At 42.1% G+C, this 72,089-nt stretch overlaps 3 long non-coding RNA genes across 5 annotated transcripts; 1 reads left to right on the top strand and 2 right to left on the bottom strand.

The window, feature by feature from the left end:
- Positions 1-6,082: 6,082 nt before the first annotated feature.
- LOC122155037 lies at positions 6,083-51,975 on the top strand. Its single transcript, XR_006167105.1, has 3 exons — positions 6,083-6,155; positions 38,291-38,432; positions 51,894-51,975. It is a non-coding gene; the product is annotated as an uncharacterized LOC122155037 (long non-coding RNA).
- LOC122155022 lies at positions 36,818-42,641 on the bottom strand. 3 transcript variants are annotated; one of them, XR_006167092.1, is made up of 3 exons: positions 42,581-42,641; positions 37,123-39,275; positions 36,818-36,937 (listed from the first exon to the last, which is right to left on the bottom strand). It is a non-coding gene; the product is annotated as an uncharacterized LOC122155022 (long non-coding RNA). The 3 variants fall into 3 exon arrangements; XR_006167093.1 differs by adding an exon at positions 40,291-40,399 and having other exon boundaries at positions 36,818-39,275; positions 42,581-42,639; XR_006167091.1 differs by having other exon boundaries at positions 36,818-39,275.
- Positions 51,976-54,540: 2,565 nt separating the features above from the next.
- Positions 54,541-59,978, bottom strand: LOC122155031. Its single transcript, XR_006167098.1, has 3 exons — positions 59,580-59,978; positions 57,413-57,620; positions 54,541-55,348 (listed from the first exon to the last, which is right to left on the bottom strand). It is a non-coding gene; the product is annotated as an uncharacterized LOC122155031 (long non-coding RNA).
- Between the last annotated feature and the right edge of the window lie 12,111 nt (positions 59,979-72,089).

Consider the following 72,089-nt stretch of genomic DNA (forward strand, 5'->3'; position numbering starts at 1 on the left):
CAATCACTCAACACAAAAGTTCTCATGTCAGCAGCAAAATATGGGATGGATCCCATCACAGACACCAAGAGAAGAGTGCCACTGATTTCAGTTGGCCCACTAGAAACTCACTTGCAGGTCATGGGAATCTTTCCACAGAAGTTGATTGCTGCTTGATGGAACCCAAGTGGAGAGAGGATGGTTACATAGACAATGAATAGTAGGTGGCAAAGGACAGGTGGATGTTGTTATAATCTTCCATAATTCTTTAATTCATTTTACTTATCAGGTTGTGAGCTCAGGGCTAGGATTGTGTTTTTTTTTCCCACAGCATTTCAAGTACCAAAAGCAAGGCCCAGAAGTTTAAAAATGAATGATATGAGGGAAAGAGAGATCAACTTTACATTTCTCTAATTTTCTCTGGGTACAGCGTTTATTTATTTCTGAGAAGAGCTGCCTTTACTTAGTTTCCCATATGACAATCCTCTGCTCAGTGTTATCTTGGAGTGACTCACAGGATGAGTCAAAAGGTGAAGAAAACTTTATGGTAACCTCTCCATAACCCTCTTGTAAAGTCTGTTTGCTTTGGACTCTCCATTTGTATTTGCAATCAGCGGGCAATTTCCCCTCATCTCTCCATTTCCCACCCCCTTTTGTTTTTAATTGAAAATTTGGTAAAAGTAAGGCTCCTTTTGCATGAAAAGCCCTTCACCTTCCTTATGTGCGTTCATTCAATTCCCTTCAGGCAATATCCTCAGCTACTGAAAAATGGCAAAACTTCATTGCCCGTGTGAGGATGTCCATCAGCATACAGGGAGGACTGCTACTCTGGGTGTGCAAGGGATGTTTCCTAGCCTTCTCCAAAAACAAAATTATTATTGCCTGAGATAGTGTATTCTGATACCCTGAAATAATTCTCAGTTTAGGTTTGAACTGAAGAAGTTTGTAGTTAACAGCACAGCCTTTCAAACAACATTATTGGGAAAAGTGCCAAGTGGTTCCCAGCAATGCCTTTGCCTCAATTTCAATGTCAAATAAGGTCTCCACCCAGAAGTTCACCCAACACAGATCTCCAAAGCAAGCTGCTCAGTGTCCCACCCACTCCATTCCATGTACATTGTTTGTTGTGTGGGACTGACCACCACCCTTCCATGTTAGCAGACATGAATCATTTCTGCTGACAGAAGACAAACTACCTGGTGACCAGGTCAGTCCTAGTTCCCAGGCTTATGAATTCCCAGGTAAGCCATAACTCTTCTGAGAATCCTGAAGTGTGCATCTGTTTTTCAGAGTGTATTTAAACACCATTAAAGCGAATGGAACTAAGCATGTGAATGTCATTAATCTCGCGGCTCAGTGCTTCACTGATGGATTTAAATAGGCGTGTAAGTATCTTATTGAACACCAGCCTGGCAGGATGCTTTTATTTTTTGTTCAAATACTGAGAGTTGATCTTGGTCATACAGAACTGTACTTGTCTGCAGAAACAGACAAGTTTGGAGAGAGAGAAGAATACAGAAAGAGTATTTCCTAGTTTTTATTTGATCAATGACCAAGCAAATGACCAAACTCATGTAGATGCCTTGGGGAGGAATCCTAAAAGTGCAGGCAATGCTGAGCAAAATAGAAATGTACTTTTGCATTTAAGTGCAGCAGTATCACCTCAGTGTTAGCAGCAGCAAAGTTTTCCACTCCCCATCTGCTAGCATTCATTTTGATTCCTGTATTGGCGCACCATGGAAAATTTAGGGTCAAGGAGTCTTTGGTTTTTTCTCATTTGTTTCTTTTTTCACTCATAGAGGAAATGTTTCTGTTTCTATAGAATGTTCGTTTTCAGTGGTTTGTTTTTAAGCACCAAAGGAAAAAAAAAAGTATATTTTTTCCTAAAGACCTAATGTCTGAGTCACAGTAAAGAAGAGTGTAATGCACCTTGTTCCAAATAGCATTAGTGTTGCATCTTTCCAGACAGTATTTTTCACTTGGCCAGTTGTAGGAAAAGTGGAATGTCAGTTAAAAAAAACAACAGCTTTCATGTTTTCCATACATAATTTTACTTCAAGAGACAGACAAATGTCCTACAAAGCTGACTCTCTCTGAAGCAGCTATAATATATCAAGGTAATTAATGGCAACTGAGCCATTTCTTGCAAATAACCTTTGTCATTTCAAGCTTTGATTTGAGAAATATGGTCAATCAGGTCTGCAAAAGCATTTACATTAAGCACATGTTCAAGTGTGAAAGGAGTGTTCAGGAGTGAAACCTAAGTTTATTTATAGTCAGAAAATATTAATGAACAGAAACTGATTTGGGGGAATCTTTCTCAAATGCTGGCTTCTTAAGGAGACTCCCTTTTTAGTATTTCTGCAGGCAGAAGATCCTCAATTACCGAACACGTCTCAGGGGCTGGATGCTGGAACAAACGTATGCCAGAGCAAAAGCCTACCTCAGAAGGATGAAAGAGTACAGTGGCTGTTCAGTATCTGCTGAACAAATGAAAAGACCATGAGATCATGAAGACCAAAGAGATCATGAATTAGAAAACACCACTTTCTTCCCTGTATTACTTTGCCTTCAGCGCTATTATTCTCTCCACCAGGTGTGACATGAGCTGATCACCTAATCTGTTGCACAGGTTTGCTGTCTGAGTGTCAGACCCTTTGCAGCTCCTTTGGAAGGTGATACAAAGAAATGAGAAGGAAAAAAAAAACAAACAACTGTGCATAGAGATTTGAGTGGTTAATTTTAGGAAACTGTTGGTATCAGCAAATTAAACAAACACATGGACCATGTGGTCTAAAGGGGCTGGTTTGACTACATAGTGCACTGTTGTAAAGAATTAGCAGCAGAAAATAGTGCAGCAGACTTGAAATCTCTGGAGATTTCCTCTGGGCATGTGCCCCTGAGAGGGACATCAGACCCATTCTCACCAGGGAGAGCAGGTAGCAGATCCCACAGAAAGAATTTCCTTTTGTTTAAAAAAAATTGTTCTCTCTTGAATAAGGGCATAGAAGCAGATTAACAACTACTTAAGGAGTCAGTTTTTAAAACCTCCATTACCTCCGCCTATATCAGAGGAAAGAGCCTTTTAACTGGCTTTATATTGTCTGCCCCTTGTCTCCACGGCCAAAGCACAGCCCCAGGCACTGGCATGAGAAATGGCCAGGCCTGGACCTGGAAACCGGAGATGTGGCCAGGCCTGGATGGAGAAATGTGAGATGTGTCCAGCCTAGACCTCAGAGCCTGGGCACAGCCAGCAGCCGCACCCGTGGCTGGGTGCCACCTGTGGGGAGGCTTTGGGCTCTTCTCCCATGCATGTGGTGTCCGCTGGCAGCCCCAGCAAGCCCAGAGTGGATGTAAGCACCACTTACATCTCAGCTGAGGCTCAGGCTGAGGGCTTTTCTGGTTAGGAGTAACAGATAAGAGTAATAGAAATTAAACTTCATCTGTTACACATGTTGTGCACCTCAAATATTTGCACAACACATATATGCGGTTGTAAGAACAATCATCTGAATGCCTACACATTTTCCAAACCACTGTGTAAATTCCAAAATGCTGTATAAACACACTGCTGACAGTGCTTGTGGGTGAAAGTGAGGTCCTCCTCAGGACAAGGAGCCTATTATTTCCTGAGGAACAAATGTCTGCCAGAGGGTAGTAGCTAAAAAGAGATGTTAGAAAAACCTAAATACAAAGCTAAGGGAAAGACATCAAGGATAAACACAAGAGGCCCAGTGAACAACTTCATCGACTCCACTGACAGGAATGTTGTTGTGGCAGAAGTGAAATTTAAGCCAACAGGAACACATATATTCAGCATTTAGTTATCATGGGAATTTATTCGTTGGCTGCAGAGCAGGTCTGTGAACAGCTAGTCGTGGCTGTATGTTTCTATAAGCAGGGCTCTCCCCAGCTTTGCCCCTGCTCCCACACATCCAAACGAACACTTGCTGTGAGCTGTAGGATCACAGAAAGCCCCTGATTGGTGCTGAATTTAGTGCAAGGGCTCCACAAACACCAGTGCTGAAGGGGTTGCAACTTCAACAAGCTACTCAACCAGTGCCGTTCTTACTTTTCTGAAGCAGAAGGGCTTGCCATGATTTTTATAATGGTTTCAATAGGACTACTGGAACAATTTTTCCTATACAATTCCCTTACAATTAAAACTTACAAAAACAATCTAAAATCTTTCTGCTTTTTCTGCCTTTAAACAACATTGTTTTCAGGTCCCTTAAATAAAAATTTCCTTTTTTTTTTTTTTTTTTTCAAAAATAGATGAGTTTTCTATTTCTATTATATTTCTTAGTTCTGTAAGTATATACACCTGCTGTGCTTTATTACCAAAGCAGTCCCATAAAAGCCCACACATTGTTCATGATCACAAGCAAGTTCACAGATCTTCTGGGAGGGTTCATAAGCGAGTGGATTGCAGCCAATCTAACACCACATTGTCCCTCTAGACACATAGGTGTGATTTGTTTCCAAATCTGTCATAACTGTCCAATGAACAACAATAACTCCTGTGTCAAAAATGCTCCAAAATGAATAAAAGAATTGAAAAATATACATATACTTGTTTCTTTTTCTCAGTCAGCAAAACAGAGCATACACCAAAACTTTGCTTTCGTGGTGCTTTGTATAAACATGGGTTAAGCACATACTTTCCTGGAACTTCATGTTCTGCACTGTTCGGTTTTCCTTTTTGTAGTTACTCACTGTGTTATTTGTGCACTCATGGAAAAAATGTGAGTCCAAAGGTGAGCAAAATCACAGCACTAAGTTTCCAGGGATTCTATGAAAACTCTTCTGGCTGTGTTCTGTTTCAAAGGCCTTCATAAAGCAGTGTTTGTGTTTGGTCTTCTTGTTTTCACCTCACTTGCTGCCCCTGGGCCAGGGTGACTCAGATGTGATCAGGAAGCAGAAAGGAACCCTTCACCTAAAGAAAAGCCAATGCAGATGTAATCACTGGAAGCTTTTTGGCCTTTGGGCTCAGCCCTTCTTCTTTGGCAGTGTCCAATTCCATGGACATTGTCCTGGAGATGCTACAGGGCTGTGGCAGTTCTGCTCCCAACAAAGAACAGGATGAGGCTACAGCATCCCTTGGCCATGGGCTGAAGATCTGCAAGAGCAGCTCCAGCAGCCCAGGTCACTTGCAAGAGCTTATGGAATGGGAACATATCGCTGTGCATTACCAGTGTATCATGGTGTGCTTTTCTGTTCTGAGATTTACAAAACCAGCGGAGCAGGGGAACATGTAGGCTTCGAAACACACACAACTAAGAGGCTAAACACTTTTCAACTGACATTGTTAAGCTCTCTCTTCCTCCAAGTTACAGGTACACAACTTCTAGACTTGGATCACTACGAAGGTGAAAGCTTTGCAGACTGTTGACAAAACAACCAACACAACAAAGTGGAAATGACAGGTACTTCATGATTTAGTACAATTAAGTCATAGTCCTGGCTTATTTTTCAGCCTGATGCACATACTGAGTGTATTTACCAGTGGTACGAAAAATAAGAAGCAATTTATTACAGAGGTCAGCTTTGGAATGTGTACTTATTTTTCATAGCAACACTGGTGTCAAGCTCCAGATGGTTACTCAAGAGGTAACTCCCATTCCCACAATGGATAAGGATAACATGTAGAAGTTCTGGCACGAATTTGTAAAATTTATGCAGATGTACAGCCTCCAGCTGCATCACTTCCACCCTAGGGAGTCCCTGATGACCACCAGGTGAGCAATCAATTGCTCCAGCCCATTCCAGAAGACTGGGCATGCCAGAGACACTGTCTCTTCCATTTGCTTATTTACTTCTCCACAGTCATCCCACCAGACCTGGCAATACAAGCTGGGGTTCCTGACAAAATGCCACTCCAGCAACCACAGTCTCCCTTACTTTTGGAGCCCTCTTCTCAGCAATGGTGAAGATGTTTTTGCATCACTGTATGGTAACTGTTGAGTCATGGCCTGAACCACTGATTGAGCACCTGGGGAAAGGTCAGCCCTAGGAGCACAGGTGAAGGCAATTGAGCTGTGTAACTGGAAGGGGTGGAGCCTGGCTGCACCTCTCTTAGACCTCATTTAAGGGCTGACTGCCACTCTAGAAGGATCTTTGGTTGGACATCTTTCCCTTGTGGACTCTTTCTTGCAAGCCTGGATCTTTGGAGATGGGTGAGTACTTTTCTTTTGTACCACCATTCTATCCATGCTAGTCCCTCTGTTGATACATTCCTCTATTGCCTTTCTACTGCACTGACTTCTTTGATTGTAACAATCATCCTTAAGGCTGAGCTGCACCACTCCTATAGCCTCACCAAATGGATGGAGATTCCCCTGGGGGAGGCGTTAATGGTCCACACCACACAAAAGTACTGGTAAATATCCACAAAAATGATAGCATCCCATGAGCTTCCCTGTTATGCTGGGTGTCTGAGAACCCTTCCCACAGGAAGAACTGGGAAGCAGGCAGGCCCTGTCTGGACAGGAGGAAAAGAGGTGAAAGCGAAGGACTGAGAGAGGAAAAGGGAAGTAGCAGAATAAGGCTGAGCTGTACCTGGCTGGAAAGTGCCTCTTATGTGCATGCATGAGCAGCATAAATGTGAGCTCGTCCCAACAACCCTCTCTCTCTCTCTCTCTCTCTCTCTCTCTCCAGTGCAAGGGGACAGTGATGGGGTTGGGAGCCTGCTCTCAGTGAGCATGTAAATGACTCAGCTTGTTTATTCATGCTGGATCCTCCCAGTTTCTCTGGGAGAAGCTAGGTGTCCTAACAGTTAGCTCGAACAAATGGGCTTGCTCAGGGTCATTGTTCATTTCCAGGTCAGATACAGACAGTCCAGAGGCTTGGAAAGATGCGGGAAAGCCAGGCTGCTTTCCAGTCTGAGTCTGAAAACAAAAGTGGTCAGGAAAAAAATGAATGCCCATTACTTTCAAACAGTTCAGATTATCAGCAAAGGAAAGTTGCTCTTCAGTTTTCTGCTGCAGCTTGAAGGACTCAAAGAGGCACTCCCGGTGACCCAGTCTATAGTCTGTAGGAGTAGTGATGATCTCTAGATAGGGTGCAGCTTCATAAGATTAACCCTACCCCCCTCCCTCCCAACATTAAACTTCAACTGTAAGGACTTGGCTTCATCACCAGGGTTTGGGAGTCCTGTAGGAGTCCTATAACAGTGTCAAAAAGGACTCCAACAGTCAGTAGAGGAAAGGTTAGTGGGTTTTCCCCTTTATCATCTTGTTCCAGTCAGTCTCATGTAACTGTGAGACAGTAAGTACCTCCAGCTGCCATTCAAGCATATATGTACATCAGGGCTGCAGTGTCCTTTTCTAAGTGGTTATTTGACCAGAAATCGATATTAGAGCACATAAGGAGATAGGGAAAGCAAATGATGCCAGCCAAATGAAACACTAAGACAGCACCATTTCTCAGAGCTCAGTACTTCACTATGCATCCAGGTTTTAAAAAGGTACCAAATACTACCCTATCAGGACAGCATGATTTCATATCTTTTGAGTATTACAGAGAATGATGAAACAGAAACACAGCTGTGTGGAGGGGTGGATTGCAGAAAATAACTGTTCTTTTTTTTTTCTCCTTTTTGTCTCTCCCCCCCTCCCCCACCCCCCATGTTTCTGTGGGTAGGAGTGAGAACTTGAAGGTCTCTGCTCTTATCCGTGTGCTATAGATCCTCCTATGTAGCATCTCTCCCAGAACAAAGGTCATCCCCAAGGATAAGGGGAACAGCCACAGACAGACAACACCTCTGATCTCCAGCCTTGTGCTGAGAAGATGAATTACCTACCTCTAAGCATGATTTCTGTTTCACACTGCAGGCATGCTTTAGGTGAAAACAGTAGCAGTGAGTTATCCCATTTGGGAAAAGGAAGAACAGAGAAAATGCCACACACAGTAAGTTTTGGCACGTGACCCATAGCAGCAAGCATCTGGAACATTTGTTACTCTGTTCTCATTCCTTATGAAGCCCATAGTTCACAACTAAATCAGTAACAGCGTGTACCAATTTTATCTTGTGCCTTGTGTGAATAATAATAAAAATCCTAGTATCTTTTCTTTCTGCTACTTATCAGCTCCACTGAGGCCATTTTACATCCAGGTTCTCTTTGCAGCATCATTTTAACAGTTGTAAGGAGAACATAAAACTGACATCCAAACCATCTGCTCATCAGTGTTTTCCCTTCTTTACACTTTTTGCATAGGAAAATTATCCAGCTGTCTGTCTGTATGCATGGCTGTGTGTGATCTCAAATATTTAAGGATTCATGATATTCCTTCTGCTGCCAAAAAGTTCCCATGCTCATCACCCAGCTACACATTATCCTTCTCTGCAACAGAAAAACTGTGCATCCTGGGAGAGTTAGATCATGGGATTTAAACTAATAAATGCTGATGCAAGTTATGTAAAACATTTATCTTCTTCTGATTAAATGTTTTTGGATTTCAATACAGAAATCTGCAGTAAAGCATTTTTAGATGGCACTTGGTCCTTCAGCCAAAGCTAGCATAAACAAAGATTACAGAAGGGAAAAAGTTCCTTTACTAAGATAATATATGAAAAATATAATACCAAATGCTAATAACTAGTAAGTTAACAGCCAAGTCTGTCAATGCTTTGTCCAGAGTTCTCCCCTGCCTACTTAAAAGCAGCAGAACCCTTAACGTTGAAGTGAATTGTTGAGTCCTGACGTTCATTATAGTGAGAGCTTTTCCAACAGTAACAAGTAAGTTACTCACTCCTGCATGTCCCAGATCATTATCTGTGCAGTGGCTGCTTGAGCAGTGGGGCAGCCATTTCATGTGCAGCATCCTGTGCTGTATGAACATGGAGAGGCAGCAAAGAGTTAAAAACCAGAATCTCACTCCTTACATTTAGAAGCCAAAAATTACTTCACATTCTTGGGAGTAAACTAATTTCCAGATGCACATCAGAGTAGATCCATATGTAAAAACATTGTACAGAAACATTCTTAATTAATGAAGGGTTGTAGAGTTGATACACCCACACTACCCAAGGTTCCTGCAGGACCTACCAAAGCATTCAGTTCATTCAGCCCAGTCAGTGGGTTAGCTATTGGCACTCACCTCCTTGTGTTGGCCATCCCAGTGGGTGTTTGCTAAGACTGTGTGCTCTCAGTAGTGATATCAATTGAAAGGGCAGGTTGGTCTCTGTGGGGAGAGGCAGGGAGGGGAGAATGCCATGGGTGAGGGACACCTGCCTGAGGCATGTCTCATCCCAACACTTTGTTGGGGCCAGGTACTCTTCCCTCCATCTGTGCTGGCCTCAGTTGCATAGAGGGAGATATGGCTTCAAGGAGGAAGAAGGGAGAACCTGTTGTGCAGCTGCCTTTCCCTTTGGGCCTCATGTTCTGTTTGAATTCTTCTGCTTACAGTCTCTAGAACTTGGTTCTTGTTATTTCAACAAGATTAAATCACTCTTCAGTGCCCTGGGTTTTCTTCTCAAGCAGGCATTCACAGACGAGCTCCTGTCAGGTTGTTTTTCTTGTTGTTAGGTTGTGATAAATTCACAAAGCTCTTAAGACTCTTACAATAAGGGATTTGCTCCTGTATTTGGCTTCTCTGTGTGTGACTGTGTGTCTCTGTCCTCCAGGTATCTGTTTTCTCATAGTCTTTAAAAAATTTGGAAGCCATCTTCCAAGATGAGTCGGGTTCTGCCACGTCTTGAGACAACATTGCCTTCTCTTCCTTTGTTGTCCAAATGGGTTTGAGAAAGAAAGGAAACATCTGATTTGTCATCACTTAGAAGTTCAATTTCCAGGCCACCATTCTACCTCTAAGTCAAGGTTACTTGTCCTACAGAGTTTAACTATTTTATGATGGTGATGGGTTGATGGTTGAACTAGATTATCTTGGTGATCTGTACCAACCTCAATGATTCTACAAGTGCCATAAAAAATGTGATGATTTTCCCTCAGCAATGAGTTTCATCTTAAATGATCAGGAAGAAATCCATCCCAGGCATGGGAATTTGCAACAGCAATACCCTTTTTATTGTGACTTTTGTCCTGTGCTGTTGCTTCCAGTAAACTCCAAAACCAAATCCCCAGATGACATGCAAGCCTATTTTTTCCCATGCTGTTCGTTTTATGAATGTCATCTCCAACTCACCTGTGGCGGCTCTCATGTAGCTGCAGTGACAGCATTGATAGAAGCCCCTGAGCCTTCTCTTGTGTGTGCTGAACACTCCCAGCTTTCCCAGCCTCACTCATCTCTGTACCGAGCACTGCAGAAGTCTCACCAGTCTGAGCAGAGGGCAGGGATCATCTCCCTTGATCTGCTGGTGATGCTCCTCCTAAAGTATTGCATTTATCTTTGTTGAACTTGGTGAGGGATCTCCTAGCCTTCTGGTACCAACAGCACAGCCCTCTGGTACCAACAACGGGCACTAAAATGCCAGCATTGACATAACTTACCCTACTGTTCCCCATCAAATTAACTAATGCTACCATGGGGCAAAAACAAACACCATCATGAAAACACACACAGCATCTATTCTCCACATCTGTTAAGTTTGAACTTCTTCCCATTTAGCCCATGGAATACATAATATGCACATTTGCTTGCATTATTTCCATTTGTGTGTCTTGTCAACAGTCTCAGTTGGGTATAGGAACGATGGCAAATGTGGTACAACCCAAAACTCTGGAGCTCCTATTAAGTTTTAGGGAAGGGTTTGGGGATGGGCAGGAAAGGGACATTCTGAGGATGCTTGGTGTGACCCATTAAATGACAAGCAGTGGTAGAACACTGTGTGCTTAACTGTGTCCCCAGACTGCCTCTGAAACAATTAAAATGCCACAGCATTTGTGACAGAGGCTGATCCTGAAATACCAGCAAGTCTAACCCCAGCCCAGGCAAGCCTAAACATGACTTCTTGGATTCAGTGTCCAAAATCAACCTTCTGGGACAAGCTGGCTCCTCATACCTCTTCATGACTCTTGGAGTGCATTCCTTTCGCCTGTTTCTTTTAAAATAAAGCCAACTAGACAATTCCCAGAGGTGCAGAGGAGAAGTCAAAATGCTGAGCAAGTTCAAACACATGCCAAGGTCAGAGATGCTCTGGCAGGACCCTGGTCCGGGATTCCTGATTCTCTCCTTCCATTTCAGTCAAACTAATTTCAGCCTAGCAGTTAGGATTTCTCATTTATTCTGACATGCTCATTCAGTAATGGCACTCTGAAACTGCAGTAGGAATCAGGACTTCTTTGGAAGTCCTTGCTCTTGGCCCAGAAAACTCAAAAAAAGGGAGGTTTGTGTCTCTTCAGTGTCAACCTTACCTGGCTGGCTTAGCAATATGATTCATTAGTCAGTGTACTCTGAGCTCACATCTATGCGAGCCAGCCACATGATTTTCATAACCTAGTACAATTAAATCAGTGGAACAATAGCAAACCCCTTCAATTTTGACAGTGATTAGATACGGAAAAATGTCATCACCTAAACCACATGCTTTCTCACCGCAGTGCTGAGGAGGGCAGTTCTGATGGCTGCTCTGGGACAGTCAGACAGACTCTTCAGCAGGGTCTGTGGTGATAGAATAAGGGAAAGTGGTTTCAAGCTCTAAGAGGGTAGATTTAGGTTGGATATAAGGAGAAAGTTTTCAGTGAAGGTGGTGAGGCACTGGAACAGGTTGCCAGAGATATGATTGATGTCCCATCCCTAGAGACTTTCAAGGCAAGGCTGGATCGGGCCCTAGGCAACCTGATATGACTGTGGGTGTCCCTGTTCACTGCAGGAGAATTGGACTAGATGGCCTTTGAAGGTCCCTTGCAACTCTAAGGATTTTATGATTCTATAATATTCCTGCTAGAAAAAAAATCAGTTCTGAAAAATTCATCTTGAATCCTTTGCTTTCTGAAACAGAAACAGCGACTTATGCAAAGGATGTGCCTGTGGGAGCCAGCAGGCTCTGGGTGGCAAGTGCAGAGATACCCCTGCTGAAAAGGAGGATGAATGTTATCATGCAGAGGAAATATGGTGCTCCTGCTGTTCCCACCCGTTCTGTGCTGGAATGATGCTGTGCACAGCACTGCTCTCCAAGCTTGGGATGACACAGTCTTCCCAAGACTCTACTGTGGGAAACTAGAAAGAAAACGTTGAAGCTCTTTTCTTCCTAAACATGAGGGGGGGGGGGGGAACACAGGAAAAACAGTGCTTTTTGTCAGCATTCTTCTGCGTGTGGATCCATCAAAAACAAATGAAAAATTCTTCCAACACTGCCAAGGAAACAATCCAAACAGAAATGCAGGCTGCTTTAAATCCCTCGCACAAGTTATGTCAGACACTTCTGCATGATGGCAGAGAACCCAAGCCCTTCAGTTTGGTTGTTCCCCGCAAATTTGGTCATTCCTTATGATTCTAGCCTTCAAAGTGAGTTTTACATGAGCTTTGAGCCAAAGCATCCTCAGAGGCCCAGAGGAGAGCGAGCAAGGTTTAGCCAGGTTGGCAGCATCTCTTCTAGCTGTAACAAGATTTCAGTCCAGGAAGGAGCCTGGTGCTATGAGAAACTCTTGGGTCAAAGGGAAGCCCAATGCATCTGCCGTGTAAGCCAGCTTGATTTTGCCAAAAAACAAGGGCATCCCTTCCAAGAAAGACCAGGTTCTCTCTGGTGTGGCAGGCACATGTCACTTTGGGAGTGGCAATGCTCAGCAGGAAGCACAGAGCAATCTGGAATACCCAGGGCAGAACACACTGGAGCATCTATGCTGCTCTGGGGATGTACATGGGAGCAGTGCTGCGCACCTTGCATGTGGCATTGCTAGAGAGCATCTGGGTAGCATCACAGAGTCCAGTCTGTTCTGCATGAGTGGCTGTTTGAAACAAATGAGTGTATATTCCTTTGCAGTGATTACCTCACGAGCTGTTGTAGAGAGGGAAATGTAAGCATGCTGTGCCTGAGTCCTTTTCAGAAGGTTAGATGAGAACTCTGGCACCAGCAGTCCAAAACACATTTGGTGTGCGTGCGTTACTTACACTGTGGTTGTTCCAGAGCTGTGTATGTTGCTAAATAACTTTCCCATTGTTTCATTGATTACATTGCTCTCAGTATTTGGCTTGGATTTTGTTTTGTGTCCCAGTCCCCTTAAAGCCTGGCTGATGGAAAATGCATAGGCCCTTCCTGAATCTCATTTCAGCTCATCAAAGAGCTTTTTTTTTTTGTCTGTACTTCTCTTCCTTTCCTACTTTCCAGAGGATTTTACATGTTATATCTTATCATAGAAAAATTGTTGCTCTTATGAGTTCAAAAGGAAAAGCTAAAGGAAGGGCTGTAAAATTTTATGATTTTATATATAGCATATCCTATACCACAGAATCCTAGAATCATAGAATTAATCATAGAATCATAATGGCTTAGGTTGAAAGAGACCTTAAAGATAATCCAGTTTCAATCCCCTGCCATGGGCCAGGCTGCCAACCTGTAGAGAGAGAGTCCTACATACAGGATTATTATTAGCATAGAAAAAGGAGTTTAAGAGGTCCTGTTTATGACAGAAGCAGTGCTTCTTTGTGCAGGTTGCACACTAAACTGTGACCAATGTGCCTATGAAGTGAGCTGTTCTAGAATGGGCACCCGTGCTGTTGGTGTGGCTTGCCAGCTAGTATGGGAGCCAACAATCTGTATTTTCAGGAATTCCAGACCCTGTGTATCCTACCTGGTGACTTTTAGGGGAGCTAGGAAAATATGGACTACCCAAGTGACTTGGGCAGCTTGCAGCCTATGTCCTGTGTTTTGCTTTTTGCGAATTCACCACTGCCTAGACTGACTGGGAACTGGGTCATGGGAGCCTGAGAGCTCCACCCTTTCCCTTCTTGGGGGCTGAGATTGAAGCTGGGTGTTTGTAAGCTCTCCAGAAACTACACGGAAGGCTGCTGAGAGATGAGGCATCCATTCAACAGCCTTGCAAGGGAAGAAACGTACTCATTGGTGCTCCACAGGCTGTTCTGGTGCTGGGACAAGTGCCTTGCTACAATAGGGCTGCCTGCACAACACATACAGAAGTAAACCTGGAGAGAGGCATCTACGGGGACCTGAGGAGGTGTTCTCCTTCCAAGCACTCAGAAGTACAGTCTTGCAGCCATCCCAAAGCAAGGCACAGGAGACATCTGAAGCACAAGGTTCATGAGCTATGCTTGCTGGGCATTTGAGCTCCTTAGGTCTAAAGGCTTTGAGAGGAAGGACTTAAAATATGTTGAAGCCAGCAGATACTGTATTATTATATTCCAGGCTTTTGATGGTGGTCTGTAGGGATTAGGAAAGATTCTTTTTTTTTTTTCACTCTGCTTCCTAATATTTAACTTCAGAAAGAGGTTTTTGTCATTCAGTGATGTATCAGAGATAAGCTACTAGAATGTACAAAGTTTGTGCCCCTAGGTACTAAAAACCTACAAATCTTGGTGCATGTGTTACTCACATGGGGTCACAGGAGTAGTAGAGTAAGTCGAGATAGCAGTTGGATTTCTAGCAAGGTATGTTTTCTAAGATTTTTTTCTGGTATTCAGAGGCCTAAATCATTGGCCTTTGATCTTTCAGGCTAAATTTAGGTGCTTGTTAAGAGTATCAATAAATGTTTTTGATGTATGGGGTTTAGGAAATAAATGCTGCGTGAACTCTTCTGCACCAGAATCTGGGAACAGTTGCCAGTAACTGTAAGGAAATAGACCCAAGAATTTAACTGGTATGTCTTGCACTCCCACACTAGCACAAGGCAGGGAATTATTCTGGAAACACTGCAGAAGAGACAAGGAGAAGTTACGGGATGAAAAAGAGTGCAAGGATGTCTTATGACCTGCATTGCAATGTGAAGTACTGGCTGCTACAGACACTCAAGGTGCTTTACAAAAAAAACCCCAAAAACATTACGAAAATAAATCACCTGATCTTTCTCCTACGCAGAGCACAAGAGAAAAGACAGGAGTCAAAATTGTGCCCAAAATGGAATTAGATTCACACAGTACTGTGCCACAGAACACATGCCAGGTCAGAGACCAGCCCATGGAGTGCAGTTAACAGAAAACCAGAGGGCAAGGCTCAACAGCAATATCCTAGGTCACATATACTGGCTGAGAACACCTGAGCAGTTGCCTACATTTAATTATTTTTATTTTCTTTTATACTCTAGCCCTCCATATTAATTTCACACTCTCATTTAAAAGAATGTTTAACAGATACAGAATTGTGAGTGTATTGCTGGCTTTCATTTGAATGCATTTCTTTGAGGTTTTCCCTTTCCAATTTCTTTCTGGTGACTAATTTGACTATTCAGCCCACAAAGCCCATCTTATACTGTTGGAGGAAGTCTCTCTAGTTCACACATCTGCCTTTCACCTGAAAAGTCATCTGAGAACAAAGTGTGCAGGTTTCATAGGCAATGGTCCAAGAGGATGCATAGTGCACATCAATGGGCCTTGCAAACCCAGGGCATGGATACAGGCATGGAGCAGAGCCCACCCCAAAGTGTCCCACTGCCTGCAAGACTTCAGAGGAGTGGGCTAGGTACCAGGCAGTCTGCAGAATGGATGGAAAGATTATGTGCCTGTGGATGAACTTTGTTCAAGAAACATTTGGATTTTGTATTGGGGAACATGGTTTAATGAGAACTATTGGTGATGGGTGGATGGTTGGACTGGATGATCTTGTAGGTCTTTTCCAACCTTGGTGTTTCTGTGATTCTGTGATTCTGAGCTCTGCTTGCCCAAGCCCATGGACTGGGGAGCTGCTGAGATACCACAGTGATGCATGCTTCCCTGGGACACTGGGCTTGAGTAGTACGCATGGTTTCTTGGAGCCTTGTGGTTGTAAGGATAAAGTCAGAAAATATTTTGTGTGACTCCCTTCCTGAAGATGATGGTGTTTGACTTCTCCAAATGGCAAGCGTTTTTGAGAGAGGCAGCCCCTGCTGGTGAGACTTTTATTGTTCGCAGTCCCATAGGAATTGTAGAAGAGAGAGGGAATTCTTCCAGTGGAACTACTGAGGAATTGCTCAAAAGTCTCCAGGTACATTCAAACATTAATTAGGCTTTGGAACTGGAGATCGTTTCTTATTAAAACAAGAACAAAAACAAAACAAAAAAACACCTCCAGTTACTATTCTGCATCAGCTACAAGGTGTTTGGGGCCCTGCTTTGACCCAGAGTGGCATAACCTGAAGTAAAAAAGATGGTCTGCCTCAAATCTAGAATACACAAAGTGAAATGATTTTGGTTCCTCATTCCTATTGGCTGGTCCTGTAATTTTAGGTAGGAGCAGGGACACTCCTAATATTATAGGTAGGCAGATAGCAGGGTGTCCTGTGTTGCACTGGGTGAACAGTGCTTTCTCTGATGTGTCTAGATGTCTTCCCAAGTTAAATGTTGTCAGTCTTGTATAACATAATATCAGCAGAGTACAACAGTATGAAATCCACCTCTACGTAACTTGTCATTACTGTGCTCGGCACTGGTCAAGTGCCAATGACTGATGTCTATGAAGACTTCCTACAGACCATGAAGCCTATCTGCTAAGGTTGAACATTCCCTGCAGTCCTAAATAGGAGATGACTCCTCAGCAAGCTGAGCCCCATAAACTGTAGCAGTGAAGGAGCATGGTTTGATATGGCTGGCATTTGTTGGAAAGGCGATATGTGGTGATAAAATTTCACACATACAAGCCTATTGGTGTGTGCAAGGGTACAAAGAGGGAGAAAAAGAGCTGAAAAACAGACTACAGTTCCTGAGCCACCGTTGGATATTGTGACTTGGCAAGTGGTAAATTGGAAATATTTGTGCTGAAGAGTTAGGATTGCCCTCCAGTGGCCAAATGGGATTTCAGATTGCAGCATTGGTCAAAAGAAACATCAAGAGAAAATAAATACTAATGAAAAGTAAGCAACTAGAAACAGCCCTTTATTGCATTTATATCTGTTGTATATATTTTACAGGACGGAGGTATCTCTATCATCATTGTGGCAGTACATCTCTTACAGATAAATGACATTTCATTTGCCATCTTCAATTTCAGTCCTCGCTTCAGCATCATCACTCTCCTGTGACCATGCAGACTTTCACAGCTGGCACCAGCTGAGCTTGAATTGCCTGGGACCATTGTTGACGGATGAGGGTGGGACAACTGTGTGTGTCAGGCCAAGGTCAGCAGTCAGTGTTGTATCCAGAGAGTCATGCCAAATGGAATTGCGTATAGCAGAAAAAACGGTCTTCTTAAAAGCCCAAGGCAGATCACCAATAACAGAATTCATATCAAAATAGTGGAGAGACATGTGAGTGAAAATTAGAGTCAAGAGCCCTTCTCCTTCTCTAGTCATTTGACCTTGTGGACACTGGTAGGAGAACGCACAGATACCAACACAGCAGTCCTGTCCTGGTTATATGCCTTCATCCATCTTCCTCCTCTAAAAGTAAATTCAGGGACTCTGCAAGCTGACTTCTTTCTCTCTGTAGAAAATAAAGACTAGAGTAGTTTGGTGTGCTCAGGTTATTTTTCCTGGGACAACACTTTCTCCACACCCGTTTTGGACCAAATCTCCACTTTTATCTTTTGGCTGCCCTTCTGACCCCTGAATATTCTTCCACTTGAACATTGCTCCTGAAGAATTTTCCAATACCGAGCCATTGGCAAGAACAGGGCAGAAATACTGTATGAAGGGCAATCAGTCAGCTCCTGGTGCTTCCTGGGTTCATTCAAACATCTTTGCTAAAACCTTCACAGAAACTTCCAGCTTTCTTGCCATGCTGCTGCAGGACCGTTTCAACTAATGAGCAAGGCAGCAAACACTGTCCGCTGTAGCTTGAAGAGCTGAGTGACAGCCAGAGATACCTTCTCCTCCCGGGACAGAAATCTGTTTGGCACTTGGCCAACCAGTGAATCTTTCCAGATGAAGCCTTTGATGTCTAGGTGCTGATTGTAATCTGAGGGATCAGCAGAGCTCTGTTTACACTGAGGTCATAAATCACAGAAGTGCAGGGCTGGAATGGGTATCAGGAGAACTCCTTGTCCACACCACACACTTGGCTCTTCTAGTAGTTTAGTGTCTGTTTCATCCTTAAAAAGTGCCAATCACAAGACCAACTCTGGGTGTTTCTCTCCAGTTCCAGATTTTCCTAACAGTAGATATTTCCTAATGTCTAACCTTTGACAAAAACTAAACCCATTCTCTCCATTTCCTTTATGGCATAATTCATCATTGTCTTTACCAATAATGCTTAAAGTACTGAAAGTCTTTCGTCATGTCTCATCTCAAGATGCTTTTTTTAATTTTTCTAGATGAAAAGAAATGTTCAAAAAGCAGTTCCTTGAACCTTTTCTCATATATCATGTTTTCCAAATTTCTCATCATTCTTGTTGGTCTCTTTTGTCTCCTCTCCAATGAGTCTCCATTTTTCTTCAAATGCAGAGCCTCAGACCTGACACAGTACTCCAATGAAGACCTCACCCACACTGAGCAAAGCTGAAAAATTACCTCCTGTGGATTACACAACACTTGTGTAATTAGGTGCCAGTACAAGACAAGGTGTGGGTTTTCCTGCTTTCTTTACAACATCTTATTGTTTGTTATTTTTAATACAAAAATTGTTTGTCCTTACAGACCCTTCACCAGTTTCGTCTGCTGTTCTGTAGTAAAGATTAAATTAGTGTTGCTTAGTCAAAATCTAAACTGAATGTAACTCTATGAAAACGAATGGTATAATTGCAGTAAGGGTAATAAAAGCAATAAGGAACAGAGTCAGGACAAAGGCATAGGCTACATACTGGTATACTGAGACTACAAAGAGCTCATATGTCCATTAGGTGTTAACTGCTTTCTGTGGAAATTTATGAAGTTCTTTATATTCCTCTCCATGACTATCAAGTTCCTGTTTGCACTGCACTACCAGTCACGGTCAAATTTATACTTCTCACATATCTAATTTCATATACTGGTAATTTGTTTCATGAAAAATTAAAAGATGATCAGTAAATGTTTGAATAGCTTTGATTCCTGACCGTAACGCTAGCAGTTCCCTCACCTAACTTTGTGAAGATCTGTAGGAATGTGATCCTAAATCTTGCCTCCATCTTACACAAGCAGCTTAGAGCACATATCTGTGGATCCCTAAAGGGTGTGGATGTGCAAATAGCAACAACCTAAAAATTAGTTAGTAGAGGCTTGAAAACATAGCCACTTTTTTTTTTTTTTTTTTTTTTTTTTTTTTTTTTTTTTTTTAATTTAAAATGTTTTAATCTTGTAGTAATGTTTAACGTTCTAGATGTTGAACCTCCAGAGGCCAGAGATGTGGAATGATGAGTGGGTACTGTCTGAGATGACTCCTGCCCAGTTAAATTAACCAGTGAATATTTGCTTATTCCTGTTTTATGGAGTAACATTTGCCCACTAATGATTCTATAAATATTATTCTGTAACTGGTATCATCTCTATCAGTTTGGTTCAAAATAAGATTTCTGTAAAACTTGGTAAGGCTGGGTGTGCACTTGAAAATATTTGGATACTTTTTTTCCATATAAAATAGAAAAGACAGAAAAGCCTAGAAAGGACAGGTAGATCATTGTGAGGACTATGGAAACCACACAGGAAAAAGAATGCTTTTTTTTTTTCTTTCTTTTAAATAATACGTCATTTGTCCCCAAAGATCAAAAGAAAAGCAAAGATCTGGGAAAGCCCAGAAAGATAAGAGGATTTAGTGCATCTAGACACTTCAGCTAGGGAGAAATTTTGCAAAGCTGTCCAAGAGGAGGTCACTGGTGACCTTGAATATTTAGACATATGAGTCATGCGGATACTTGAACCATCAAGAAACAAAAGATTAATCATTTGTTGGCTTCTCTTTTTGCTCTCTCTGCCCTGGCAAAAAAAAAAATGCTCTGCAGTAATTTTCTTTCCTTGTGTTTAATTTTTCTATCGGTCTACAGTAAAGGTACAGTCTTGAACTGAGAGGAATGAACACATTCTATTTTACAATAGTGGATATTAAAAAATGGGACTTCAGGCATTAAAAGAGGCCTACAGGATTCTCTTTGCTGCTTCAGCATTTTAGCAAGGGTTTTTGGACTCTGAGAAACTGAGATTTCATAAACCTAGTGCTGGGGACAAACAGGGATAGAGCAGGTCTCAAGCAGAGATCTTATAGGAATAACCATGCCAAAGGAAAAAAAAAAGGGGGGGGAGGGGGGGGGAAGCTTAGTACTGAGCTATTTTTAAACTGTTCCTCAAAAGTCCCCCCAAAAGGGGATATTTGGGTTCCACACAACAAGCATGTAGTTGGTTCAGGGATATTCCACAGGACTACTGGTCGTGACTGATGCAGAGAATCAAAGGCTCTCTGATTGGACAGCATTATGTAAGTAATCCAGTAGATGTGCACAGGCTGCAGGTTTCATCTGAGCCCATCCACTGCTTTGCATCATATGACAGCATTGCCTCGGCACTGATGAATGTCTAATACAGTCTATGCCTTTGGCTGAGGGTCTTGCCTCTTGCAGCCTTTCACTGCTGCAAAGCTATGCAGGATTTTACACAGAGAGGCATACAGATTTATCACCTATCTGCCTCATGTCACAGGACTCTTTGCTCTGCTACGCACAAAAAAATAACAACTGTTGTTAGCAAGTTGGGTCACTTCAGATGAACCCTTATATGTTGAGATGAGATGTGAATAGTAGGCAGCTGGTCTGAATCCTCACTAATGCAAGATGGAAAACATTTAGATAGCTCCAACACACTGATAGTAAAAGACAGAAATGGATGCTCTTTTTGAAAAAAATTTTGGTTTTGGCTTTTCAGTCAAATTCTTTCTTTGTTCAGAGACGACCTTGGCAGTCGGCTCACGGAAATGTACTAATGAAATTGAATCCAGAGAACAAAAGCTGGCATCCTTGCTCCTGTTCAGAGCATGGATTTGATCTCAACGTCTGCGTGATTGCTACGCAAACACCTCACATCTTTTGCACGGTGGATTTGTTTCTGGTAGCTGGGATAACCTTTCTCACCTGCCATTGTAGGCTTGGAAAGTTCAGCATCATAAATCATGATGGAGACACAAGTATGTGGGGAGTTTCTCTGAAAGTAAAGCCATGGTGGAATGGTTCACCACTACCAAAACTGCAACCGCTGCTCAAAGCCAATCTTTGGATTTTGTAAAAATCCAAAGAAAAATATTGCATCATGATAATGTCTGTCATTTCTGTAGCTGAAGTTTGCAATTACCTAGCAAGAGGAAGTACTGAAAGAGGTCAAATGTAGATTATTATTATTATTCTAAATATATATATGAATATATCACTAATATTACTTGTTTTAGCTGAGAAGACATAGATTTGCTGTATGTCTGGCTAATGAGATAAACAATGCAGGTAAGCTCTGATATAAGATGCAGCAAATTCAGTGGTAGACTTTCAGGACTTCTGCAGACATAGGATACAGTCCTCACTCTGCTCTACACACAGCTGGGGAATAGCTGTAGTCTCTGACTAGTGCTGCAGTTTACTGTATCTGTTTCATTCAGTCACTTAGATCTGCCTTCCCTTTATCCACGGAAAATCTTGACCCTGTCTAAAGGGTCCCAAAAAACCTTCATCAGTCTAAAAACCGCATCATGATATTTCACCACATCTTGAATCTTATATGCTCCCTCATTTATTATTGCAACTTACATGAAATTCCTCTGGAATTAGTGGGAGTTTGGCTTTTCTGTTAATGGAAGTTTTCTGAAGAGTCAGTGTTTCCTCACTTTTGCTTTGGCTGAAGACACACAGCATCACTTTCTGAGTATTTTCTTTACTTGTAGTTTGTTTGGGGAGTTTGTTTCCAGGGGAATACAAAGCAAGAGAGTAATAGTCACAAGTCTGCTCTCATGAGGAAGTGTCACCACAGCCATATTCATACCAGGCAACTACAAGACAGTTATCTTAATGCATACAGTACTGAAATCGGTTGCTGTTGGTACTTTCATTGTATCTATGGTAACAAGATTAATCTGCACATTATTGATATCACCTTTTGCAATTTTTCACAAGTTTTGTTATACTTTGCAACATCTGTTCTCACAGTACCTGCACTTCTATCTCATCTCCCTGTTACCAGAGCTAGGACAGTGCTAATTGCATGGCTGCTTTTCCTCAGCAATGTTGCTGCACATGAGGATGTCTGAAAGGAGACCAGATGAGGAGGCTGAAACCTAGAAAATTAGAGAGAAGTCCTTCATAAGCTACCTCAGGTATCTCAGGTCTATAATCAGACGTGATTTGGGAAGCAGCTGTTAGTGGAGGTCTCCCCAGAGCCTTCTCTTCTCCAAGGTAAGCAATCCCAATTCCCTCAACCTTTCCTCATAGGAGAGGTGCTCCAACCGTCTGATCATCTTGATGGCCTTCCTCCGGACTCGTTCCAAGACCTTTGTGTCTTTCTTGTGCTGGGGGCCCCACTGTCTCACTGGCATCTATCAATTTTTTGAGTGTCACTTATCCCATATCCAAAATGTTTGAGTGTTACAGTACATGGTAATATTGTGATACCTTCATCACAAACAGTACTGTGAAAGATTCAATCAATATCTATAGGAGTGTAGGTGAGAATGCCAGGAATCTGGGGAGAAGTGTTTTTATGACTACATCTGGATTCAGGTGACTCTTTATAAGCTGAGCTGCTTCCTTTACAACAGAGACTTAACACAACCCCTCCCATACATGTGGTGTTCCAGCCATGGGACTCCTATGAGCTTCTTCCATCTTTCTTCCATGGAGGATGGAAATTAATCATCACTAGTAACAGACCAATTGGATTCAATGTCAGTTCATGATGTTGACTATCTCTAATGAAGAAAGAATGCCATGATCAATCTGTTCAGCTCTTAAATTTCTCCCAGGTAGCAAAGTTTTGGGGTCATTTGCCAGTCTAACCTTCTCACTCCAGCATGAAATGTATTCAATCTGCATAGTCTATCTTTCTGTTTTGTACGAGCTATGAATGTCCTATTTATCTGAATACGTATTTGATGGGTATGTTGAACATCGATATTGTTTGTTAACATTTTTGTGTTCCTGCCTGCTTTTTATCTCCTATTTGCAATTAAATTAACAACTGAGAAAGTCAAAGAATACTTTAATTTATTGGTCTACTGCAAACTGTAAGGCAAAAATTTACAAAAAATATTCAAGTTTGACCTATTTCCCTGTCAATTTACTGTTTTCAGACTGCATTTTCCCATTACACTTTGTTGCAACCAAAAGATGCTAAAACATGTTTTCTGTTAAGGATAGTTCTTCCCTTCCATGCTTTTTTTGTTATGATGATCACAGAAAAATGTTTTTACAAAGTCCATATATGACATCAGGAAATTTTGTGGTTTTAACTGCAGGTGAAAAAAGTTTTCCTCTCCTGCATTCAGATAGTTCAGTCAGGCTACCATCCCTGTGCATCTGTTTTCTCACTGGATTCTTTCATTCCTGCTCAATGGCTCTCTTGAATTAATCAGGAAGGACGCTTCTTTCCAACCTTATCATGAAGAGGGGGTTTGCAACATGAAAGTTAACATACTCATCCATGGTAGCATCAGCTCACTTGAGACCATCCCAAACATCAGATAGTTTCCTGCTTTGATTCTTCAAGGGCCTGAATCCAATCCCATCGTTCTCAAAAAGGTTCCCAAGTACCCACTATATAATAAAGTGAAAGCATAGCAGGTGGTGACCATGGGGTTATGGAAAGGGCATCCAAAGATTAGATAAGTCTGGTTTTTCAACCAAAAGCAAGCCAAGGCTGAAAACAAACATTGCTGTTGTCTATAAATGTAATAAGAGTGTAAAAAAACAGAGGGAGGAAAATAGTAGCTTGAGCCAAAGTATAATGTTCCACGGAACATGAACGGTCCATTGCTACCCTTATGCTAATAATCATGAACCTGTTTGTCAGTACCAGATGAACCCAGTGCTAGAGGGCTCTTCCAGTTGATGCAGCAAGAAGTTTCCATGCTGAGTAAGATCTTGGACACAGCTACATGATACAGTAGTTCTAGATCAGAGGATGGAAATTTATGACCCTGGCATTCATTTCCAGACCTGCTTGAGCTTCTGAGGAAGTGTCAAGAATTCAGGTGAATTTAGAGTTATGGATGACGTGTTTCAGAAAGCAGAATGTAAAAAGGAGAGACCATGAAAATGCCGAAATGAAGTCCTGGGAGACTGCAGACACAGAGAAGCAGTTGCATATGCTTGTGAGAGTCTTTGCACGTATAGTCATAACCATAATCTTTTAGTTCAAAGATTCTTGTTAACTTTAAATATCTAGTAAGACAACTAAACATGCATTTTCTTTCCTGCTCTGTTAATTATATGGGAACAGAATTGACCCTCTCTGTACCAGCTCACATCATGGCAAGTGTGTTCTCTGCCCTCTCCTTGCTGTGCAGTGCAGAGTCTGCATGGCAGCACCACCTCCCCCCTGTACATACTGAACAACCCTCAGCACAGTCATCTGCAGTTTGTTATCTCTGCAAGGAGGAAACAAAGCATTATGTTATGTTGAATTACAAAATATCCCTAAGCATCTTCTGTAAAGGAGGAGAGGGAATACAAATTGCAAAGAAAAATTACAGAAGGAACAATACTGAATTTATTAAATTTTACTTTAAAAAAAAAAAAAAAAAAAAAAAGTTTACAAAAATTTCAAAAATTTCCAAGAGAATATAATGGGCCAGACTGCATTTGTTCCACTCAGATAACAAGCTTCCTGAAAACCCAACAGTATAACCCAGAATGCAGCTTTGGCTTCACAGGAAAAAGTCATCACTGGTTGATAAAGAATTCTCATAATGATCAGTACCCAGTGCTTTGGTGTTTTTGCTTAAAGTCTACTTTGTTAGGGAGGAAGGGTAGGAGCAGAACTGCCTGTCACATTACTCACTGTTGGCAGGAGGATGTGAATCAATGTTTGCAAATCTACGGTGTGCTGAAAGGAGATATTTACTGAACTGAAACAAAAGGTTAAACTGCCAAGGACTGGGACTTTTTTTTCCAAGCTTTATGTACAAAACTAGATCATAGTCTAGGTCTAAATCTGAAAATAGTCTTTGATGCAGTGAACTTGGTAGGTTTAATAGCAGCTGAATGGTTTGTGTTCCTGGGCTGGTTATGCATAAGTTCTAAACCCAAACTCAGTCTAATTTATTGGTCATCCCTCATTGTGCTAGTAAATTTGCATAGTAAAACTGCGCAGAGAAATTCATGCTCAAGTGGAACCTGAATTCCAAGTGGCTCTTCCAGCACTATCCAGCCTTACTTTGGTGGGATTTTCCTCAGGATAAAAGTTCAGGTTATGACATGCCAGCCCTGCCTTGCTATCTCCTACAGTGGGGCTAGTATAGGCAGAGGCAATGCAGAGAGGCAATAGGAATATCAGTGTTTGGTGGAATGAAATGTGTTACACAGGCAGAGAGGGCTGTAGTGAGGGAAGAGAGTAGAAGCAGGAGCAAGCACTGTGCCAGCCATGCTGTAATAGTCCATACAATGAGCCACAGTGACATGACCATGGATTGCCACACAATGTACATGCCTAACAACTCAGCAAGCAATGCCAGTTGTCCAGTAGTGAGGAACAGGGACAGCTAGGAGATCAAGCAAAACATGAGTGGAATATGTCATCCAAAATCGTGATGGTTTTGGTTTTTTTTTTCTTTGCGTGGACTTGGAAAAGAATGGGAGTGTCTGTCCAGGAGTGACACAATTGTAAGCCTTGCTTACTGAAGTCCTGCAGATCATTGAATGTAACTGAGATAGAAAGATCATAGAATCATAAAATTGCCTGCATTGAAAAGGACCGCAATGATCATCTAGTTTCAACCCCCTGCTATGTGCAGGGTCGCCAACCACCAGACCAGGCTGCCTGGAGCCACATCCAGCTTGGCCTTCAATGCCTCCAGGATGAGGCATCCACAACCTCCTTGGGCAACCTGTTCCAGTGCATCACCACCTTCTAAGTGAAAAAATTCCTTCTAATATCTAACCTAAACCTCCCCTTTCTTGATTTAAAATCATTCCCCCTTGTCCTATCACTGTCCACCCTCGTAAACAGCCATTCCCCCTCCTGTTTATAAGCTCCCATCAAGTATTGGAAGGCCACAATGAGGTCTCCTCAGAGCCTTCTCTCCAAGCTAAACAATCCCAGTTCCCTCAACCTTTCTTCTGGAGAGGTGCTCCAGCCCTCTGATCATCTTAGTGGCCCTTCTTTGGACTCATTCCAAGAGCTCTGTGTCTTTCTTGTGCTGGGAGCTCCAGGCTTGGACATGGTCCAAATAGATAGATAGGTAGATGATAGAGAGATCGATAGATAGATAGATAGATAGATAAATAGATAGATAGATAGATAGATAGATAGGTATAACCTGCATTTGTACCTTTTCATGTTCATAATCGTTCACATTTTGCTGTTTTTCCACTTTTTCTTTCTCTGTCCGTTGCCAAGAAAAAAAAATAAAGTTTGGGGAAGAGTGAAGAGAAAGAACAAAACCGGAAAATAGTTCTTACCTACTGAAATTCAAACAATAAAGCGAGGATTAATGGCTTTTTCTTCAGAAGAAATGAACACTGAGATTTCAAGAAAAGCACTAATTTCCACTGAGAAACTACTTTTTATTGTTTGAAAAATTTTAATTGGCTTCATGAAGTACTTCTTGAAGAAGTAACCAAAGAGATGTAAAAATACATGTATTAGTAGTTCATTTTTACTGTGATTTCTCTCTAAAACTCCTGCACCATTGTAAAACTGTCTAATACAGTAGTGCCTGGGGACAGGATGGGAGGGAATGTTGGTGTGTACCTTAATCCCAGGAGGAAAATATCCCCTTTAATCTTTTTTGCATTTACTCAAAAATACCGAAACCTACCTTGATTCTCTGCACTCCAGGCCAGCAAAAAAGTGAGCCAAGAATGCAAGGATATTCTTCTCTCAAAATAGCATATTTCCCGAGTCAAAAGAGAAGAAAAAAATTCCACCAGTCTGACAGACTTCCAGGAAGCAGTGGTATTAATTTATAGTTGCCAGAAACCAAACTCTGTTTCTTTAGGCACTGGCAAGAAAGGTGCTATTTTATATCTCTGCTTACTTAACTCATGAATATAAGAGACTGCTCAGCACTCTCAAGCAGCATGAGGATCACCTTCCTAAAAACAGGCTCACCAAAATGTAGTACCATCATTTTACTCTGTTTTAATGTGTGTTAATAGGGAAAATTATAACACTACTGCATGTTATATGGACTTATTTTTTCCATGTTTTATAGTGATTTCAGGTTCTTTAAAGGTATATTTTTATTTAAAGCTATTTGTCTACCTTTTCCTTTTCTACTCAAGAAGCCTTTAATCTGTTATTTCTTCATAAAAAGCTTTTTATACCCAGCATATTAAGGTATATTGTATTTTGCCCACTCTGCTTCATCAACAAAGAGCTTTTAGATTACAGAAAAACTGGTTTGGTTGAGGAAAAGGAGACAGAGATTAACTGCAAGAAAGAAATAATACAGACTAGCTCTAAGATGCTGCATGAAAGTGAACTCAAATGTAAAACTGTCATCTCAAAGTCCTCAGCCTTCAGGGGATGAGCCAGCAGCCTCGCTTTCTTTAGAGGGCTTCATCCAGAGAGTGGCTAATATGTTGATACCCTGTCAATCCAACCACAGTATCCACTCTACACCATATTATTACTGCATAGAACCATTAAGGTTGGAAAAGACCACTATGGTCATCAAGTTCAACCTTCAATCCATAACCACATGCCCACTAAACTGTGTCCCTCGGTGCCACATCTTCGCCTTTCCTGAACACCTCCAGGGACAGTGACTCCACCATCTTCCTGGGCAGCCTGTTCCAACACCTCACCAATCTTCCTGAGAAAAAATTTCTCATAATACCCAACCTGAACCTCCCCTGGTGCAACTTAAGGGCACTACCTCTCTTCCTATCACTGTTACCTAGGAGAAGAGACTGACCACCACCTCACTACAAACTCCCTTCAGGCAGTTGTAGAGAGCAATGAGGTCTTCCCTGAGCCCCTCTTTCCAGACTAAACAATCCCAGCTTCCGCAGCTGCTCCTTGTAAGACCAGTGCTCCAGACCACTCACCAGCTTTGTAGCTAAAGCAGAAAACTGGGGCCATCTCATTCTGAGGCTAAAACGGGGACACAAAAATGACTGCTTTGTGGCCTCCTATATCCAACTACAGCCACAAACCAGGAGGACAGACCTGAGCTTGTGTTGTTTGGTCTTGTAGGCAGCTGATCGGGGCAGAGAGATCAGCTTTTTTTGGCTGCAGCCTGAGGGAAAAATACTCCTTCTCAAGACACTCTGGGAGATGGTTGCTCCATTTTACAGTTGCCTGTGGTGAAATCCTCACTCTCTTCCTACCGAAGTTTTAAAAAGTGGTTCAAGCTGCTTGGAGAGGCACCTGGCTTTACAGGCAAATTGCTAAAATAGTTTCTTCACATTGATTTTTCCCCTCTGCCTGAAGCCTGCAGGTAACATCTGGAAAACATACCGAACAAAGAACAAATTGTCATTTCAAAGGAGGCAGTAGTTCCATCCAGGCTGGACGTGTGTGTGCTGTTGTGGAAGGTCTGCAGGAGTGGTGTCAGCACCCTGACAGCAATCCGCTCCCCACCTCATGTGCCACTGGGCTGCCTTGCATCAAAGGGAGGAGGGGAATGCATTCATGACTGAGCATCCTGAGGGTTTTTGTTAAAACCAGCTCAATTCTACCTGAAGTTGGCACATCACTGAATGGTGCTCATTGTATTGGCACAGCATTCTTCTGAGAGTTTACTAGCCCACATCCAGGGTCCAGCAAAGCTGCATGGATGTGGTTAGGGCTTCACTGGTCCCAGCCTCCCAGCTGGGGACAGGCATTCTTGCTTGGGCAGGCTCCTCAGAATGCAACTTCACACTGCAAAGGCAGTGTTTTCACAGCTTTTTCTCAGCCCAGAGCAGGCACACTGCAAGGTCTTATTCACCACCAATGTACATACCCTCATGCAGAAACAGGGGCTAATCTGCTTTGCTTTTACTTCTCCTATAGAAGTGATGTTGGATCTTACACTTCTCTTGTAGAGATCCGGCCCTAATATTCAAGGTATCTAGGAAAAACAATTTATATCACAGAAATCTCATCTCTTCTATTTGAATTAAACTGGAGAAACAGACACAGTTCTCACAGCTATTGCAACAGGATTAAAAAAAAAATTAATGACCACAAGTGCTTAGGCTCTGCAGCAGTGGGTCTGCCATTCAGAAACGTGAGATTGTCATTCTGAAAAAAAAATGGTGTTGTGGAGGTGTAGGATTATTGCATTACCAAAGCACAATGTATGCAATATAGGGGCTCTGGCCTTCCCTCTCCTTTCCCCACAGGCTGAATGCCTCTGAGGAGAGGCTGGCGGGGAACCCACTTCTTCCCCTTTTTACTACACCAGTCTGAAAAATTCATCCCTAGAGCAATGACTGTGAGGTCTGGGGATGACCAGGGATCCCTGCTTCTGCTGCTTTGGGACAGGGCCTTGGGCACAGTGCTCCTGGGGCCAGCCAGTTTGCAGCTCCTCTTAGCTGGGAATACAAGGCAAGGAAAGCACGTCCAGCTGCAGGCCCCCAGGAAAATATCTCGTGTTTGCCAGACTTGTTATGTGTTTGATAAAAGGTCCTAGATTCCAAGGCTGCAGCAAGAGCAGGAATGAGGTGGGACCTGCCCAAGCTATGTGACTGAATAGTTTTGGAACATTCTGATCTACAAATAAAACCTCGTTATGCCTAGGAACTTGTAAAAAATAAATCAACTTAGTTTTACTTGAAGTGTATCATAAGATTTATATAAAAGGTTAAGAAGTAAGTTATTTAAAATTTGCAGAGATGTGTTTGCTTCGATCTGTTTGACAATGAAAAAGAAGGATAAGGATAATCTAACATTGTTTCACTAGAGGCTTACAAAAATGTTAATTCACAGCCAGGCATTTCAAAATAATGCATAATATTTTGTGGAAAGAACTTACGGTAATAATTAAATCAAATTTTCTTTCAGCAGAGCTAGTATTGCAAATGAGCTGAAAATCAAATGCATGTCAACGAATGATTTAATGAGCAACATTATACAGTTGTGTAATGGCACATGCGAGGACTTCTACTGACAGGCCAACAGATCCTGAGCTGTTCCAGCTCTAGGAATGGTTCAAGGATGCCTCGGTGGCCAGCTCAGCCCTTCACATGCAGCCAGGGAGCTTGATTTTGGACTGGGCTGTGGGACAGAGGGTTGGTGTGATCAGAAGACAGAAGGAGGTGCGAGCAGCTCACTGGTGCTCACAGAAGAAGAGCTGTCATGTGGGAGAAAATGCATCTTAGCTATGTATATAGAGGCTATTCCTGCAGCATTCATGGCAAAAATCAACAAGGAGGAAACTAGCCTCAAAAATAGCTTAGCAATTTTGAGGTAAACTATCAGCAGGCAGTGGGAAGCTGGTGGAGGAGAAGCGGGAGAGGAACAGCTGGGAGGTGGGTGGTGGCCAAGGGCCAGAGGTACAGGCAGGTACATCAGAGACTCAGAAGCTGGAGGCAGACAGCAGGGGATTGTTTTTCTTTGAGCCATCATGTCCCGAGTGTTTCCTGTTGCCCGTTTCTTCTTCCAAGCTCCTGGCAAAAAAGCTTTAAGTAGCTGAGAAGAACAGAGGCAAAAAATCCAGAAGACCCACACGAGAGACCTCCAAGGTAGAACAAAGACACATGCTCCTGAAAAGGAACTCATGAGGCTGCTGCCAAACAATACAGAATATAAAGCATAAAACATATTACCTGTATTGTGGGAAATGTGCAAAAGGCAAATAGGTGAAATAAGATCAGTGTTTTTCTGTGCTTATAAATCAGCAAGTAAAATGGCATGATTAATTTGACTGGTTCGGTTTGCTTCTTATGTGGTCTTCCAGAATGCCAGCTGCATTGATGCTGAGCCAAACCCAAACCAAAAGTACCTGTTTCTCTGGGATGCAAAAGGGAGGAAACAGATTAATCTATAAACCCCAGGTTTCCCTTCAAGTTTTGGTTCTGGACTGAATCCTCAAAACTCCATAGATTTGTTTAACCTGCAGTCACATCTGTCATAAGGTTTGGCTCAGAAGGCAGGAAACCTGGAAGATCTCAGCAGAATTTTACCTTAAGCTGACGCAGTTGTGAATATTCAGAAAACATAGTATCTCCTTTCTCTGAGTAGAAAACTATAAGTTTTGCTAAAAACCAAAAACTGCCATTAATTATATAATGGCTTGTCTGAGCATCCCTCCCATGTAACCAAACTATTAGCCAAGTGTAAAGAGCATTATCTCTCTTTTGCTCTCATGCACCTTTCTAATAATTCTAATAAATGGAGATGGGCATTCTGCCAATCAAAAGAAAGCCATCCCTACCAATAATGAATCTATCCGACAAACATTAGTTTTCTGAGCTGGCTTGTTTCACCCAATTCAGTTTCTTGCAGTCTGGCTAAAGTAGTTCCGCATTTGCTTTATGTTTGTTTTCAGCCAGCAACGCACTTATTGGAACAAACTTGCTGACTCAGATGTCATCACAACTGCTCAGGAATTGTGATTATAGGCGCTTCAGAAAACTGAGTTGAAAGTGTATCACTGATCTATTTCACAGCCCATTTCTTTCTACTTTATCATAAAAGGGTGGCATACAATCATGAGAAGTAGTTTTGTTCACTTGGTCAGGTTGCATTTATAACCATGGTTTCTAAACGTTGTCTGAAGCGCCAACCTGTCCAATGCTTTTTACATCATCTTGGCTGTCATAAGAAGCTTGGAGCCAAGATTTCCAGAAAAGCCAGGAGAGGTCTTCAGAGTTGTTCCAGACAAAACTCATTCTGTGATATTTTAAAGCCATCTGTGCAGCTTCTGACCAACCAATCTCCCTCACCCAGGAGGGCAGGTTATGGCATCGTATGATCATAACTCAGAGCTTTCTATTTGCTGTCTGTGACTTCAGCTGAAAACACCGCAGCATTACACATCCTGTGGCATGTCCACAAAAGACTACCATGCCAGCAAGAGGTAACAGCCTGAAAAGCAGTTCTGCCTCATGAAAAAATCACCGCCTTGGTGCTGTGATATTCTGTGAATTTGTATCCCCAGAAGGTAATAAATGAAACCATCAAATTATATGAGAAATGCCTTCACTTTTCTGACAGCCCCATCCGTAGCCCTTGTAATCTAAAGTCTCTACACTAAGTCATTGCAAACTAAGCCATACACATATCATATTTCCTCAACAACCTCCACTTGAAAGACCTGCTTACAGCTACTCAGAAGCTTACCAATCTTTAAAGCCCTCAGTTGAGATTTACATGCTGTCAGGACCATTGGTTTTATCTGAACTTTAGGCAACTAACTAGGTTAATTCTTGTGTAATGCAAGGAAATGGAGCTGAGAGGCTGAGGTGCCCCACTCAAAGACAATACGAGAGCCGGGACCCATCCTTGCTGAGCACCTCTGTTTCAGTGCACCAGTGGCCTGCAGGGCTTGCAGCCTCTGTTCTTGGAAGCTAACAGCTGCAGGGAGGCTCAGTACCACAGTAGCAGGAATAGTAAAGAACTGGACCAGGCAGTGAAACGGGAGAGAGGTAGAAGATTGTACTAAAATAAATGTGAAGTTGGAGTCAGTGAAGAGATCCTAAGAGAGAGATATTATAAAAGGATTAGGACTAGTTGACATTGCACAGGAAAGCTTAGTCCTATGTTTTCATAACTACTGAAAGCTGGACTTGCAATCTGTACAATGTTGTTTTAGGGGAGAGTTCACATGTAATGACTGCACAGATGCATGTAGTCAGATGTGGCATTTAAGGGAAAGTAGGCCAGCTCAGGTACGTCCATTCCAGTCAGAAGCAGAGCCCTGAAGTCAGAAACCAAGTCCTTCTTGAGCCACTCAGATGCCTAACAGTACATTTCTGCCATGATATTGAAGGAAGCGTCCACACTGACCACTCTCTATGAACACATGAAAAAAAGCAGAGCTGTCCTGCATTGCCTTTCCCCCCACTCTACAGGCTACGTCTCTGCAAAGCACTGCTGTACACCCTGACTGGAAATGAAACTCGTATGCCAGGCCAGGAGTGCTCCCAGCCACTCATGAAGAAATGACACCATGTCTCTGTCTCTGCACTGCAGCATGCACATTACCACAGACTGATCTAGGCTCTGGCTGCTGCACCAAAATCCCTTCCTTTGAGCCTCCCCAGTGGCAAAGACATGTTGTCCCTCAGACTGGGACAGGATGAAGGTGTGATAGCCCAGATCTGCACAGGTCTTCCCCAGTTTCAAGGAGACCCTGGCTGGACCAGCCTTAGAGCCTATGGCATGGGAGTTCCCAGACACTGTAGCACCAGGGAACAGTTCCCTCCACCATGGCAGAAGGGACACATTTGGGACTTGCTGCTGAATTGTGGGCAGCAGCACCTCAGGAGGTTCAGCACCAGTCTGGGATTTGAGGAATCTCAGAAGCATTCCAGAGGTTCTGGCTGATTTTGTGGTGTCCAGAGGTCCCACATTTTCTCAGCACAAAGAGCTGCGTGCTCTCCTAGAAAGCTGCTTTGACCACGACTAAAAGCTCTCTCCAGAAGAACAAGTTCAGAGCCAGAGACATCTCCCTCCCCACAGGCAGTGCACCCTTCAAGGCAGAGCTGAGAAGGGCTCTGACTCAGGCGTGAGTTGCTTGTCAAGAAACAGCTGGAGATGTTCAGCAGTGCTGGAGTGCTGGCCTTGGAGTCTCATTGAAGCTGAGAAAGGCACACTCAGGGGTTTCGTGACATGCTGCATCCCACAGCGCCAAAAGTCATGAGGTTCATGGCCAAACAGATGGACTTCACTGGGAGGAGGGGGTGGCCACCTGAGGAAGGACTGCAGAGTAACAGGAGCCAATACCAAATATGTGCAGGACTTCTTAGCAACGTGGGATTTAGCCTAAACATGCTGTTGGACAGCAGATCTCTGGATATTCCCTCGCTCTCCCTTATTCACATATATGAAAGCTTTCCCTGGAGCCCACCATCACCAGTGGCCTCCCTCCAGCAGCCTTTCTGCACTACTCTATCTTACTCAGTGGAGGCCAGGAGCAAAGTCTCAGCATCACCTTCCCCCTTCCCACACTAAGTAACCTAACGTATAAACTCCTCATACAACTCAGGCCACCCCTCCTGTTCACCACGGGGTGTTACACACTCTTCCACATCACTGAACTATGAGAGGAAGAAGAAAGTCAGAGTGGGTGTTTCAAACAGATGCAAGTACCACCAGCAATGCACAAACTATGTTATATGGCTGATGGCTTGTGGGCATTCAGAAACAACTACAGTCAGCAGTGCCTGTCACAACTGCTGTTGATGCTAACACTCTTTCAGAAAAACTGTGCATCTGGTGGATGATTCTATTTACACTGTCCTTTCACTCAGTCCCCAACTCCCACCTCTGTGAGTTTTCCTTTACTCGTAGTTCCTTGTCACAACTCCCACATGCTGCTCAGCACTTCTGTGAATGCCCATTTCCATCCCATAACAAAAGAATCATGAGGAGCAAGCAGGAAGCATTCTCCTGAAGAGTATACCCAGCATGCAGGGTTTGATCAGGATCAGGGCAATGCTCAGCATTTACTTCCTTCCCAAATATAAAATCAGGCCTCACTGTGCTGGGCCTGACATGCATGGCACAGAGTTCTGCCCTCTTCTCAAAGATTTCTCCTTGGCTTGCTGCCTTGTATTGCAAAGCTGTGTCTCCTCTCTGGATTTCCTTTCACTGTGCATTCAGAGCTTGTCCTCCTTCTGCTGCCTTCCCTGGCTGTGACATGTGTGCCAGTTGAGCAGGCCTGTTGAAAAATGCCCCCCTCTCTCCCTGTTTGTAACACATGCTCAAAACCAAAACCATCTCAAGACATCTCTGCTCTATGTTCTGGGCAACATGTGCTCTCACTGGGACATATCCCAGCTGGTCTGCCTCTGTGAGCTGCTCCCTGCTGTTGTAATGTGGCTGATGAGCAGAAAGAGTTAGACAGAGGAAGGAAATAGAGAGCAAAGAAATAACCTGAGAAAAGGAAGTGCATAAGAAAGGTGAAGAAAGGAAAAACTTAATGGAAAACAAGCAGGAAAAATGAGAAAAAAAGAAGAGAGAAAAATGCAAACAATGATGAGCAGAGAGAAAAATAAACAGAGAAGATAGAAAATGTAAACAAAAAAAATAAAAAAGAGAAAAAATTGGATCGAATGAAGCAATAATAGCAGAGTTGGTCCCTACATTGAAGATATACTTTATCAGAAATATCTCTTTCGACACTCTAGATAGCTTGGTCAGGAGGCAGCAAATGCTGTCCGTTCAGCCGGACAGGAGCAGTCATGTGTCACAAGCAAGATCAAAGGCATCAGAAATGCCTTTTGGGGGAGTTAACTTACCAGGATCAGAGAGAAAATCTCTTCAAGTTTGAAAGAGTTAGTTATTAAATTGCTTATCAGAAAGCCGATCTGTTGCAAGTTCATAGTCTGCTTGTTCAGTGGTTGCGTGTCATGTGCCCATGTCCTCCTCATGGCGCCTGTGTGGGGAGGGCAGATGGCCACACAAGGGATTTCACAGCATTCCAGCTATAAAACTTTCTGCCCCCATGTTCTGGAGAAAATGGGTCCAAATCTATACTGCACACAGAGATCCGTGCTCTCTGCCAGCACAGTTATCCCACTAGATTTAAAGCTGGTCTGTTGCAAAATAAAAGACTACTTGAACTCTGGTTTATATCAGGTTTTCATTGCTAAGAAGTAAATCTTGCAATGAAAGCCCACATTTTACCAATATAAGAATACTAAATGAAAGCAGTGCTGATACAATAAGTATTAAATCAGAGGGAATAAGTAAAACCCACTTTATCCTCTTCATAATCTTCTGAGCACACAGACAACCAACTGAGTTCTCACAAGTTAACTCTGTGCACTACCATATGTGGGAGGAGGTTGAAGAGACAGCTCTGAGGAAGGATTTGTTGAGGGACGTTTTCTGAGGGAGTTCGCAGCAATGGTGCATGCGTCTGTTTGAGGACGATTACACATGACTGCTGGCACACACCAAACTCACTGGATTAAAGAGTGCTGGAGCTCTTCCCTTGCTTCTAAAGCTTCTGCTCTCTGTGTTTTGAATGAGTAAATACATTGCGTTTTGGAAGCAGACTTTTACCAATCTGCAGGAACAAGAGTAAAAATTTCCAAAAATTCCCAGAGGATTTAGAAAGTCTTCTTGCTTAAAACAGATGTGTCCCAAAGTCCCACCACAAATCAGAAAATGGTCACCGAATTACACTCATTCAAACTCAATATGCAACCAGCAGTGAGCCAAGAGAGGAGAAATGAGGTGGGATGTTGGACTCAGGGTCAGTAGCGCAGTTTTGCAGGAACATAACTAGGGGCAGAAATCAGATCCTTGATGCCTCCAGCTAATGCCTAATAGTCAGTTGCTGCAGAGCAAAATAAACTCAAATTCATAAAACATGACTTATGTTTGGGCCTGACATGAATGTTGAAAACGTTCTTGTTGCAGATTCTGTACCATTAAGTTAAGTAATGGTTGTTCAGCCTTGAGTTATGGTATATAGGAAAGATTTGCAACCCCTGGAGCCAGTATGCCCATGAAGATATAAAGACTGGTTTCCTTAGAAGTGTCTTTCTCGGAGCCGCATAAATCTCTGCCTGTGGGTGGCCACTCTACATGTCTAGCCATCAGAAACAGCATTGTCAAATGCTATGCAGGAACCACAAAGTCAGACTCATAAAGATTTGCCATTAATGATATAATGCATTGTCAGGAGATTAAGAGATTAAGAGTATAAACAGTATCTCTGATCCATTAAGGCATTGTGAAGGTCTTGGTTTAAAGTACCACTTGAATCTTTCCTAAAAACAGAAAAAGCAAGAAAATGTCAGTAGCATATGAATTAGACTTGAATAAATAAAGGCATTTAGAAAACGGAGCCACTCCTTGATGAAATCCTTTTAAACATTTAGTAATCAATGGGATTCATTATGTTGTAGAGTAGTGAAGGGAAAAAATGATAGCATAGAAAGGAGAGTTTAACTACCTCACATGCAAAAACATCCTTCAACCTTCACATACTGGCAACCAACAGAAATACATCATCAGTGCAGCAGCATTATGTCAAGAGAAACCAGTACAGCTTTCTCCTGTTTCTGCATTTCTTCTGCTAGTCACATCTTACAGGGTACATTCTTCAGGACACATCAGTGAGGCAAATCTGTACTTTAAACTTTGATGGTGTTCTTTCAGTTCTGCATCTCAAAAAGGAAGGCTGGTTTTAGACAAAGCAATGTGTTAATTGGAAACTGATGCTGGCATTTTCTGGAAAAAAAGTCAATAATCATCTAATCTACTTTCAGTATCTACACTAAAAAAGAATGTAATATGTAAACGTACGGTATCAACTCCCATCAATTATTTCAGTGCTTTTTATCTTTGAATTTTAATATTATAAAACATTAGTCATAAATGCACACAAAAAGTGTTTATTTTCTTTGAAAATTAGAGCATTTTTAACATTCTTAGGAACTGATGTTTGTTAGGAGCTGCATCCAGCTCTTGAAATATTAAAATCAGCATGATCTAAATGCATATTTATATAGCTCGAAGTAGGAAGTTTAATCAATATGTTATTCTTTGTCTAAAGGATTAACTTTTTCCCTTTGTCACGTCTGACTTTTTAAAATATCAGCCTCCATGCTGGGAAGACTACTTTAGCACAGAAGATGAAATCACCCAATGACAAATGTTCAGTCTACTGCCATATGCTATTCTTCCAAAGCCTAACTGCAAACTTCATCCTTCATCAGCAGAATGCTCGCCAAACTGCTTAGTTACCGAATGTGTTTGCATTTGTGTTTACAAACTGAACACATCCCTTCCTTCTTTTAATTAAAGAAAAAAAAATTTTGTAATTTATTGAACTAACCCTGTACACTCACCAGCCAAAACAAGGGAATATCCTTTTTCAGCAGTCACCTGAATTAGTGAATGCACTTCTTCAGGGATGGACCCCAGTAGCTTCTGCTGCACCCCATGTCAGTGGAGGAACTTCCACCCGCTCAGGAAAGATTCATCTCCTCTGAACAAGAACACAGTGTATTCCCTACAGGAAAGTCAATCTGTCTTCGACAGCTGCATGTTTGTGGTCACTGTGAAAGCCCCTGCATTTGTAATCTAAGTAAAAGTGATAATTCTTGCTTTTCTAACAGGGTTACTGTGAAATGACTGTTTATGTTCGTGAGGAAGTCAGATATCCAGCGAAGGCTGCAAGAGAAATGCATACCAATAACCCAGAGGTGCAACTCTACAGAGGATGCTGAAAACTGCCAGGAAGGAAGCTTCAAATGTGGAGTAAGTAGGCCCAGCACTGGGAAATGCCAGTGGGATCCAAAGGTTTAGGAGGAAGTCAGCATTTGTATCTCTTGACAGCTGATGAAAAACAAAGAAAAAAAAACAGTGTCATCGTGTTACAACAGAAGAGGCCAACCGAAAATGACAGACCAACTGACTGGCCAATATTGTAACATCATATTTTCCAGAGAGGCTATGTTAGAAAACAGAAGTGCACTTTAGGGTGAGTCCTCATCAGCTTTGATTGTCTGAATTGAAGCAGAGCCTTTGAAGAAGAGCCACAAGCACTCATGCAGCGCTATGACCTTCTTGGCATAAAACGCAGCCAAATGGGCAGGAAATGGGCTCTTTTTGCTCCTTTCCTTTGCGCGTTTCTCTGTCCTTACTGGAGAAGTGGCCCCTTGGTGAAACACATTTTAACAGATGCAGTATCAGTGGCTCATTTATCTAAGCACCAAATTTTTCCCCATTGTATTATCATCTTTCTCAGCACACATTATATCCAATTAAAAATTCCTAATAGGTCTGCAGGGAAGAGTCCTTTGTTGAACAGTCAGTGGCAAAATTTCCATCCATTTCAGTAGGGCTGGAATTTTATCAGATCTCTCTCATTCTGTGGGCTTCTTCTGTTGGGAGGGGAGAATTTGTGCTCACTTCTATTCTTGCAGGCTAGTACCAATGTGTGTTCAATTATACCACACTGCTTGGTTCTGCACCATTCTTTAGGTGTACTTCTGCACATTCATTATCCTCTCAGTGGAAAAAGTCCTGTGGTCTTTGGATTTTGCAGTTCTTTTTGTATGACTTAGCCTACATTTCAAAGTACTTTGTCTCTGGTGTGACCTGAAATAAATTAAAAGGTACCATATGTGAGAGGATTTAAAAAAAAAAAAAAGTGCATACATTATCAGAGGTTAATATGCAGGAATAAGTCTCATTTGGTGGCTTTTTCCCCACAGAAATCCCATACTTGAGGTGAGATACTCAACACAGTTGGCAGTGAGATATTTCTTTTTGTTTCCCCTTTTCATATGCAGAATAAATTAGAGGATAAAGTGTAATGATGGGAGATGCAGATGAAAGTAGTGGCTCAAACCACTGTAACCCAAGGTTGTCACGGTTACCCATACCCGGCATGTTGGTGGAAGCTGCTGCAGCCTCTCAGAGACAACGAGAGCCACTGTGTCCCCAAACATCCAGTGCAGTGAGGCACCAGTCACTTGGAAGATGGCAATGCCATGTGCTGGTGAAGGTCTGATCTGGATGTCCCTATGTTCCTTTCCAGCAGCCAACTTAGCTCATGAAGAACCTCCTGGAGATTTTGGAGCTGCCAGCTCTGATAATGGCTTGGAGACATGACAAAGATGGCTCAGCCTCCAACCACACTAGACACCACAGGTGGTTGACAGGCCTGGCAAGGCCACTTTATTTTTAATATGCTTTCCTTAGAATCAGGAAGAAAAAAACATGAAGATAAAAGCTGTGTTAAAAGCTAAACAGATACAGGCAACACTTTGCAAAGGCAGTCTGACTTCAGGATTAGATCATTCTAATAAACAAAAATAACAGCATTTGCCAAAATACTTGCAGTGTTATGTCTCACTTTAGCAAAGGAACACGGACTGAAACCTGCATTCTTACTGCACCCTTATTGTCTTCTATAAAATCAGATTTATCTTGTTACCTGGTTATCACATGATCAAGCAATCAGTTAAATTAAGCTATCCTTAATTGATATTTATTTCATTTGTGTGCCACAATTAAACTAAGAAACAAGTTAAAATTAATGTGAACAGGAACTAAAAAAAGGAGTGACACTTTGTTTTTACAAAATTCATTCAAATGCAAATTACTCTACCTGTTTGAAGAGTTTTTGTCACAGGTGGAACAACTATCTCCAGTCTATGTTTCAGACAATATCTTGCATACATCTTATATACAAGGGTTGCATCTGACCAAATGAAGTGCTAAAAGTACATAGAGAAGGGGAAGGAAGAAGAAGTCAATAAAGAAGCTTCTGATTGAGATTAAGAATTCAGGAAGTATAGGTATTGAAATTAAAAAGGCAAGAAGTTAGGAAAAAATGGAGAAAGTTTTCTATCACTGTGGAAAAAGCAGAAGGGCCAAAAAGAGAGTCCAGTGGGCAGCATGAAGGTTGAATTGAAGGATAAGTTTGACAAGGAACAAAACCTGAGCTTTGACTGAGGTGGTCATCTTGAATATGCAATGGCTAAGAACAGTGGTAGATAGAAAGAGCTGTTACTCTAAACCACAATGTAAGTAAATTTGAAAGAAAATATTGCAGGAAAAGTAAATTGAACATACACTCCTCCCTAAATTCTGGAAAAGCTAGTCTTTGGAACTGGGAAGTGGTGAAGCCAAAACAATTAAAGGTACAGTGACAAGAGGAAAAGGGAATAAAACGTAAAGTGGATTGATTTGATTTTTGGTATACAAGACTTTTGGAAGATGGTAGATCCATTATTTTGGCCTTGAGTAAAACATTTTCTCAGGGATGTAATGCTTGAGGAAATTATTACAAGAGGCAGTACATTGGCTGAAAACAGAGAAGAACAGACTCCACAGAAAGGGCATGATTGTACTGATGGGAAGTTATTAGTGGAGTTCATCCAGCAGAAAATATTGGATCTTATGGTAACACTTTAGCAATGATCTATATGGTTTAACTACAGTTCATCATGTATTAATGAAATTTGCCACTAAAAGAGCACGGAAAAAAGCTGCCAAGAGAGGAGGACTGTAATATCATTTGGGAAAAACTTAATGAACGTGAAGTCTGGAGCAACAGAAATGGAACGTATGCTTAGGATCTAATAAGAGGGGTATCTGCTACTGTCCAGGAGATCATTTGTTTGGAGCTGGAAGAAAGACTTCAGTGTATTATTTAGAGCAATTTGAAGCCATGGATGTGATGCATCTATAAGAAAGGCAGACATGATCATAAGATGAATCAAATATTTCCCATACAAGAAGTGATGAGTCAATTAGATTACACAAAAGCTGTTTGGCACTCCATCTGTAATGCTGTGCACAATTTTGGTTACCCCCATTCTAAAAAAAGTAAGTGAAATTGCAGCAGTGCAAAGAAAGACCAGCAGGGAGATAAAGTGACTGGAGAAATTATTCTACATAAAATGAACAGAAAAGCAAGGTTGAATATGTGCAATTGCTCTCTAAAAATGCATCAATGAGAAAATAGCAGGAAGAATTGTTAGAAGAAAGAGCAATAGTAACATGGAAAACCTAGTGAGTAGAACTGGTGGAACTTTTAGCCATATGTGAGACAAGATGTGGAACAACCACGTAGGTTTCAAATAGAGTCTGATCTAGGTAAATGTTTGATAAGAACGGTTATCAAACTAGTTGCTTTCAATTGGAGTAGATACAATTCAACAACCAAAAGACCATTTCCAGACCTGTGATGTGATATTGTGGAGCAGATCATGACCCTTAAATGTAGACATGAGGAAAGGAGAGGAAAGGATCAGATCTTAGGCTGTTCAAACTTAAGCACAGGTCTGCCTGGGTTGAACAGTGAAGATGCAACAGAAAATGTTAATTCTGAACTTCAACACTTTTTTCACTGCAAAAGGTCACTAGCTTCCAACCCCACCCAAGACAGCTGTGTTGGAGTTTTTCAACCAAGCCCAAAACTTGCAGCTTTGTTTCTGACTGGAGCTAAGAACAGAGGACTGCTTGAAAGGAATGTTTGGAAGGAATAGGAAGAGTGGGAGAAAAAAAGTTGTGTGTGCCAGGCTGGTTGGAGAGGAAGCAAGAGAACATCTCAGGGACAGCATAACGAAGAAACAGTAGTTTCAGGCTAGGAATACCTGAAAATCAACAGGGAAAAGGATGAGGAGAGTTGGCATGTAGCAAAAGATCAAGCTCTACATATACATATCTCTTCATAACGTATTTATTTATTTATTTGGGGGGGGGTGGGGGGTGGAGAGAGAGAGAGAAAGAGGATAGAAATGTATATCTCCTGTGGGATTTATTGTTATTTTATTTTGTAAGGAAGTGGTCTGCATTTCAGCTGATTGTTTGCAACTGGAAGGAAAAGGTTGGATGTGTTTAGAAATCCTCCAATACATATTACAGTTACATATTACAATCCTGCAACTCACCTTCACTGTGCCTCTGCTCTGAGTGAGTCACCAACACACATAAAAGAAAAGGAAGGAAGTGCTGGGGTTAATGAAAAACAGCCTGCTTGGAAACTTAATTCTAATGTTAATGATTAAAGAAAACAGAAGATAAAGTATTCCTTCCAAGCCAAAAACACTGTTCAGAGTAAGCAAAAATTAAAACAGGAATAATTTATTCCCCACAGCATTGCAGAGGAAGAAGAATATAGAATAAACACTATGCAATGAGAAGCTCTAGATTCTGTTTGTCAGTAGCAATGGGAATTGTACACACTGATAATGGAAGCAGCCTCTGAATGTGTTAGTCTTGAAGTGGGTCTCCATGCTAGCCACAGCAAGCTGGTGGCAGCCCTGGGGTGAGGATGAGGACTCCCAGCATCACACTCAGGTGGCTGTGATGTGGCATGGAGGCTGCCACCAGCAATGTAGACCAGAGCTGTTTGGGGACTCACCAAGAAATTATAATAGTACGACACATTTAATCTGCCAGGGAAACAACTGACCAACACCTGTTAGAGCCATGGTACGCCTCGCAGCCTGACATCCCTCTAAGGCACCAGCGATTCCGTGAAGCTGATAGAGCAAAGCTGGTTTTTACCTTCTGAGATACTGACACCTTTGCTACTTCTCCAGAGCAGCTCAGATGCAGAGAAAGCAAAAACTGCACAAGATAAAGCCTGCATGTTTTTTTCAAGACTGGTGTTGTTATCTATGGCTACATATCTCACACTGATACAAGGATATCTGACTTAAAGCTTCTTGGGTTATCCTATCAATACTATAATTCTTTTGCAAGAGGACAAAGTTAATCACTTTTGCTTCAAAATTATAAAAGCAGAAATAAACACATAGTGAAGAAGGGATCCACCCTGAAGTCTGTTCCCCTAATATGTGCTAAAAATATTTGGGTGGCTCTTGCTGCAGCCCCATGGAGTAAAGTCATTATATGCTCTTGACTTTTATGTAATAAATTTAGTATCATCTGCATGTTATGATAGTTTCATACCCCAATTGACATAAACCACTATAAAACCTCATATCTGAACTCAGATCAAAAGAGATTATGCACTAGCTCAGACAGATGCTTTTTATTCAGTCCTTTCAGAAAAGCCTGGAATTTCAACTGCAAGCTTTCTTGGGATTTTTTGCAGTTAACTGGTCATTCACTGAGCAGCCTGCATCTTTCCAGAGGTTGTTGCAGACCTTACGAGAGCCAGAAGAAAACTCATTTTCCGTAGCTCATTTTTTCCTAGGGAGTCTTGCATTCCAAGGGTTTAATAGTCTGAATTCTATATACGAAATCCCATCTTCTAAATGTGTTTCCCATGAGAGATTTTTTATTTATTTATTTTTTGCTACCATAAATACTTTAAAGCAGTCATTACTGTAAGAAAAACACTATGAGAGGAGAAGCATTAAAATGGACAATAGAAGGATGAGGTAATGGTGTCATAGTTTCCCAAAGGCTGAGATATTCAAGAAGCCTACACAAATAAGTCATTCATTTAATAAAGAGGGTTCATTTGAGCAAAGTACCAATGTTTTGCTGGAACCTGAAAATCCCAACCTCTAGTGACCACCAGCTGCTCTTGACTCAAGTCTTCACAAGGTGTGATGCTCTCACACCAGAAAAACCATCAGGAAAACAGGCATGGTGTTTCTGACAATACTGATAATTGTCACAATTTCTGACAATACCAGCAATCATGGGAGGAGTTCACCATGACCACAAGCAGCAAGTGTCCTTTATCATAAGCCCAGCACATGGAATTACTTAGATCAAAATCAGATCTTTGACCTTCTCTTCTCCATACCTGTAGGGCTGGGACTGAGCACTGGGACTCTGAAACCTTTTTTAAATTGACTTCTGCTCCTAAATCTCTGTCCTTTTTTAAAAGCCCGCTACCCAAGATGTCAGTCGCTACTGGAAGTGTTAGTGAAGATGTGCCAGCAAAGAACTGCTGAATGTAAACAAATTAGTGTCTTGCCTGTCACTCTCACCAGGCACACACAGCAATAACCTGCTTTCCATCTCCTGCAAAACTGGCGAAGTGACAGAGCATGGGTGAGACAAATAGGAAGAACAGGTCTATCATTTGACTTTTGCAGTGTTACTCACATCTGTCCTGATCCAAGGATGTGAGTAAGCAAGTCTGCAGGTGAAGCTCAGTGAGATTTCTGTGTGGTCCACAAGTAGCAGAAGGCTCTTCTGTTTCCACCTCAGTCACCTCAGTCTCCTTGGCTGTACAAAGGCAATCACACAGTCCTGAAAGACTCTGACAGACATGTCCCTAGTGGGAAGAGCCATGTAAAAGGTGAATGGAACTTGGACTTGGCCATGATTCAACCATTCCTTACATGCAGACAAGGGCACTGAAATGTGCAGAAGAGCGTCCCTGCCTAAAACATACTTTTTTGCACTCAGCAACAAGTTAGAGATCAGTCCAGATGTACAATGTCATCTTTTGGTTACCATCCATAAATCTCCAGCTTTCCATACTCCCAGCCAAATCTATGATACTCTGGATCAACCTTTGGTAGAGGAAGAATGGGAGACACCTTATTATTTCATAGGCAGTAACCTGCAGGTTGCCACAAAGGATACTAGACATTGTTTATCTAAATCTATAAAACTCATAAGTCTTATCATGTGTGTCAGAACATACCTTCACTGAAGCTCTGTTACATTGGCTGTAAGAAAAATAACTCCGCCCTGAAGGGACAGCACTTGCAAATTTTGTGACACTAGTGGAACTTCTCCATTTCTTCATGTAAAAAAAAGGTTGCTGAAGAACTGAGTCTTTAGCTCTGCTAAAATCATCAGTGAGCAAGTATCTATCCATGATCTATCTATGTCCAGTTAAGCATGATAGGAAGGGAATTGTCAGCCTTGAATTTTAATGTAAATGAAATGGGCTGATTTCATGTAAATGCAACAGTGTAGAGCAGGATGGAATAATTCATGTACGAGAAAAAAAAGATGTGTCCACAAGTAAGTAACTTGTATTTATGTATTTCAGTCTTACAGGACATTGTAAAATCAAGAGCAGTTGACCATTATGTTAAAACATAATACTCAGAAACACATTATTCTCTCTCACAGTGCATTAACTCAGATTGAGTAGAGAATTAAAAGAAATCTATAGCTTTTAATGTAAGTGCAAAAATGGTGAGCTGGGAGACCTCAAGCACTCCCAAACAAATGTGATGACATCTTACAGAGTTCCTAGCATAAAGAATCCACCCCACTGAAGGCACTGTCCTAGGAGGAGGCAGGCAGTTGTAATTTGGGGCACAGTTTGGACCCACAGTCTCTGGCATTCCATAAATGCCTTTGTGCAGAAAAAAACAAAAACAAAAACAAAAAAAACAGGCATTTTCAGAATTTAAATTGGTGTCAGAGCCATGCATAACTCCATCTCTGCTGCCTGTGGCCCCCTGCCAAGTGCAGAAGTAGTATCTTTGGAGGATCTGAAGGAAACCAGCCAAGGAGACCTGCTTAATCTCCTCCTTTGTATATTCATCACAGAAACCTCTCCAGGAAATGCCTGGGCTCCCAAGCCTTCCATCATGTACACAGCTCCTAGCAGCTTGCTGAGGTCCTTCTTGTCTTGCTCTCAGGCACTCTACATGCAAAATATTACAAGACTCCACATTCCGTATAATTCAGAAATGGCCTAGGTCCTAGCTTATTGTTATATTAAAATGACCAATAGGACTGCCCTTTGTTTTCCAATCTGGAAGGATGTGATACCTCCTGTGAGTCTTTGTCAGCCTGGGAAGAGGCCAAGAAACCTGCAAAGCAGAGCTGCTAACTCTGCTTCTGCCCTTTGTGTCACAGGCGCTCATTAAGCCATCCCAGGAGCTGCTTTCCCAGATAAACTGTCAAATCTTCCCTTGTAGTCTCAGTTCCGGCTTGTCCAGAGGCAATTTCATTTCTAGCACTCAAGGCTGTTGTGTGCAATGCATCGCATGAGATGGAGGGGCTGCAGGCAGGAGCTTCTCCTCCCTGTGGTGCAGCAAGGACTGCTGGCAGCATCTTTGTCTCCCCTGGGGAAAAAGCAGTGGAAAGGGATCCTTGGGTGAGCAGTGCAGTCCGAACCACAGATGTTTTAATTAGGAAGGATTAGTCAAGTCCTGTGCTTTCTTGAGGCTACAACATTTTTGATGTGAGAAAGCACAGAGGAGCCAAGTTCCTTGTAACCCTATACTGGAAAGCAATGGCGATAGGATTTTGAAAAGATTCCAGTGAGAGATGAGTCCATCAAGTCCACAGTAGCTGCTGCTACCTTTCTATGCTTATTAGAGCTCATTAAAGTATTAAATGGAGTGATCCACTAAAAATTTTCTTGCCTTGCAGGTGCTCAAACTTAATTCTTCACTCAGATTCTGTGTACGCCCAGAGCACACTGTTTCTCCTTTCCAGAGCTGACAGACAAGTATAATAGCCTTGGAGGGCTCATTGTAAAGATCAGCTCAACAGGTCATGTATAAATCATTTCCATATAAATATCTCATAGGATTCTGAGATCACTATATATTAAAATATGGATGGCATCCTTAGCCAAGAATGAATCCCAAGAAGCTTTATGGGCTTTGTGTGTGCTTAAGAAATAATGAATTCCCAGGGAAAAGAGCACGGCTTTTTATTGTGTGTAATATTGAAAGTGCATCTATGATTACATAAAACCAGAAAATGCAAACTGGCATTTGACTTATGAGGACAGGAGCTCCCACTGGATCACAGTTTTGGCCCTGGCAGCGCTCAGGCTGACATTCATGAGGATGATTTGAAGGAGACTTTTGCTCATATCAGCATGAGAGAAAACCATGTTTTGAACACCTGCGGAGACAAAGACACTTCCAGACCAGCAAAAATGAGAGCCTGAAGGAAGAATCATACAGCACGATGTAAGACTTGTAATTGGTACAAGTTCAGTGTGGGGACCCGTGGTCAGTGCCCCACCTGTCTGCTTTGGTATCCTGCACTGGTGACTTTTGGACATCTACTAAGAGTCTGGAGTTTGCTAAAAGCAGTTGTGAAATCCAGGAGATAGTTGTGAGCACAGGTTCAATGTCAATGAATGTCAGGAGTGGGGCAGGAGGAACAAGTATCTTGCCTACAAGCCCAATCCCTGCTGCTAGTCCTGTGGGGCTGAGCTCACCTACCACTTCCATGCCTTCACTCTCCAGCTAAACAAATTTGGTTTTACTGTCCTCTCATTCACAATACATGATAAAGATGCTGTAGTGGAAGTGCCAAGTTATGGCCTGAAGCAATGATTGAGCACCTGGTGGGAAGGCAGGGCCAAACCAGAGGAGCTCAGCTGCATGCAATGCACCTAAATGGAGTCAGGATCCACCCCTTCCCAGATCTCATTTAAGGGTTGGCAGTGGAGAGAGAATCTTGGAGATTCCTATCTACCAGAGGCCTTCTAATGGTAAGTAGTTTTTCTTCCTTTGTTTCTGTATTCACGGCTTGTACAATTGTGTTTGTTTTCACTTGTTGCAGCTTAGGATTGTGCTACCCTGCTACTATAGTACTTTCCATTGCAGCATTACAGATGTCATAAATAGTACTTGAGCTTGAATGTGTACTTGTTTAAGAAGCTGATGAAGAATCCCTCATGCCACTTAAGGGCTGCTGATGTTATGTTTTGCGTGGCTGCCAACAGCATAAATGGCATCTGCATAAAAGAAACTTGACTTTACAGAAGGAGTTGCTGCCAGAAAACTTCTCCAAGCACTGTCTAGCTTATTCTGTACCCTCTCATTTGACTGTTATCCTTAATAGGCACATGCAGTAGATAACCTGTTTTCCATCTTCTGCAGAACTGACAAAGTGATAGGAGCATAGGTAAGATAAAAAGAGCAGGTGTATCATTTGACTTTGCTGTGTTACTCGCATCTGTTCTGATCTGGACTCTCATCCAGGTGACAGGCTGTGCATGTGAGCCAAGAGAGCTGTTCTTTGGTACAGACCTGTATCAAGATGTCAAGTGAGTTAGCAAAATTGCATTCCTTTTGTATCTTCTTTTTTTTTTTCCCCTGCCCATTTTTTTTTTCTTAAAATAAGTGCAAAAATCTATAGTGCGTGTTCAGACTTAACAGGAAAGGGATGTGAGGGTTTTGTCTGTTTGTCTTCTGGAATGCTGTGCCAAATTTTTTTTTTTTAGTAGAGTGAAGGAAAAGATCATTCTCCGTTTCCCTATATGAATGTGGCATAAACAACTGAATCTTCAGTGTTAATGTTTATCAGTCTTTCTTCCCCTGGTAGCAAGGATGGAACAGGAGCTATCTCTTATGTGATAAGACTCACTCTAGCTCCCTGCTGCAGCAAAGACATGCAGACATGCTGTGACCCACCAGCACCCCCATGGACGTTGGCAAATTCCTGCTTAGCCCTCCAGGTGCCCTCTGAGCCTTCTCAAAGATACCTGGGCTTTTCTGCTGATGTGGGTGGAGTTGGTCCTTGTTAGCTCTGAGCTTGCATTATGTAGTTCAGCAGTGATTATGGCTACTAGTGTGTATCAAGTATTTTTACTAGCCTATTTTTTGGAGGAAGAGCTACAAGACCATGCCACCATGCACGTGCTGTGAGGCTATTCAGAGTTCAGGGAGTGCAATATGAATGTCTTGTCATGGGTGGATGGGGAATAGGAGAAAGACTGTGTCTCTTGGAGCCATTACCAGATAAAAATCAAGGTAAGCGTAACTCCCAGTGTAAGGCATTCACATGAGCATGAATTGGTGAGCAGCAAGATGCTGAAGCTGTTTGGTTTATGCACATGATCTGCTGCAGTAACCTCTTCCCCTGTACCTCACCCCTTGTCTCATCTGGTTTCAGTGGATTTCCAAAGACATGTTTTTGGTAAACATGCTGTTTAAGATCCAGATCATGGTATCTATTACTGTGTAGGCTGTTTCTGTTGGTGACTCTTTGGTAGTGCATCTGACATTCTCTCAGCTGCAAGAGCTGGAGCTCTGTTATTTCTTACTTAGAATGTTTATGTGAACATCAAACTTACTGCCTTATGCTCTATTTCAGAAGTATAAATAAATACTACTAATCACTGTCAAGCACAGAGCAATGCTCAGCTTGTTAAGGTGTTATACAAACACATAACAAAATGATTTTCTAACTACTTTCAAGTTCTTTCTTCTCTTTTGCTTTGATCATGAACAAGAACATTCCGTGTGTAAGGGAACAACAACAATGTATCATAAAATTTTGTTTTAAGAGTTGTTTTCTTTGATTTGTTAGAGGTTGTAGGCATAATTTTGAATGAAACAACAGCAGGAATTGCTGTGTTAGGTCAGAGCAGGTTGCTGAGCTTGTCCTTGTCTCTGCCTCACCATCACAGACCTGGAGCAACAATAAGATTGTCTAGGTAAATGCCTGCTTAGTTACCTTTGAATATCTGTGTCGTAATGGCTGCTCATGCAAGTGTTACTGCACGTTCAATCTGTCTTTTATTTCTACTGCAACCTGTCTCAGAAATCAATACTGGAGAAGCTCAGATTCCAGCCCTAGCAACTGGCAATTACACCCAACCTGTCTGAATGCAGCAAAGCCAGAGTTCAACCTAGTTGGTTTTATCTATGCTGCACATCACACTGACATGATGGTGGCATGTGAAGCTCTAAGAGGAATGTAGTCATGCTACTTATTTATGTAGGTGCTATGAAAAATACAGTTAGCCAGCTTTCCTTTCTTCCATCCGTGCCAAGCCCAGATGGTCAGGGAAACGAAATAAAGCTTCACTTTATTTAAAACAAACAAGCAAAAACAAAAAACAGCACCTCATCCATGAGTATAGAGATGCAAGTGTGCCTTTCTGTCTGTGTGCCCATTAGTGACTCTTTAGAGCAAAAGACTAGCTTTTCTCCTTAGTTTTCCATTACATTCCCAAAGTTAATAGAGCTGTTTCAAGATGACAGTATTGTTCCCTCTTCCTAAATACCAGGAAAATCTGATACTTGCTGTAATTATTTATTAAAAAAATCTTTCCACTTACCTTCAGTTATGAGTAATACTTAAACATATTGTAAGATGATCAGTGTAGTCACCTGAGACCAAATGCTTCTTTCTGTGATAATTCTGCATGCTGCTGGAGCTGATAGGGCTCAACACAGATGTTTTTTTTTTTTTTAAAGTGAGCACTGTTGGAGGACAGTGTAGAAGCATTCAGGTGCAAAATGTCTCTCATGTGGAAACTCTCAGAAGAGTGGATGGCTCAAAGGACAGAGGTAGTCATGGATCTAGATCTCTCACATCCTGGAGGCTGGGGAAACGTGGGTGTCCACTGCTGCCTTTCTGGGTGTTTTGCTTTAAGCTGTTTGTTTTCTTTGCTTTTCTTGTAAGTGTCTGAAATAAACCATTTCATCTGGAGTCAGAAGGAATGCTTATTGAGTAGAATTAGCTTGTTCTGCTTCACTGAGAGAGAAACAAAACATTTCCTTTTTACTCTAATTCACTTCAGAATCAAGTCCTTTTTTTTCCCCTTTCATCTGTCTGCTTAAATTAGGAGATTTGATGCAACTATGTGAAGAACAAAAAGCATAGCCATATCATTCACAACAAACTGCTCAAGTGCAAGAGGACTTACCACATTTTTCTTTCTAGGTCTGCACACCTGGTTAACCAAGAAATCCTCTCCAAAAAGCTTGATACAGGGTCTGAGTTCTTGTGGGTTTGGTAGAAGCTTTCAATAGTTTCCCAAGGCTAAGATGGCTGGGATGCTTGCAGCAACAGGAGCAAATGGCTTGATTGAGGCAATCCCCATGGATTGTTCAAACCTTTGCAGTTAGGAAGCTAGTGCAGCTCCAAGGGAAGGGAAAGGAGCTGGTTTTCTGTGGGGGTCAGCGCTTGGTCTTCCTCATCATTCACCACACAGCAGTACACTACCTGGGTAATGTCCTGGCAAATGAGCACCTGGCCCAACCTTCCTCCTTGTCACCTGACGGATGGTGGCAAAACTGGCAAAGGGCGCCTGGCTTCAGCCCCTGAGAGGAACATCATACACTTGTGACTACCACTGAAAGTGAGCCACTGGAAAATCTTGTCTTGGATCAGAAACTCTGGCCATGCATTTACAAAGCATTATCTCAGCTATTCCAGCAGTGACAATCCTGGCACTTTGTTGTGGCTGTCCAACACAGTCCAGCACATGCTTGACTTGTGGTATGTTAGAGCTCAGCTCCTTATTGCAGCAAAGGCCTTCTGAATTACCCTGGTGATGATGTCAGCACCATCCTTTCCTTTATTTTTTTTATTTTTTTCTCTCCCTAGCCCTGAAGCAAGGCAACATCTGGAGAATGGACAGCTGAGGCAGCTGGAGGCAGGAGACCATGTCTATCCCACAGCTGCAGAGGTAAGTGACCTGTCAAGCCAACAAGGATGGGATGACTATAACATTGCTTGGCTGAAAGACCTGTAGAGCTTACTAGTCAGATTCAGACTATATAAATGAGCAGATACACTTGGTCACACAGAAATCATCTGCATGCATAAAATAGATACATAAGCATAGCCATACATGTGCATATATAGAGAAGATCCATGTCCTCATGATGGCAAATCTGCCCCTGAGTAGTCCTTATTCTTAAAGCACTTGTTGTCTCCCATGGGATGCTGTTTAAGGGTAAGCATGTGAAGACTTTGGCATGGATTGTATTATCTGTTAAGAGGGTGAACATTATTTTTCCAGGCTGTAGGTTGAGGTAGCTGGCTGGTTTTCCTCCTTCAGAAAGAGAATACTGAAATATTCAGAAGTTTCATATAAAGTATAAACATGCCAATTCTGCTGACTTCTGAAGTCATTACCATAGCATCAGCTTGAAAACACATTTGTCCAGAAATGAATTTTTCCCTAATGAAATAAACAGAAATATCTGTAAGAAGTGTTGTGCCTTTGTCTCCTGTAGAAGGGCTGCTCAGAGAGCCCAGCAAAGGCAGGAGTCTGACGTGTCCTTTGAAGAGCTCAAGTGACAAGTGCAAGACCTGGCCAAAAGCTGCTAGCTGTTTGGGTTTAATTCCAAGGAGCATAAACCTGCCAGATGTGTGGGTTTTTTTTGTTTTGTTTTTGTTTTTTGTTTTTTTTTTAAAAAAAAAAAGCAGCAACATCCTGGGAGCTATGGCTTTAGTCCGGATTTTCCCTTCTCTTTGCTCTTAGCTCCACTGTGTCACACTAACAGCTTTTGCCTCTTCCTGCAAGCTGCCATCATGCTCAGTGGGTAGGAGGTGGCAGCCTGCTTCTTGATTTAAACAGCAGGCAAAGGATTCCAGCTGTGCTCCTGATTGCTCACTGACCTCAGTTTTTCTGATTAAATTATCCATTCCCTGCAGCTAACCAACCAGTTAGAATGCTTTCCCTCATTTCATGTTTTCTCTACAAGCCAGGGAAGACTTTGTTGTTGGTAACAATGGAACATAACAAATTCATGTTCTTAGGTAAGTCAGGATTTTACCGACCAGTTGTCAGGGATGTTTTTAATCTGTTTTGATGCTGATGTTTCAAATATATTAAAAGGTGGGAACAAAAACTAGTTTAGAAACCATCATTAATGTGATATCTGCAGATGATGGGTAGAGACATGAAAACATCATTGTTGTCACTGCAGCATACATCTCTAAAGAGATAAGGTGGTAGAGGAAAAGCTGAAAAAACGTTGCTGAGAACCAATGCATGGCCTGTGAGATTTTACTAGAAAGGGCCTCAAAAAGCCCTCAGTAGGCAGTGCAATAAATGCAGAAGGCAATAGAGAACATACTTGAGGAGCAGCAGACGTGCAATGAAGGCGTATGTAGAATGCAGTTAAACTGTAAGATGGACACTGTTGAAAAGCCAGTGATTTGAATGTAACAGGTGCGCTTTATTCTGAGTGGAGACAGGTGGGGCAGGCTTCTAATAGGGCTTCAGAGTTCTGTATCATGATTTCTTGATGCTCAGGCTGATGTTTCAGAGTTCACACTTTAGCAGCTGAGGGTATGTGCAAGTAAAAAAGTCTCATTTCAACATTTTGGAAAATATTGGGAACTCATGCTGGAAAAACACCTGTAAGACAATGCAATTGTTTGTCACAGCCAGCATGAGTTCTAAAGGGGAGGGTCCAGTTTAACAAACTTAATCTCCCTTTATGACAAGGTTACCCAAGTTGACCAATGGAAGCCAGTTGATGTTAAATTTTTGGATTTCAGCAGTGTTTTCAAAGCTTTTCTCACAGTATTCTTTTGGACAAAATGTCTGGTATACAACTAGGCAAAAACATAACGGGATAGGTGAATAACTGTCTGATGGGCCATGGTCTAAGGGTCACAGTGAATGGCGTTACATCGGGGTGGTAGCTAGCTGCTAGTGATGTTCTTCAGGGCTTCATTTCAGGGCCAGTTCTTGTCAACATTTTCATCAATGACTCGAATACAGGACTCTAAAGTATAGTAAGTTTGCAGGTGAACCTAAATTGTGAGGAGCTGTTGACTCCCTGTGGGATAGAGAACTTCACAAAGAGATTTTGACAAACTCTAGGGCTGGGGTAGTTGCCAGCAGCATGAAGTTTAACAAGAGCAACTGCCAGATTCTGAAGCTTCCTCAAGGGAGCAGAGGGGCAGTGCTGAGTGCTGCTGTCTGTGACAGCAACAGGGCCCAAGGGAATGGCATGGAGCTGTGTCAGGGGAGGGGTAGCTGGAGGTTAGGGTGGTGGGCATGGAACAGGATGCCCAGGGCAGTGGTCATGATCCCAAGCTGCCAGAGTTCAAGGAGCTTTTGGACGATGTTCTCAGACACAGGGTCTGAATTTTGGGTGGTCCTGTGTGGGTCTCTTCCAACTCAGGATATTCTATGATTCTGGCACTGACTTATAAACAAGTTCATCGTACAACTGACACACATTTGTGTTCAAATGTTTTATTTAATTTAAAGTTCACTTTTTTCCCTAAACATATAATAATTTGTGACCGCTTTTAAAGTTCTGTAATAAAAATCTTAACCACATTCGTAAGTTCAGTGCCTGCCTAAACTTCTAGCCAGGCTTCAGACAACCCAATAAAAAATGTTATTGGCCAAATGTTAATGATGAAATGTATTCTGTTAATGGAGAACATTTCAGAAAAAGCAGGTCCTGTTCACTACGTTGCAAGGAGAAAGCCCTGGAAGTCCTGTTGCTTTTTGACATCCCATTGCCACTGTGTCTCTGGAGAGGACATCATCTGTGCACAAGTGCCACGTTTTCAGCACTAGATCTAAGAAACCTCATAGGCTTTTTTGAGACTCTTATGCTTTGAAGCAACAGAAATAAATTTTTTTTGGCCAGCATTCTATCCAAAATGTGTAGATAATTCCTATACAGTTAAAATGAAGCATAAAATTGTACTGTACCAAGAGGAAAACTAGTAAAACAGATCTTGCTGAGCATGAGCCAAGCTAAATGAGTCTAACACTCTTCAGGAACCTGCCCTACTTCAGCTCCTGTTGCCCAAACCATAGAGCGGTGGTAGGCTTGCCAAAACCCTTAGTGCTTATACTGATAGCCTGGTGATCCCCTGTGGCTCCATCCTTTCAGATGGTAGCAAGAACCATTGGCTTTTCTATCATAGGCGCTGGGGCTGCCCCCATCATGCTGTTAGTGGCTGTAGAACACCACATTTATACATTCATAGGCTCATACTCTTTTATTTCCAAAATTCCTCATGTATATTTTTCAGCCACTTTCTTTGCTTGATTATTGTCTTTCGAGGTCTTCTTATCCCTTCAAATAAAAAAGAAACATTAAAAAAATTTAAAAAAAAAAAAAAAAGAAAAATAAAGGCTTAAAGAAGAGGTTGCTGGAGAATTTAACTTTTAAGATGAAGAGTGTGAGGTCTGAAGTCACCTTTCCAGATGTTTCCATCATTGTTAAGTGAATGGGGGACTCAGGACCTGTTGTACAGCTGCAGCTCTGCTGCGGCCTGACTCACCTGCAGCTGCACTTTGGCTTTGCAGTGATTGCCATTAATCTGAACCATGTGCCTGCTGCCATCTTCTAACAGCCACATATTTTCCACATATTTCTTAGTCGTTGCAGTGCTTTGTTCCGATGTCTTTGAGAAAACATCTGCCCTGAGGATTCCCCTTTTTATAACCTCTTTAAAATATGTCACTGCTCGCTCTTAAAATCTCTTCCTTGATCCCATCACCAGTGCCTGGCCCCTCAGTGACCTCCCATTTCTTAGCAAGAAAATTGGGGAGGGATGTTCATTTGTTTGCTTTGTGTATTACAGCATTCTGTGTTATGTTATGGTCAAGTGGCTTGCTCAGTCTATAGCACAGAAGCACCTCTGTGCTTTAGAAGAGATGCCTCTTCGGACTGCTGAAGGCCCTCTGTTTCTTGACATGTGTACAGTGTCAGAAAGCAGACCCCTGCCCTGTATCTCCCTGCACCAGCCCAGCTTCGGGATTACAGTCATTAGGTTCTTGCAGCCTAACAAATCATTTTACCCCTCTGTGCTAAAGCCCATTGGCAGCAAACACCCACATAAAGCTGCCCCTGGACTTCCACTGGTTGCTCCTCTACTTGGTCAGCTTGCTTCCTTCTTTAATTTCTTTTCTGCTAGGTACATAGCACACGCTTTTTGCTGCTCTTTTTGAGTGAAACCTTCTTGCGTGCTGTCTCCATTTATTCTGCTTTTTTTTCAGCTTTATTTTCAAAGCCAAGAGTGTACTTTTTCAGCAATAATAAGTTCCTCTTCCTCTACTGCTTTTTCCAATCCAGATTCTCAACATGCCTTTGCTCCCTAAAGCCTTCACAAGATTCTTAAGATTTCTTTCCCCTTCTGTGTGACACATCTCCAGAGAAATCTCTATTTCTGCCAGAGACTCCGACACTGATGACATTTTATTTGATTTTCTTAATGCTCCCTTACAGCTCCCTTCCCTTATATCTGCCTTGATATCCAGCATTCCTTAAACAAAAATGTCATTTCAGGTTTTCTCATATGGATGAGAAAGATGATTGCCCGACGGTAAAGGCATTGTTTAGTTTAGTTTTGTTTTCCATAGGATCATAGAATATCCCAAGCTGGAAGGGATATTCCATGGGGATCATAGAGCCCTGACAATAGGGACGGTTTTTTGCTTCCAAGCAGATTATTTGAAAAATAATTTGGGTTTCAAATAAGGGTCTGAGCAACAGAAATTTGTATATTGTCAGATCCAGCTGAGTGGAAAGCAGAACTGAAGTAGTTGTAAGTAAAGGTAAACTGCCTCTGGTACTTGACACAGAGGTAGTAATTCAAGCCAGCATGCTGATAATGCAATATATACGCCTCAAAAATTATTTAGTAATTGATTTTATTTCTCTCCTTCAGGTTAAGCAGCTTTCTACTGATTGCCAATCATGGCTTTGAACATGAAGAGAATCTTTGACAGGAACGGTGTTCCCTTGGGGTCTGTATTGAGGCCAGCCCTGTTCAACATCTTTGCTGATGATCTGGACAAAGGGATTGAGTGCATCCTTGGTAAGTTTGCAGATGATACCAAGCTGGAAGGAAGTAATGATCAGTACTAGATTTTGTGCTGCTCATCTTCTTGGGGCAGGGACCATCTGTTTGATTTTGCATACAGCACAAAGCTGCTGTAGCCATTGCACTGGGCATTTTGGCTAATTCTGCAGACACAGGACCACATATATGCACCGGGTGGCAATCTGCCTTGCGCTGCTGTTGGTTCTGGGCAGCTCACATCAGTTCACAGCAGCCTTGAGGGTGTAACTGCAGGTTGCATACATCTGTAAATACATCATCTACCCCCCAGGAGAACATACATCTATACCTACCTCCAAGAGGGATTCTTGGAGGAAAATAACTTATGAGAGCTATCTTGCAGTCCTTCTAGCTCGACTTTAATGAAAGTTCTGCCTCTGGGATCCTCAGCTCATGGTTGAACAAAGCTGGAGCCATCTGTGCAGCTACTTTTACCATCACAGGAGCAGATGCTGTTTCAGTGCAGCATCCTAGAAGGCCACAGGAGGCTGAAAATGAAATCTGTATGATAAAAATAAGAAATCAGTCTTCCTTTTTCTTTCTTTCTTCTGCCCCTCTCCCCCCATTTGTCTCCAATCTATTAAAATACTTGTGAATCTTCCTGGAGATTTACCGGCATTAATTCCAGCAGGACAAACCCTCATCATTTTTCTCTATTCAGTTAAACCTAACACCACTGCTGTCATCACTAACAGGTTAAACAGAGCTAAATACATCATCTTATTGTGAATTACATACAATTTGGCCTTTGTTTTTCTTCTGTGGGCAGTGATATCTGCTTTCTACTCTGAATTTGTCATTAGTAAACTAGAACTTACCCAGTGAGAGCTGTTAAGTGCTTGTATAAAGCAATCAGTCAGAAAACGTTACCAAAGAATGTCAGCAGGTGGGGCCCAGAGATATTACAGAGAGTTACAACCATTTCTAAAATGGAGGTGAAAATTGCAGTTCTCACCACTGTTCACTGCACAATGTGGCTTCTAAAAATGCTGGCAAACAGAAATTCAGCACTGCCAACTGCAATTGTATCATGAGTTGATGATACTAAGTACTGAATGAAGTCCCCACTCCTGCAGGCATCTGGATTAGATGAAGATCTCAACTTTCATTTTGTATAAAAGCCCCATGAGTCTAACACACGTGGTTAGAAAAGTCGGACCAAGCATGAGTGTCATTTCACCCAGTTTTATTGTCTGCAATTTAGACATCTGCTCCGAGCCGTTAGGTCACCTGTCCTAACAGTGGGGAGAGTGACAAATCGAGGTGGCTGCGTGCCCCTGTCAGCACTCCAGCATCACATCTCCTACCACCAGGTGGTTGCGGGTGCTGGCTGTGCAACAGAACACATCAGCTACCTGGCTAAAAGCTGAGGGCTATGAAAGTAGTAAAGCTGATCCCACTGGTGCCAGGTGATATAAAAGCAGACAACTATACACAGTTACACGGCAGATTTCACTTAGCCTTTGTGCCATGTCAATAGTGGGGCTGGAGGAGGTGACATTCGAAGAGTTCCTCCAGCTTCGGTCTAGAGATATCATGACACCCTCACTCCAATGGGAGTTGGCTGAGAGCCTTCACTTGGAGAGGCAAAAATTGTGCCCAAGTGTGGGTACACATTCTGTTTTGGATTTTAGTTCCCCCCCCCCCCCCTTCAGATTACACTTTCTTATAGCAGCTGTGAAATGTCATAATGCTTCAAAAGATCCCTTCAAAAAATAAAATAAAACGATGGTAGCTTTTTTGTATCCAAGGTTCTTGAGTATCCAAGATCCTCTCCTCTCTTGGATCTTGGAAGAAAGGAGCAGCTGCTGTGAATGAAGGATGCCAGATGGGAAAATAACCACACAGAAATACGGTGTGCAACACTGCAATAGGAGTACTGGCTCTTTGGGTACATGGGGACCTCAGGAGGCAGACATAGCTGCAGACCAGGTGTATCAAAAGCCTGTCATATATTATATCTGTAATTACTAAATGTTTAACTCAGGTCATTTGCCTCATCTTATTACAAAAAAATAAAAAAATTTTAAAAAAGTATGCAAGAAGACTGGGTAGTTCTCCAGGTCTCACTGCTGACTGTAGTAAAAGAGCAGAGAAAACATCTAATTCTGTTCATGTCATGAGGAACCCAGCATTTTCCATCTCAATTGCTGGACACAAGATACTGCAGGTATAAAAGTCTGTTTGGGTTCAAGACGTAACTCTGTAAGTTTGTAAACCATAAACACACCAAGAGCTAATACAAATACAAAAAATGCACTCCTTTCTGGCTCAGACAGAAGCTGCTGGAGAATGAGAAGCATCCCTTTGCATCCAGTATCAGCAATGGCAGGGCAAAGCTATCCCAGAGGGATGAATTTCTGTCCTGATCCGCTTGGTAGCTCTTATATTCTTGTAGATTCATTTTGTAGCAAGTTTGGTCAATGGAGTTATTTGTTATTTATCAATTTGTTGTCTTACCACTCACTGCTTTTTTCTTCTTTTCTTCTTTTTTAATCATCTGTGTGTCTTCTGTATGTAAAGCAGCATTCACTTACAGGAAAACACATTGACCAAGCTAACAAGCTCAGGTTGCACAAAATCACTCCAACACCTGAAAGGAGAGGGAAGTGAGGTGTAACGGACAAACGGGTTGCTCTCCAGTCTCAGGGGATCTCCCAGCATCACCGGCCATTGATCATTAAGCATAGCCATTACCCAAGGAACAAACACTTCACAGTTCATTGCAGCAGAGACAGAGGAACAAGAAATTAAGGACTGATTGAGCCTGAGGAAACAAAGGGGGGTGAAGTGGAGTATGTTTTTTAAATTTTGTTCTTGTTAATAAACTATCCAAATCTATTTTAACTGGCAATTATTAACAAAAAAAAAAAAAAAAAAAATCCCCAATTCAATGCTGGCTTGCTCCTGACAGTAATAGGTAAATTGCCACCTTTGAGGAGGTAGAGTTGTCTCTTCCCTGGAAAGGCTGCTTGGAGGAAGAGGAAGCCTTCAAGGCATGCAGGCCCAAGTAGAACGAGTGCTTTGCTCCACTGTGTGAAGGAGAGCAATCTTAAGCAAGGATGTTTGACAGTTTTAGAATACAAGTATAAATAGGAATTATATTCAATGCATACTTCACACCTTGCAGTGACAGAATGTGCTCAGAATTATTCTTTCCACTTGTTAGTCCCTGCTTCCAACAGAATGATTTAACTTCTCACATGATTCAGAGCTTTTACCTTGCAGGGTTTATTTTACATCCACATGCTTGCAGAGATGAGTAAGTCTCTTGGCCACAGGGCCACAGGCAGAATTTTAAACAAAATCATGTGGAAAACATATTGCAAAGAACCATAATAATTTTGAACCTTCAAAATACAATATTCGGAGCAGTGCCTTCTATTAAAGAGTGCTGAAGAGGTTGGTAAAGACCTTTGGTATCCCAAATGGAGCTCCAAGGTGAAGACAATTCCTTCCATTCACCTAGTTTGATATTAACTAACCTGCCAACATTACAAGCCATACAGATCCCAAAGGCAAGATGATCAGCTTTCCTGGGTCAGACTGCTTGTTCCACACTTTTCCTCAAGAAAGGAAAGCAATAAAAGCCTTCTGGGCAGATCCCAAAGAGTAGGGCTGTGCCAGCCCGCATCTGTACAGAAGAGAAAGTGGAACAGCAGCATGGTTTTTGTTGGCATCACTTTGCTTACCTCACTCCTCAGTATTCGCTGCTCTTCAGCAATTGCAAGGAGGCTGCTGCAGAGTCATCACATGAGCCCACTCCAAAGCTATCAGCAAGGTCTGGTACTTCCATCTGTGCCCTTGTCACCTGCAAGTGAAACAGCCTCACCCTCCCCAGGCTGACTGCCTCAGTCCTGCAGGAACTGGTGGAGATGTGAGAGTCCCAGCTGGAACACAGAGCCCTCCCTGAACTGTCAGCCCTGCTCTCCTCCTGCCCTGCCACAGCTCCCACCACTCGGCCAACACCGATGTTTTCTCTCCGGGCTGCTCTTGGCTTCCTGCTCCACAGCTGCACTCTCCACATCAGAAGGGACTTTCCAGAGAAAAGTGAAATTAGTAAAAATTAATATAATTGAATGCATTTTGTTTTACCAGAGAGACTGTTTGTGGTTTGCAAATGATACATGAGACATTATAAAATATTTTCTAACAGTACCCTATAGAGATGACTTGTCTGTAAAACATAAAATATGGCTGGCGGGAAACCAGCACATTGACTCAATAAAACATGACATTAGCTGACACCAAAAACAATCTAGTTAAGCAGCAGAAAACTTTACAGCCTCAGTTATTTGAGAAATACAGAGGTAGTCCAGCTATTAAAATGGAAGGGATCATTAGGGTAACGCACACTATTTGCTTCAGTGTCATTAAAATGCAATGCTATGAATCCATTGAGGTGGAACTTCTTTGACTCTTATTCTCCTGACTGCTCAAAAAATAGCAAGAGACCAACAACCACTTTGAAAACACAATGTTTTGCAACATTCACTCAGAAATATCTCTAGCTGAGCCAATCAAGGCTTCAGAGTCTATGGAGCATATACATTTTCAGTGTGTAATGGTAACACACATTCTTGACATACTCCAACAATGCAATCAGTCAAATCAGTGTAACTAAAGCCATTGCTTGGGTCTACCCTACACTTTGGACACAAATGAGCAATTGTAATCTTCACTGTCTTCTAACTGGTATTTCGCAGAACATCTGTGCACAGAAAAGCAGAGCTCCTTGCCTTGTAAGAACAGCACTTAGGAGGCTAACATAGAACTGGATAGTTACTTGTTCACACCAGTATTGTTGTGGTGAGGTGCTCCATGGGAACTCCAATAACAAGCCTGCATCAGATGTAGGAAACAGAAAGGAAAAACAGCTGAAGACATTCTTAACCATTCTTTCAACTACTGGGGCCTTCTGGGCAACAGCTCCTAAAAGGCAATTCCTAAAGTTCCTCTCAACACCAACACCAAAATAGTCCACATCAGTTTCATGCTGGCTTAACTCTTAGTGCCACAGGCCCAGAAGAAATGTGGTCTCTGCTGTTCTGCCCATGACCAGCATCATTACAGAATGCTCAAAAATATGGGGAGGTGAGATCAAACATTAAATCACAAAGAGGTGAACATGGCTGCTAGGGCTGCAGGCAAGACCTTGACACAATAATTGAAAGATACCTGGCATGCAACAACATATGCAGCTGCTGCACATTTTTTTTCTAGTTATCTATTGGACACAGAAAGAGAGCAAGGTGAATTTTCTTTTTTTCTTTTTTCTTTTTTTCCTTTTTTTAACTGGCACTGTGTTTGAAAGTGTCTAGTACTATGGATCATGGCAAGTAACTAAGGTTCCTGAGTAGTAAAAGAATCTGTGAATAAATTAATAGAACAAAGTAATTCCACAGAGTAAATGTATAACAGCAACTGATTCAACCTTAAATTCTAAAATGGTGTGATACTGTTCTGAAAAGACTTTAAATGTCAACATGCAAAGATTTAATATGCTTTTTCCCTTAGGCTAAACTAAAGAAAAATTGGCTAACTTGCCTGGAGTTAACATCAAATAGGTCCCATTTATCAAGCTGCCACTTGAACTTGAGAAGTAGCAATTTAGCCATTCCTAAACCGGTTGGTTTGGCCCTTCTGAAATTGCAGATGGGTTGTGGTTTATATGCAACCTTATCTGCTAGAAGTGACTGACATTAGAACAACACAGCACTGCAATCTTGGCATTATACAAAGCTGGTGAGATCCTCATCCCAAATTCTGGTTAATTTCAGCTGTTTGTGTTATTTCTGTGATTTATGGGTATAGGTCCCACATAAGTCACCCACCAGAGAAAAAATAATTGATAGATTCTCCATTAGCTTTCTGAGTTGTTTTTTCCCTTCCTTGGATCAACATTTCTTTAGTAAAAGATTATTATTCTCTCTCCACAGCTATAAATTCTTCAGCCAGCTCCTCTGTTACCATGCAGTCTGCTGGGCATATTCCAGAATTATTTCTGAAGTTTCCTCAGATTTCCATATAAGTCCAAAATTTCCATAGTCCTGCTCTATGGCAGCATGAGAGCCAACCCTTACTGCTTCAGTAGAAAATGTTGAAACACTTGGTTCCGCTGATGCTGAGCAGTTGGTTACACTGATCGGTAAATTAAGGACGCCAAACCCAGGATTTTGGGCAAACGCTGCCACAGTTATCTCACCCATTTCTCTCCAGTAGCACTTCACAGCAAAACAGTCTTCTCCAGAAACAGCAGGGACAAGAAGTACCAAGCCCTTCCCACACAGTCTGGCACTAATAATTTCCAGAAAAAGAGATGTTGTGGAGCAGCTGCTAAAAAAAGCGAAGAAATGCCATATCACAGAATCACAGAACGGCCAGAGTTGGAGGGGACCTCAAGGATCATGAATCTCCAACCCCTCTGCCGCATGCAGGGCCACCAACCTCCAAATTTAATATTAGACCAGGCTGCCAAGGGCCCCATCCAATCTGGCCTTGAACACCTCCAGGGACGGGGCAAAAATACATAAATGGTGTCAAACAAAATGACACTCCTCCATTGGAGGCAAGGAAACTGCTTGCAGGCTCCAAGTCAAGCATGACCTAAATTGCTGCGCGAGAATAGATGTGCTGCCCTCAACACAGCAGTGTCCTTCCCAGTACCCAATGGCACAGGGTGGCTGTCATGCATGCTGCAAAGCAGGCACCGGCTCATGGCCTTCATGTCTGTGATCCCCACACAGAGAAAAAAATGAATTAGCCAACAAAAACAGTGTTTGTTTTGTTGCCATCTCAGTAGACATCCTAGTAGAGCTAATAGGGAAAAGAAACCTCATCAGAGAAAGGAAAGGTCAGAAGGCTAATAAAATAAGTACAGCTATTATGTACTCACTTGGCAATTCATAAGGGAGTGTAATTTTCTTCTCTTTTCAGTTTGGATTTGTCAAATGACTTTCTTACTACTGAAAAAAAAAATAAATCAGCCCTTCACACAAGGATTGTTACTGAAAAATCACACCACTGAATAACTTCACATAGGCTACAAATTTACGTTTATACTTCCTAGCTTTCCAGTTTGTTTCATTTTTGCATTTTTCTTCCAACAGTTATGGCTATTATAGAAAAGAAGTGCAGTACATTTAAAAAAATACTGGCCAAAAAGGTAACGTTACACTAAGTACTATTCTTAAAGAGCATAGCTGGCCAACTGCCACTCTGATTTAACGCCTACCAGCAAAACAGAAGCTGGGAAGGAAAGCAGCCTGAAAGGCTCCAAGAGAGGTGGCATGGTCACATGTGACAGAGCAGGCTTGTTCCCAGGAACCAACAAGAGAAGTCACCTGCTACAACAACGCTATCCCAGATTTACAGAAGGCAGCTCTCAGGATGGAGCCCACCTTGCACAACAGCAGGATACTTCTTCTCCGCAGACTTCTGTGTAGTCATCAGCCAAAAGATCAGTGCCTTTGGCTTCTCCATGGACCCAGAAGAATTGTTTAGCATAAAATCTGTGAAAGGCATGAGAAGTGCTCTACTCTAATTCCTTGTAGAGCAAGTTCCATGTGCTGCAGTGGAAGCTGTGTTTTGATGGAGTACACTTCCTCTCTGAGCAACAATACACTTACTCTGCATAGAGAAGAAAAAACGTGCCAGCCAGCTGTCCCTCCACAGCCACGGAGCTTTTGTTAGGCATTGCATTTGTGGTTTTAGAGCGTCTGCTTCTGACAGAAGGCTTTTCACTTCAGCCTTTTCTGAAGCTGCAACATGAACACCAAGAACTATTTCTGAGCTCTCTCTAGGACACCACTTCTCTTAGCTTCCTTTCTACAGAAAACAACATCCTGAGATTCTTTGCAGAGCTCGTGGGATGCTGTGGTGGGTAAACGAGAGTATTAAGCATCACTGGTACTGGTGAAGGCATGACAAGGAGGTTTGAGAGCACCAAGATTATTATCACAAAGGAGAGGAGAATTAAAGCAGGCTCATAGAGTAGCATCAAGAAAAATCTCATCCTTGGGTGGTGCTCATGTCCATACAGTCAGTGAGAGACGGTGTAGGATATGAGTTCTGGCAGCTCAGGTTAAAAAAGAGACATGAAACTGGCTTGTGAAGACATTAATTAGATGCTAGGTATTTTTCTTATTTGTTTGTTTAGAGAAAACCCCACCGTTCACTACAAATAATTCAACTTCATAGCTATATGAATCCTCTGTCCACATTAGTACCACAGTTTTTTAGTTTTCTCATGAGAGTTTCCTATCCACACTACTTAGTCTACTGGAAAAAAAAAGAAAAAAAAAAAAAAAAGTTATATTACATCAGCATGATTTAATTGGGAATTAGTTGTTGTTTTGAGAGCAGAGATCATGTCTGTTTGTGAGGAATTCATGTATCCTATGGGATTAAGTTGGCCTTGGAATATTCAGTGGTTCCATTCACTTCAGCACAGAGGCTCAGAAGAGCCACAGGCATCCCGGGATAATCTGCAGAATCATACAAATTAATAAGAGGGAGGCAAAGATTGGATCAGAGCCCTAAACTTCTTATACAGGAGAAAGATAACATATAAAGCTAATGAGGTGGAAATAGAGAAATAAATGAAAAATATCTGAAAATTAAGTTTTAAAACACAAAGAGACACTGTGATCATCCATTTCATATGAATCCTTGCATAAACTAAACCATGACATGATTGATTATGTTCAAACACACGGTAATTATGTGGCAGGTATCTTCAGAATATGAGCACTTGTGTGCAACATAGCATTATTTTGCCAGCATCACCCATTCATCTTACAGGAGCATATTTATATACCGTCTTCTAGACAGTGGATGTGAACTTTTGTCCATATGTGCAAAAATACTTCAGCTGTAGCCAATATATTAACTAGGTAATCTTGAAAAGATGAACCAGATCTCCTTATTAGAGAACACATACTGCTATTCAAGCTTCTTCTGAAACAACGTCCCTCACAAAGCTAAAACTACATCAGATTTTTCTGTGATCTCACATTACTACAGCAATATTTATGGCTGTGCCTTAGGGAAAGCAAGCAGACAGCATCATCTGTCCTACACAAAGCCAATTAATGGTCTCTGGGCCCTACTTGCAAAGATTCTTCTTTTAATATAAATTTCATCTCGGGCCAATGATTCAGGGAATGACCTTCTAGACAATACTGCAGACCCAGCAGTAATTGTTTAAGCAGAACTTTTTGCCAAATTAACTTTCTTAACACTAATTTGTTAAATTGCAATGGAAGAAGAGTTCACAGCCCATCTGCTCATAGCTGTTCTAATCCAGCATTATCAATCAGACATTCATAGACTGGTGCCATTTTGGATGGAGCCCCTAAGGTCTCTTTCGATTCCCAATTCAAATATATAAAACATTACTCAAGGTATCCGTGCTTTCTCTAACTGCACGTGAATCAGACGTGATTTAGCAGGAACAGCAAATTTTTTCCGGTCTCTGCTGCTTGACTGATAAGGTCGAAGTAGATGGATGGGTAGTTTTGGGTAGACATTCGTCATACTGACTTCTGTGAACAGCTTCAAATCTTCCATCATGAAGTTATTATAGAAGATTAAATAATTTCCTTTGTACTAACACTGCTGGAGGCTGTTGTCAAGAGATATTCAGACAGTGTCTTCAATAATATCCTTTAACTTCCTGTTAGCTCTGAAGTGACCAGGTAGTTGGACTCAGTGACCTTTGAAGGTCCTCTCCAACTGAACAGAGGTACTAGGTACAAAAGACAAAACAGAGGATCTCTTCTTTGTCTCTTCCAATCATTTCTCCATGAGAGGTTGAGATTGCATTCACAGAATCACAAGGGTTGGAAGGGACCTCTGGGGATCTAGTGCAACACTCTGCTAAAGCAGGTTCCTAGAATAGGTGATACAGGAAAGCATCCAGGTGGGTTTTGAGTATATCCAGAGAAGGAGACTCCACAACCCCTCTGGGCAGCTTCTTCCAGTGCTCTGTCACCCACAAAGCAAAATTTTTCCTTATGTGTTCTAGTTTGTGCCCTTTGCCCCTTGTCCTGTCACTGAGCACCATCAAAAAGAGCCAGACCCTGTCCACTTGACTCCTACCCATGAGGTATTTATAAGCATTGATAAAATCTCCTCTTAGTCTTCCCCACACTGAACAGACCCAGATTTCTCAGCATTTCCTCGTAAGGGAGATGCTCCAGGCCCCTCATCATCTTTGTGGCCCTCCTCTGGACTCTCTTCAGAAGTTTCCTGTCTTTCTTGAACTGAGGAGCCCAGAACTGGACACAGTACATCATGTGGCCTCACAAGGGCAAAGTAGAGGGGTGGGATCACCTTCTTCAATCTGCTGGCCACACTTTTTTTAATGCACCTCACCATTGACCTTGGCCACAAAGGCACACTGCTGGTTCATGGCCAACCTGTTGACCTAGTGACACCCAGATTCTTCTTTGTAGAGCTCCTTTCCTAACCTCTACTGCTGCACGCAGTTATTCCTCCCTAGGTGTAAGACTCTACACTTCTCTTGTTCAACCTCATCAGGTTGCTCACTGCCCAACTCTCCAGTCTGTTCAGCTCTCGCTGAATTGCAGCACAGCCTTCCAGTGTGTCAGCAGCTCCTCTCAGCTTTGTATCACCAGCAGTCTAGCTGAGGATGGAGTTCATTCCCTCATCCAGGACATTGTGTTGCTTTTTTTCCCCTGAAAATTGTGCTAATTTTCAGCCTGTAGTCTCTGTTTTAACTTGAAAAATGTTAACATAAAATGCCAGTGTTGTAACTTTCCAACAGCTCTCTCATTTTGACCTGCAATTTTCCATGAAGTTTCTTCCTCTTTTTTTCCCTTTGTTTTTCATGTTGCTGATTCCTACTTGACACTATATTTAATTTTGCACTCAAGCTAGCATAACCCAAACGTCACTGCCAGCTGCCTCCACAATGGCCACACTAACATGAGATGAACTAATTCATTGTATATTATTTTGGGGAAGGAGAAAAATGAAAACCAGCAACACCGACTCTGCCATCTACATATCTGTAGACATGAAGTCTAAATTTGATTCTGTTGAAAACCACTAAATCAGAGTTCTTGTTTAGCTGCCATTAAGCATTCTATGACTGAGTTAAAAAATGTACTCCATTTCTGTTCCCCTTTCAAACCAACAAAAAAGAGCTGGAAAATGCCCTGGGCAAGACTTGAGGAAGCACATAACTTATTTACTGAATGTCAGATGTTGACTGATTCAAAATGTCTTGCCAATTCGTCTGAAGACATCAAGCAGTTGGAGCCAGAAAGAGGACATGAGGCTAAGTGGCGTGGAATGAGGAATGAGACCATGGTGTGAGCACACAGCTTCCCTTGCGCACTGAGTATACTGTTTGCAGTATTCATTTATTTATTTCCAAAACCACCACCTCATTTTAGGTGAGTAGCTCAGGCATGGGCTGGAGAGGGTCATATCTGTCTGACTGCTACCAAACATTTCCAAAATTTTGTCTGCAGGAACTCAGATTTCATCATCTCCAGAATGCTACTGGGATGGCCAGGAAGAGCATTCTGGTGGCAGATGCACATTAGGTCTGCATAAGCACAAAAGAATTCACTGGTTTTCTTCTGCATTTTTAAGGAACATCCTAACAGACTACCACCCAGACAGCAGAGGTGAAGCTACAGCACCCACCTTGAAGCTTTTCCAATGAATGGTGCTGTCATCCAGAAATAACTCAAGAGAAGGTACAAGGTCTCATCTCACTGTAGGGGGAAGAAAACAACATTTCTCTTATTTCTCTGAAATCAGTTCAGTGGCTAACAGGAAAACTGTTCATTATCAGAGCCCCATCTGGAAATTACTGCAGTGAAGGGTGGAGATCCTGCCTGACCTGACCTGTAATACACCCACTGGCCTTCATTTTTTGTGACTCATGAATGCACAGAACCACTATTTCACCTCTACGACCTGCCTGGGTAACCACAAAAGCAATTCCAGCCCAATCAATAGCTTTCTTAGGCCAAGGCTTCAGTAACAAGGCAGTACAAGAACAATACACATATACTGCCACTCTGATTAATCTGGTACTGCTGGCTTGTAAACAAGGTCCAATGGTAGATACCTTCTATCCTGCCAATACATTGTCAGCTTGCCCTCTGCCACAGGGGGTGAGATCCTCTCCAGCACTCGCTCTTAGTGGGAAATCAAAGTATGAAAACCACACGAGCAGGGATTACACTGCCTCTTGAGTCTGGCGGGCAGATGTTGGATTGCAAGAGTAAGTTGCGATCAGCTGCTTTTTCTGCCATCTTTTCTGTAAGCACCCAGTAGTGGTAAACAGAACAACACAGACATATAAGCTTATGACGACATGTTTAAGCACATACACATCAGCCCCTTCAAATCTATAATCTTCAAAGATCCATAACTGGACAGCACAGCTGGGATTTTCAGATGTCAGGCCCAGCTCAGCATCTGCAAGAAGTTCCAAGTGAGCAGCAGTCAGATGAGGACTTTCCTGCATCATTGCCTCCACACTGGGACCTGCCCAGAGACCCAGCCTACATCATCCCCCTGCAGCTGGCCCCCAAAACACTCCTGGGTGCAGCATTTGGCATCAGATTGCCAGCTGGCAAAGGAAAGCTTTGCTTTTGTTGCCCATGCAAAACTTGCAGAGAGCTCCACGTGATTTGGAGTAATAAACACAGTGGGAAGATCATAGCACCATTGAGACATTCTAGCTGCTGATGCAAACAGCTCAGGCAAAGGAAAGCTTTGATGGCACCGTCCTGCACCTCAACATGAGATACATCCTGGGATACTTCACTTGAGGCCACAAAAGCACAATTCCTTTTAGTGAAGCTGAAATCAGAGCTCACTGGAGAAAAATCTGGGTAAATTAGGCCCAGACTCAGAAGCAGCAGATGTTACTTTTTAAGGATCACATTCAAGACTGAAGCTCACCAGCTCACACCTGTATCCATCCCAATGCCTATGCCAGACAAACACATTTGGAACAACAACATTCCGTTCCAATTAATATCCTGTGCTTTCACCTATGAAAAGCATGGCTTTCCATGTCACACACAACGTGCATTGCACAGTTCTAAAACAGCTGCAGAGAATGCAACTGGAACAGCAATGAGTATCAACAGATGGACAACAACAACCACTTAAGTACTACAATTTCTGCTTATGATAAAACAAAATCCAGGAACAACTCCAATTCCCAGCTAGATAACATAGAAAAAGCAGCAGTTCTGGCTTTAAACTACTTTTAACTGACCTGGATCCCATGTAGACAAGGGAAGAACTCCCTCTGGAGCTTTTGACCTTCAGACAGGCTAATTCCAGTTTATTGTTCCTGTCTTATTTAGTTATGCAAACAGGCATCAAGCCCACACTTAGCTCTGGGAAATAACAGTCCTCCATCTTTCCCCGAAAACCTGAGTGAAAATTTTGGTTTTGTGATCCTTGTTCTTTTGTAAGAAACATGAATAGGTAAAAACTCATGAGCATTTCTACCTTGAAAACATCCATACAAGTTATTGTAATCAAATCCAAGGTCTTTTGAAATAGTCTGAAATCTTAAGTGGAGGTGGGGTAACCAAACATTAGAAGTTTGTTTCATCAGCTGGGGAAATAAACTACAACATACCAAGGACCTAACTGTCAAGCTCTCTTCAGCCAGAGTGCCTTGTTAGTCAGGTGTGTGCATCTTTTATGGGAGGGAGAAGACAAAAATAGTTCCACGATGCATCCTCTGAAACCTTGCATTTCCCCTCCTCCCACATCTTTCTCAACAGTATTCTGCTTAAGGGATGAGAGTGGCTAGAAATAGCCAAGTGAAAATTATTCAAAATACAGGTATGAGATATGGTGGAGAGAACTTTCCTAAATGCTACCTTGGTGAGTCCCAAAACTTTCTTTGAAACAGCTCTGTTTGAAAGATCTTTGGAGAAGTCAGAGGCTCAAAGCCCATGACAGCTGTTGGGACAGACGGGAACATCAGACTTCACTGGCAGCTGTAGGGCCTGGTGAGCTACTGGATTCCTGGAAATACAGACAGACTTTTTTTATTCTCGCCAGTATTCACCATAGCCAAATTTCAAAACTGCTGCAAACCAGGAGCCCTTTCTTTTAGCTACTTCAGGTCAGAATTTCTAGAGTCATAACAGAAATGGCAACGTTACCATTCTTGCTGAAGCCAAACTCTGTAATAGTATGAATTAGCTTTTCTCAGAATTGCAGGATAACCTTCAAATCCAGACTCTTACATTAACAGATGTTCTTTCTATGTACCTTCTGGTTTCCAGACCTCCAACACATTCGAGTTCCACTGTGACAAAAAAAATCTCTACGATAACAGCATGAAAACTTTTACGAAAAAAGAATAAATAAAGGAAAAAATGGAATTCCTGTGCAATATTGTCTTCTAATACTGACAGCACTGCAAAACTTATTGATAACAGTACCTGAATCACTATGCTACTCATTCCTAGATCAGAAGGTTTTATAATTACAGCCAGTGGCCTAAGGGACAAGCCTCTGAGACGCACGCACTATGAAGCAGCGGATGGGAATGAACACAGCTGCCAAGTACAAAAGCACTGCAGAGCTTGCTCTGAAGGCAGTCCTAAAAATGGTACTTTAGCTCAGCCAGGGAAAAGTCCAACGAGGTTGACTTGGCTCCTCTCTGGAACAAAAAAGTTAGGAAGAAGATAAAGGAATTGTAGTCCAACTGAAGACAGACCTGGACAGACCTTCTATTCATTGCAGCAAGTTCTCTGTGTTCCAGGGACTACCATCAATCCAGAGAGATGCTTAAAAACCCATTGGGACAGGTCCGCTCGAGTTCAGTTTCTGTAGTACTGTAAGGATAAGCTGGAAACTAGCTGCTCTGTCCCAGGGAAGACTCGGAGCAGGAGGTTTGCTGATTTGCTGCTGTACTCATCTCTTCAGGTGAGAAGATCCAGTGAAAAA

This window comes from Centrocercus urophasianus, unplaced genomic scaffold, assembly GCF_019232065.1.
Source record: "Centrocercus urophasianus isolate 14NV4802_14NV808 unplaced genomic scaffold, USGS_Curo_1.0 seq_10, whole genome shotgun sequence".
NCBI classification, from domain to species: domain Eukaryota; kingdom Metazoa; phylum Chordata; class Aves; order Galliformes; family Phasianidae; genus Centrocercus; species Centrocercus urophasianus.